This window comes from Aphelocoma coerulescens (genome assembly GCF_041296385.1).
Source record: "Aphelocoma coerulescens isolate FSJ_1873_10779 chromosome Z unlocalized genomic scaffold, UR_Acoe_1.0 ChrZ, whole genome shotgun sequence".
Classification (NCBI taxonomy): domain Eukaryota; kingdom Metazoa; phylum Chordata; class Aves; order Passeriformes; family Corvidae; genus Aphelocoma; species Aphelocoma coerulescens.
Window position 1 is genome coordinate 42,655,863 of NW_027184085.1, and position 71,756 is coordinate 42,727,618.

The window sequence follows — 71,756 nt, forward strand, 5'->3', positions numbered from 1 at the left end:
TTTCTAGATCCTTTGTGGGCTTTGTCGCCCTGCACTGGACACGCTCCAGCACCTCAATATCCGTAATACTAAATACCAACATTAATACTCAATTTGTGTTCCTATTTGTGCTTTGTGTTAAGTAATTATTTTCTCATAAAACTAAAGATCAAATATTTGACAGCCTACCAAACTTCAGAGTTTAGGATTGAATTTTGCAAGTTGTTTGGAAAAAGTTATCTAAGGCTGGGAAGTATTAGGACTCAGCTCTTCCTGTAAGTTGGTCAGTCTTTATTTTCAGTTTTCAATTGTCAATATTTATTTTCCTTTTGTAAAGGAAGTTTAAAGAACTGCCAGTACTTGAAGCTGTATTTACAAGACCAGTGTGATACAAACAGGGCTGATAATTTTATGCAGCACTCAGACTATTTCAGCTCCTTCAGCCGGCAGGACCTCTAAGAAAAAGAGTAAATGCTTGTGTCACTGAAGTTGCCACAGGTTTGCTGATCTCATATTACCTGAAAAACTGATTGAGAACTCAGCTCCTTAGGGAATGTACAAGCTACTTTTCCATACTAAACTTTTAATGCTACTTCCAGATCAAGTCTTTGTAAAATCACTTTGTGGTTTAAAAGCACTCCCTGTAAAATTAGCAACTAAATGCTTCCTGCACTGAAGTGCACAGGAACAGAGAAGGGGATTTATTTGCCCCTGCTAAATTAGAAAAAACACCTTGTTCTACCTGAAACCATTAAGAGTTCAACACAAATCCTACCCACACAAACAAAATCAATTCACAGATTAAATCTATCACCTGTGCTTTATGAACATCAGGCTATAGAAAATGTACCAATACCATGCTTGATCCCTATCCTGATCTTGCTGGAAAAAAACAACTGCAGAAACTTTTATTCTGAAACTGTTAAATAATGGAGAGGGTAGGGTGGTTAGCAGAAGACCAAAACTTGGTACTTAAGCCAGAAATACTCTTTGGATGTATTTAATGCTCTCAATAAAGCTACAGTGTATATGAAGTGAACACTTCATGAAAGAGAATACCAAGGCAGAAAGCTCTAACAGATGCATCTCTGGTAGATGATGCCAAAAGCTGAAGTGCTTAGAATTTTGGTACATGGAATCACTGAGGTGACATCTGTTCTGCCAAACTTGTTATACATGTGACTACTTTGAGCAGACCTGAAACTCGTCTGTAAAACACCGGGTCCTGCTAAGCAGTACTGCTGGTGTCTCTGCACAGGTCACGGACACACCTCTGCATGGCAACGTGCACTGGTCAGAGCACACTGAGCTCTTGGCTCTGGCAGCTGAACTGTAGCAGATCTCAACAAGAACCAAGGCTTTTCCAAGAGCACCTCCTGTGCGCCTGCAGAAGACCTCTATGGATTTTTTGACACACACATGACTAAACTACAGTTTAAAGAACTATTACCTTTAAGGCTTATCTTTTATGATTGATGATACATACTCTGGAAGGAAAGACACATGTATTTCTTTCAAAATTCTGCTGTTGCAGTAAACCCGAAAAACTTTAATGTGATTGAGTTGTGCTATTGTGAACTTATTAAACTAGTTTCTGTTGTAAACAATCAACCTTTTCCCCTCCTAAACCATTAAGTGAAAAGCCCTGTAATGACTTAAAGAGTTTCAGCTAAGTCTTCAAACTTTGCAAAGAGAGATTGCAACAATTTTTATTTATTATTTATTATTGATTTTTATTTATTATTGATTATTGGTATTAATTTTAAAAAGATATATATGAGCACAAATCCAGCAATATCAAGTACAGATTCATACCCAGAGTGAAATTAAAAAGGTAAATGAAAACAGGGGTGATGGCTGGGTTCTGGAATGTGAACAAACAGGTAGCCATGAAAAAAGGGGAAGAGGAATAGTCACTATGACCAACTAGCACAAAGAAGCCTTCAATTACCAGGTGCTCATTAAGCAGGTTTGTGAGATTCTTTCAAGATTGAAAAGTTGAATTTGAAGAAAGCAAGCACCTGCTGGGCCCACACAGCAGCCAAGTCTGAGATACTTTTAGGCTCAGTAACATATTTGGATTCCCATCTATCTTGGTCTAGATACTCCCTGGATTCCTATTTAAAATCCCATTGAATAAAAGCAAGGAATAGGCCTGTCAGCCTCGTATGTCAGTAGCCTTTTTTGTATCATCTTGATTTTCTTTATCTCAACTCTGCAGAATTTGGTTTGTCTTTGCTGCCCAGGAATGCACAAGGACAGCAGGAACATGGAATGTTAATGCACAGACCATAAAGATACTGCACAGGAGTGTAAGAAGAACTATTCTGAAGACAAATAAATTGTACCAACTGTTTTTTTTACCGTGTACTTTATTTTCACCCTTTGTGTATGTTATTCAAGTGACTCATTCTGTATTTTTATTATGAGTATTCAAGATGCATGTAAGATGAAGTACACAAATGCCTGTTGAATCACAATTGATCCTGTAAGTTGACACTTCCCTACTGTATTTCTACTGATGTATTCTTACTAAAAATAAAACCCTGAAACACATGACAGCAGAACAATACCAAAGCAACAGTCACATGAAAAATTCCTCCACTTGTGGGTTTCTCAAACAGGATACAGAAGACCACCGTCTATCATGACATCACCAGTCTTTTACTACATATTTTGGATGGTAATGGGCAACACTATTTTACATCAGTAGTGGAAGAGTGAAAACTTACCAGGCCTCAGTTCTATAAAATCAATCTGAAGGATAAAATCTCTAAGGCTACGCCCACAGCCTAAAGCAGTGGCTACGAGAGGTAAACTCCCCCCAATTCCAACATGCCATGGGATGTATACCTTAATGGTTACGTAATTTGCCAGTCTTGCCAGACCCCTGTTTAACTACTTCTGCTTAAGTTAGTCACTTCACCTGAGGCAATGCTCTGCTTTCTCTTTACAGTTGCAATTACCTTGTATTTTCTCTCTCTGGCATATGCCTCTCTTATGCCCCTTATGGGAACAAGAAGTCAATGTAGGCAGGCTGCAGAAGGATGGCAAACCAGACATAAAATATAGCTTGTCCTTAGGGAAGTAAACAATACCAGGGGCCTAGAATAGGGCATCCCCTACAGATTGAGACATTTGTTTTGTAGTGCAGCCACTAGACCACAACAAATGGCAAGAACTGCAGTCATTTCATTCCATCTCCCATCACGTGTCTGCTGCCTTTTAGCTACAGTGCAGGGAGTATCAGCACAATTCAAAGAGGTTTACTGACATCTGTAATTGCTGCTGGCTGCCCTGCACATGGCAGCCAGAGGCAATAGTTTTAAAGAAAGGAGTACTTGTCACACTGACATGCTTTATGAGAAAAAGAGACTGGATGAAGGCACTAGTTTTCTGGTTCATTCAGCCAGTGAAGCTGTATCAGTACACACACAGATACGCAATTCTGACCTCTTAGAGACTGAAAATAAACAGGAGCACTAGGACTCACGAGTTGAGATGTACTGCTGGACTACCTCACTGCTGTGTGAGGTACTTAGATCCTAGGGTGGTGCCCGTTACCAATTGCATGAAGAGAAGGTTCTATGTATCACTGCAGTTGTACCTCCTTCCAGTTAAAATGGAACAGATCATTGTGATGAATTCCGCAAGAAGCAAGTAAGTATCCTTTAAAAAACATGCAAATAGTTATGGTTTAGTACTCAAACTTTTCATATATTCACTCTAGGCAAGTTCACTTGCAACTAAACAGCAAGGCCCTTTTCTTTGGAAAATGCCTCAGTCACTCAAATGATCACAAGTTAAAACACAAACCATACATTCAGAAACTATATGATCTAAACCAACATCCTTAGATTATATTGTGGTTGGGTTCTCTTGTGCTGTTGTCTGAGAACTAAATCCTAACATTCCAGCTCATTCCAAGGTGTGGAGGAGAAAAAAAACACTAGACATGCTCTCCCATCTGTAAAACACGAATAATTTATTCAGATAAACCTTTAAGAATTCTCTCAGGCATCACAGTATACCAGTGTACAATTAATGACAACTTCAGAAACCATGCTTTTGGTGAAAAGCATACATTTAATGTTAAATGCCACAAGATGTTTTTCCATTACTTCAAAGAAGCTTATGATTGACAATAAGCTTATGAATAAATATTATCAGTATTAAGTACTCCATTTAATTTTTACATAGGTTTGAAAAACTCTGGATTGCTGGGAAACAGTCTCTGTCTGATAGCTGTCAGAATCAGAAACACTCCTGGCTGAAGTAACACAATTCAGCAGTGTACTTTTAAGTTCTGTGGAAGTATTAGTATCTTCCACAGAACAAGTGCATGATAGTAACACAGCACTCAAGAAAATCAGTGAGTTGATTTTAGTCTCTTTTTTCCTGGTAACAATATTTCCTCAGGATTCTTGCTTTTTTGTTGGTTTATCTAAGTAAGGAGTGTTGTCTTGTAGCAGATCTTTCCTGGGTACAAGTACTGAAATAGAAAAAAAAACCCAGTAAGACTATAATCTTATGGAAAATACTACTTCAAATTCTAAAGTTGTTTTCACATTTACAAACAAAAAAATCAGGTTACTAAAATGAGGATCTGAACTTCTGGTAAGTGTACAAGCATCATCATTATATCTAAGACAAAATCATACTAAGATTTTACTTTCAGCTGGTCACAATAATGTTTTCCCATCTCCTTTTATAAGCATTAAAATTTTTGATATCATTAAGAAGCCATAAAAAATTATCAAGTCTTGCAGTAACTTTTAGCAGGGGGGGAATGGCATTTTTTTCAAGCCCGAGTCATATTATGCTTACTTCAACAGTTTCAAAACTGAATACTGGATTTAATTTAGCTCTCTCCCCCAAGTCTTGGAATCTGATCTGTAATATTTATCTTGTCACACCTACTTTAAAGGCCAACAGGAAAAGAAAGCACCTAGTGAAAGTTACTGCCACTATATTATCACAGAGCTGACTGTTCTGTGTCCTTTGTTACTGGGTTCCCTGTCCTATGTTTTCTCTCCTCTTCCTTCTGTTGCTGATACACTTGGCTGTCCTAACTCCATCCCTACACACTTGCACAGGATTAGAATACAAGCTAGTATTTGAACATGAATACATGGTTTTTGTAATGGAAGTTCTGCCTTACAGTCCCTGCTGAAGTTCTCTGAATGGCTCTTCGGAGGTTGCCACGATATGTTTGGATTCCCAGAAGTCCCTCAATCAATGCTTTTATAAAACAACAGCCTTATTATGACAGAAGTCTTGGCACAGATAAGTCACTGGTTAAACTATAAGAAGTGAATAATAAATGATGAGGTCATCCATTGGAGTGATGTCAAATGTGGAGTTCTACAGGTATTTTTGCTGACATGTCACTTACAACATATTTGTAAGTTACCTGGGAAGAAAAGGTTTTTAATATATTATCCTGAACAATTTCATTAAGAAAATGGCTTACTGTGAACAATGGCAAGACATGCTTAAGACCTGACTGAGTAACCACTAAATTGATAGACAAAATTACACCTAGAGACATGTAATGCAGAGAGGTCAAGAAAAATACTAATTTCACAAAGTAAGTGGTAAGTTCAAAACTGATTATGACTACTCTGAGTTTAATGAGTACAATTTTGCAAAAATAAATACATAATATGTACACTTGGCAGCCAAAAGTTAAATTTAAAATTATCAGTGACTATTAGCAGGAATCCAGTTGAAAATGAAAGAGAAAACATTATTGTGCTGTTGCTGTGTGTATAAATGCCTCCTTGCCCACAGTTTTACAACGGTGCTCAGCTCTGACTGAGATAGCAGGCCTTAACCATCTTGAGAGATAGAATTGAAAAGGGTGCAGTGAACAGCAATAGAATAATCACAGGCATTATTCACCTGTTGTTTCTGAGAGAAGCTGTTCCATGCGGGAAGTGAACAAAAAAGAGGCAATGAGGACTTAAAAATTCATGAACAGCTTGGTGAAAATGAAAAGTAATTGAAGAGAAGGCCATTGAAGACAATTAAACCAGAAAACATCCCTGGCTCAAGAAGTGCTGCCAGGTGTGAAGAGCTGAAAGAGGTGCAAGTTCACTTTGTCTGTTCCTATTCTTCCAACTGTTATCTGCCTGGAATCACTGTGGAAAACTTGACACTGGTCCAGACATATCTTTGGTCTTGATCATAACTGCTGTTTAAAGCCAAATGTTTTACCAAACCTAAAACAAAATTGTTACAAAATTTCACAGACAACATTAAACAGAAGTAAAAGGAAACAATGTACACAGATGAATATTTCCCAAATTCTCTACCACACGGTTGTATGCTGAGCCTACCTACTACTTCTCTTTTTGACTGTTAGATAAAAGAACTGCTAAACCAGGAATCAAGATTTCAGAATTTGATAGACTTTGCATCAAGACCATCACCGTGTCACAAATCTTATGCAGAATAACCTGAAACTAAAATAGTTGGGCAAAAGTTTTGGAAACGAACACTCAATCCTTGAAGAAAAAGCTATTTTATGGTCTATTCTACCTGTGTCAGAAATAAATGAAATTGTGCAAGTGAGACGTTTCAGGAGTACATACTGCACTTGCTAATTCTCCTGGACAGCTTCTCCCTACTTGGTAGAGCAAGCACCTACAGATAGATACTGTGGCTACTGCCTTCAGACATACGCTGACTGATGAGCGTGTACACGCATGCCGACTTGCTATCTAATTGCTGACCTTCCTAATAGTTATAGCTAGTTAAGGGCATCAAAAGTAATTTCTGCCTCTTTTCTACTAGCCCCCATGCTTCAAAACATTTGTGTAGAAACTTTGTGCCTTTGAAACCTCCACCTGTCCTAGGTAGTGACATTAATCAATAGCCTACATTAAGAGTTTCGGCAGAGAACAACAGACATGCTATTTGCCTCACTATCCCTTTCCTTATTTTAACATTCTATATTTATTTACTAAACTATTATTTTCTTATAACTATTATTTTATTATTATAGTTTATTTACTATAACATATACAAGTATCTTTTTAGCACGCAGTCTTACTCACCTATTTTGTCAGAATCTGTGTGAACCGCCTGAATAACAGAAGTTCTGAGAATCACTTCAACATCTGAAGCTATTTTCAGAAGCTAGCAAAAGGAACAAAAAGAGAGGAACAACAGAGTAATTTAAATTATATATGACTATTTCTGAAGTTATGTTCCATACTAGACAACTATTCAAATAATAAAGTCATTCAGTTCTACTATTCAGTTACTTACGTACTACGTATACACTGCTTTTGCTTTGAGCGTTCTGGAATAACTTACAGATTGATATGTAAGTGGCCTTGACATGGAGCACATAGAGAGGGAAACTTCAGCTCAGTAACATACACCAGTACACACATCTACGTACCTAATCAAAACTGCAAATGAATAAGGTGAAATGCAAGTACAAAAACAATTAACTAGTTCCCAATGATCAAAGATACTGCGAATGCCTCAGTAACATTTGACTTCCCTTAGTGAAAGGGCAATCTCATTATTTCAACACTACCGTTCTTGAAATAAGGAGACAAAAACAAGGGCAAAACACGACAAGAATTAAGAATACTGAAGTTTCATAGAAAAGCTATGCAGAAACAAGGCACTACCTAAAGATTAGCAGAGGCAATAGTATTTGGCAAAAGGCCTAGAATTCCTTCTCTCACTAAGAGGATAAGCTGAAGCACCCTCGCTAGCTTTGCTGAGCCATTAAGAGAAGTCTAATACTTGTTTGCATGATACCTGTGCCAGAAATAAGTGAAATTGTGCAAGTGAGACATTTCAGGCGACATGCTTACACTAGGAAGTGGATCTTTGCAAAGGCTACAGCTCAATACTTGAATCTACTTGACTGCATTTCTTCTCATGCTTTCCCCTTTTATGGGCTTGGAGCAGGTACCGTCCAGTTATCCCTGCTGAAAAGCCCATTAGCAGCCGGGCTGCATGCTCCTGAAGCACAGCTTCCTCTTCAGACTGATCTTAAGGGAATTCTGCTAGTTGCTCTGACACTGCTCTACAAAACAAGACAAATCGCAGGGGGTGTGGAAATAACCAAGGTAACTTTGTAAGTGCACTCCTGATGTGAAGTCAAACTGATGCATTAGATTCAGCTGCCGCATTTCTCATTCTCATACTGTAGACAGTTATCTTCATGTCCTTATGTCACTGCAAGCTTGCCATGTACAAGTACACACGGATACAAGTACTTGTTGATGTATTAGAATACACTGTAGCTTTCTATTTTGGCTCGTCAATATTCCATTTTTTAGTTGCTGTCCAAAGCAGAACACTAACAACACCGTGTTTATGCAAAGAAAGTGCCCAGACTTTCTCAAGTGCTGTAAATAATTTGATTCAGTTCCTCTGCAACCAAGTCTATTCAGTGTGTACATGCAATAAATATGACAGCTTCTGTGATGTTCTAGGAGTGTGTAGCTGGGATGGAAGCCTAGTATTTCTTTCACTGACATAGTTAATCGACTAGCCCATATTAAAAAGTTACATATGTGTATTTTGTAGGTTGCCAATTATAACAAATAGAGATTTCAAAATTACAGCAAATATTTTTCCTGCACACGTATTAAAAAACCAAGCCTTAACCACATAATTTAGCTAATCAGACAGTACTAACACAAACACTGAGTATTACTACAGGAGGCTGACAACAAGCTGAAATTCATGCAGTCCTAACTAAACGGTCAGAACTATTCATGCTGCTGTTCAGTGGCTGGTATGAGGAAAAGGTTTACATTCATTTCTGCAAGGGACAGATGTAGGCACTTCACTCCAACCAGTGCCCAGTGACAATGTAAACACAGTCTCATGTCAGGCTGAACGACAAGGACTAAGTTATTCACTCTGTATGGATGTTAATAACTACAATTACCTAAAATACAGAAGTTCCATTTCAGGCATCAGTAAATTTTAGAAAAAATGACTGAGCAAAAAGCGTTAAGGTGCCAATTGAGCAAAGGTTACTAACTTAGTGAGTGAACAGAATGCTCTACTTTTAATGCATGATGAGGAAAGAAGCAAAAAAATCCCTGTAGCATAATTAATAAATACTACTACTAGACTATATTACAATCAATCATAATAATTTTGTTATTTTTGCCTTCCACAAAAGATTCTGACTCATTTGTGATCTGTCAGCAACTGAGCAGATTGCTTAATTTCTCTGCATGTTTCTGTGTTTGTCTACACAACAATGATCCGGTAAATTTAAATGACCACAATGCAGATAGATATTATGAGCAAAGCATAAAATATTTACATGAAATAGCAACTATAAACATTTTCTCCTATAATTTTATTAAAAACTTCAGAATAATCACTTTGAACTGTCAAAACACACTTTCTACTTACATGTTTTTCCATGTACAATATTCTGTAACATATTATTAATACCACTGGAGGTATCTATATATTTATAAACAAAGATCCATGCAGAAGTCTTTCTAAGCCAATCTGATTTTTTGTGATGTCTCAATGTATTTACAATGGTTTAGAGATCCTTTAAGTAAAAAGCTCATTTCTAAATATTTTTATGCAAAGTGGAAAAAAACCACAAACAACAGAAAACAAGAAAATACCTCATTTATCTTCTCTTCGGATTTCTCATCTCGGTTATTTCTGAATTCTTCATTTATCTTTTGTCTTGCAGCTAAATAAAGTAAACAAAAAACTAAAGCGTGAACAAAAATTGTATTTGGAATTTGTCACTGCCCCAAAGTTAAGAATCTTAAGTCCTTTATGGCACCTTTCTGGGGCACTCTGATCAAAGTATTCCAATGTAAGATTTCCATGTAATTCATGTGAGTCACAGTTTAAGTTGACTGGTATACAAATCAAGTACGATTCACTATTTAGCATTCTGTATTGCATACAGAATGTGGTTTACTAAAAAAAGCATTTCCTCCATTCCCTTGAGGAAAAACCATACAGAGAGAATTAATTCTAATGCTTAATACAGTTAAACATGCTTTGGCTGAACTGAAGAGAGTAAGTTAAAAAAACAAAATAAAAAAATCTCCCAGGAAGATCAGGAAGATTCAAAAAAGAGATGTGTCCCTTCCAAAATATGGATTGGGTGCTTGAATCTAAGAACCATTTGTTTTGTTTCAAATTAAAGGATGCCTGGTTATGGACACACAAGTTTTCCCGATGATTACTTGAAAAAATACGGAAGAGAATGTAAAGAAAGATTATGTTAAGAATTCTCTTTCTCTGTATTCTGAGAAGAAAGTTCCACAGAAATACAGGTAAGCATACACCACATAAAACAAGTATCTCACCTTCAAGGGCTTTGGTATCATTTTTAAAAACTTCTTGCCGTGTTCTGTGCAACAACTTAAAAAGCTTCAAAACCTGCCAATACAACATCAATAGAATTTACTTACTTGCTAGCAGGATTGTTAGCCAAAATTAACATTTTACAATTGAAAATGTTTTGGTTGAAATTCCATGTTCTTTCCGCTTAGTACAGAATTTGATAAGGAATCAGTATCTAAGAGTTTTACTTAAATTCCTGATAAAAAAATCTTGCAGTCAAAGCAGATATAGTCATCAAAATCTCAGACAGGTCTAGATATTTCAAATCACCCTATGATGCTGGCACCACAATCCTAATTACTTGGCATGATGGGAATATAATCCTGCAAATACATGGGCACACGCATTATTTATCGTGCCAACATCAAATAAACCGGACAAACTGGAATAACTCTAAAAGTCAAGTTACTTGGAAGGCACTGTCAAGGGCACATCAGAGGATATTCTCCAGCTATTGAAAATGACAGAAATAGAAATGGCTGAAGTATTCTCATATAATAATCTTCTACAGGTGGTGTGGCAAAACCAATGCAAAGTCCTTCCCTTAAATGTAACTGCCAGGTCAGCAAACGAAAACTTCAGTAAAAGCAAATACTCAAAAAATTAGTATTTACAATGTAGAGAAGACACACCTGAATATGTATGAAGAGCAAACCCCCTGAGAATCACAGCTGACAGTCATGTGGTTTTGGTTGATCATTCATACAGACTCTAATGAACTACTGAAATCCTCAAGTCCTTGTGAGACTTTTTTGGTGTTTGCCACAGACTGAAAAGAATCTCTGACAAGCACCAGAAAAATGTAATCTTGATAACAGTATGCCTTTTGAAGCTCCTTGTAGTACTTCCTATCATGTTTTGGCATCTCTAGAGGGCACCATTCCAGGTAATTCATAATAGTCTTAAATTGCTTTCTCACTATTAGTGTTCCAAATATTTTTTTAAAGGACATTAAGAGGAAACACAGGGCTGTAACTCAGAAAAAAACCAGAAAATGAACAGAGCCATGTTGTCTTTAATTACACCATTCCCTAGATGGGTGAATCTATGGAAAGTAAATTCACAGAATTAAAACACAACAAATAAACTTCTTGCTTTGCAGATTATTTTAACATCCCAAAGTTTTTCTACCCCACAATATTTTTGCCACCTCTGCAGTTAGCAAATTAATATTACAAGCTGTTTTATGTGGAAGACATGTATGGTAAAACTTGAAGTTTTCTGATGGTTATTCTGAACAATTTGATGAGCGATTTTCAGGCATCTTCCTGCCCTCACAGCAGTCCACAGCTTCCTCACAAGGTGAAGAGGAGGGGCAAGCACTGATCTCTTCTCTCTGGTACTCAGCGACAGGACCCAACAGAATGGCCTGAAGCTGTGTCAGAGGACACTTAGGCTGGGTATCAGGAAAAGGTTCTTCACCCAGAGGGTGGCTGGGCACTGGAACAGCTCCCCAAGGAAGTGGTCACAGCACCAGCCTGACAGAGCTCAAGAAGCATTTGCACAACTCTCTCAGGCACATGGTGTGACTCCTGGACATGGTCCTGTGCAAGACCAGGAGCTCGACTCGATCATTCTTGCAGTTCCCTTCCAACCCGGGATATTCTCTGATCCTATTTCTGCAAGCTCCTCCTGAAAAATTTTCACGACACCTGCCACAGAGTAGCTGTATTAGATGGACTTGATCAAGACATATTAAAGCAGAGTCCTCTGACCTCCACAGTCACCTGCTTTAACAGAGAGCTCCAGGAATACCTCAGTCTGTTGTATTCCCACAACTAGGCTTTAAGACGCTTCTGAAAGAGGTACTGACAGGACATCACACCGTAGTAGTGAGAGGGTTTAATAATTCGTTAGTCTTTGCTTTTCCCTACCTTACTCTCACGAGACGTGCTTTTGATGTATTTTAACCTCTGCTTATCACATCTAGCTTCCTTTTCCCGCAATGGCCTTTGCCCGCAAACCCCTACTTTTTTCACCTAGTTTTGTGTCCTTCTTGTCCTGAAAGTCTATGTCTTTTGTCTCTACCAAAGCTACAAAGCTCCAACCTCCCCGCACGCCAGCGGGAGGCTCCCGCAAGGATATAATGTATGTGTGTCACTCGCCTGCCCGCGGCTCCCCATGGCGGCCACCGCCCGCACCGGCCCACCGGCGGAAGTGGCGCACCGGAAGTGACGATCAACCCAGCCGGTGCCTCTGCCAATGCTGCCCCGCCGTCCGCTGGCCGCCGCCGCCGCCGTTCCGAGCAGCCTTTGTGCCCCCGCCCCGCTGCCTCCGCCGCCGTCACAGACTCACAGAAGGGACTTCCAGCTCGGGCTGGAAGGGACCGCAGTGGCTCATGTAGTCCAACGTCCCTGTTCAAGCAGAGACATCCCAGAGCACATGGCACAGGATTGTCTCCAGACGGTTCTGCCCCCACTCGGGGAGACTCCACAGTGTCTCTGGACAATCCGCTGCAGAGCTCGCTCACCCGCACAGCGAAGTTGTTCTTCCTCGTGTTCAGGTGGGACTTCTGTACTTCCCTCCATTGCCTCTTGTCCTATTGCTGGGCACCACTGAGAAGAGCCTGGCTCCCTCCCTTCACATACTGACAGACACTGACGAGGTCCCCTCTCAATTTCCTCGAAGCCGATCAGGCCCAGCACCCACAGCCTTTCCTCGTAAGAGATGCTCCAGTCCCGTCTTCACTGCCCTCTGCTGGACCCACTTCAGGAGCTCCATGCCTCTCTTCGACTGGGAAGCCCAGAGCTGCACACAGCACTCCAGATGTGCCTCACCAGGACACAGTAGGGGGTGCGGATCACCTCCCTTGACCTGCTGGCATTGCTCTTCCTACTGCAGCCGAGGACACCACCGGCCTTCTTGGCTATCCAAACAGTGCCACTCCTCGGCATGCCAGGGTCTGGTGGGAGGCTGCCACTGCATGCAGGAGGAGCTGAAGGGGGTCCATAGTAGGGAGGCAGTGCTGCCCACAGGCTCCACTCGGTCCACTGGAGCTGCCAGTGGCCCAGGGACCCCTGCCCTCTGACGGGAGCCGTGGTGAGGACGAGGGGCTGCTCCCTGTCCAGCACCCCCCCGCCGAAGGTTCGCAGACCACTGCCCAGGGTAGCACAAAGACCAGTGTGCTCTACTCTTTCTTCTGAACAAAAATCCAATTGTTTCAAATGGGTAACTGGACAGCCATCAGTTTGTTTGCAACACCTAGAATGGCCAATAAATGATGATGTTTGCTGTTGCTTCAAATCAGTTTTTATTTTGCCAGACTGTTTCCTTGCTCTTGCACTGGCAACTGCCTTGCCAATGGCAATTCAGAATCCTTCCTTACTGGGGTGCCTTCTCCTTTCCCAGTCTATTTTTCACCACTACAGAAGAAAACTTGTGGTTACAATTCCTTGTTTCTGCACTTATCAGTAGTATCTCAGGATCTCTCCAGGTCCTAGGTACCCAGCTGCACTTAGAAGAGGCCAGCTGCACTTTTCAAGGACATGTTTGGTTCCCAAGATCAGAGCTGCCAAGCTGGCAGGCTTTTTTTCTGCTGGTGTTATCTGACAGGCATTTTTTTCTGTTCAGTCATTTCCCCTCTCTAGTCAGGTCACCTTCTTGACTGCTCACATCAAGTTCCCCACAGCCCTGGCTTGCCTTATTCACACCCTGGCTGACCACCCCAGCCTTGCCGTGGCCATATCATGGCCATGTTTGATACTTCTAAAAAACTGAATTGCCATTCTCTTGAAAAATAAACAAGCTTATAGTTCAGTAACACATCATTCAGCATTAGCTTAAAGGCAGCATAAGGATTTTCTGTGTAATCATCTTTACTGCTCACTAGACCTCTAGCTTCAATACACAGTCCATTTAATCGTTTAACTGCAATTACATTGTAAGCTAATTGAAATATGGGAACACTATTACTCAATATTTTTTTATTGTTAATTAATACTTAACTGTAAGCATCTATTAAATACTTCTTTTTACTATGTAACTCATCAATAAACTCGATCTGTTAGCAGAAGTGATGTTTATTCATAGATTTATTTCCAAGAATAATTATTGCAGATGTGAATGAATGAATTAGACCCTTTGAAAGGACCTTGTTTTATTCAAAATAATATATATTTTGCTGTTTACATGGTGAGACACAAATATATGCTGAAGTCAACTATACGAAAATAAATGTTTTTGCTTTTTCAGAGAAACCTTTAACTTGTCTCTTTATGTCTTCTCTTAATATAGAAATATGCTTTACAGACTGATTCCACGGTAGCCTGTGGAACTACTTAAAATATATTACCATGTGCAAATGGATCCAAAATAAGTATTTGTATGTTAAACTCCTGAGTCTGTCTAGCTAGTAATACCAGATCTTCTGTTCTTTCACAAAATACATTTAATTACTGAGAATATGGGGGAATAAAATTAATCATTTATTTGCTGAATAACCATGGTTAGACAACAATATAATTCAAAGAAATTAGTCCCTGAAGCACTTCTTTTAATTGTCATAAAGCTCCAATACCATCTGTAGGACATATACATGTCAATATATCTTAATGCAGAACCACCAGCTGAGGAAGAGAATATAATTTCAGTGTTTAATGTGCTTTATCAGAGTTTTGTTCAGTGTATCTCATGATAAACTATTTCAGACTTATTACCAGAAATATATGACAAATTCTGCTCTTTTTGTAACAAGTTCAGGTAATCAGCTGCAGAACCATATTAGGTTTAAGCCACTTAGCAGTATTTATTCCCTGCCTCCCTCCAGCATGCTTTCCTGTGAGAATTTTTTGTCTAGAGAAAAAAATATATAAATGTCTATATTAATATCTTCCTAGACAAATCTTCAGGGAAGTCAATCTACTTTATTTGTGAGGTTTAGAAAATTGTAGAATCTAGAATGGTCTGGGTTGGAAGGGACATTAAAGATCATCTAGTTCCAACACCCCTACGATCAGGGACATCTTTCACTCAACCAGGTTGCTCAGAGCTCCATCCAGCCTGGCCTTGAACATTTCCAGGGATGGGGCATCCACAACTTCTCTGGGCAACCTGTACCAGTGCCTCACCACGCTCACAGTAAAGAATTTCCTCCTCATATCCAATTTAAACCTCCAATCTTGCAGTTTACAGCCATTCCCCCTTGCCCTGTCAGTACATGCACTGTAAAAAGTCCCTCTCCATCTTTCTTGTAGGCTCCCTCCAGGTACTGCAAGGCTGCAATTATGTCATCCGGAAGCCTCTTCTTTTCAAGGGTGAACAATCCCAATTCTCTCAGCCTTTCCTCATAGGAAAAGTGCTCCATCACTCTGATCATCTTGGTGGGCTCCTCTGGACTCACTCCAACAGGTCCATGTCCTTCCTGTGCTGGGACCCCAGAGCTGGATGCAGTGTTCCAGGTGGGGTCTCAGCAGAGCAGAGCAGAGGGGCAGAATCCCCTCCCTCCCCTGCTGCCCACGCTGCTTTGGATGCAGCCCAGGGCACGTTTGGCTCTCTGGGCTGTGAGTGCCCATGGCTGGGTCATGTCCAGCCTCTCACCCACCAGCACCCCCAAGTCCTTCTCCCCAGAGCTACTCTCCATCTGTTCATCCCCAGCCTATGTTGGTACCAGGGCTTGTCCTGACCCAGCTGCAGCACCTTACACTTACTCTTGTTAAACCGCATGAAAATTAAGCTTTGTTGTTACTCTTCTAGGTTTCTGAGGTTTTTTTCCTTTTTTATTTCTCCTATTTCATGACTGGTGTCATATGTATTTTAAAAAAGAAGCATTTACAACTAGATGTATAGGCGTGTAACTTTTGTGTTGCCCTCTGTGAATTACTGCTTGGCCATATTGATTCGTTTGTTTCACGGTTACGAAATTACTTGCATGCAGAAGGGCTGACACATTAAACAGACCTTCTGCAGGATCCTGATTCCAGGAGCACCAAACACCTGCAAACTTGTATGGAAAAGCTAACAGCAGCCCAGCTCGGAGCAGTCTGCAGAGGCTCGTTCCAAGAAATCACACAGATATTTGCGTTGGATTTGAAGAGCAGTATTTCTGCCTTCAACAGCCTCTCCCGGCATCGCACTACTTTCTGCAGAATGGAGTTTCACTTCGCAGCGTTGATTCCTACGCGGAACCTCCAAGAGCTCCTCCCCGCTGGATGCCTCCGCAACTCCCGGGTCAGCGAGGGCGCGCCAGTGCGGGGGACGGGACAAGCAGGAGAATGACAGGCGGAACCACCAATCAGACAGGCGGAAATGGCCGGCGTCCGGCGTCGGCCCAATGAGCGCCGCGGGGGGCGTGGCCGCGGGAGGAAGCTGCGGCTGGCGGCAGGCGGGAGCCGCGCGGGAGCCGCCGCCATGGCTGACGAGATCAGCAAGGCGCAGGCGGCGCGTCCTGGCGGGGACACCATCTTCGGGAAGATCATCCGCAAGGAGATCCCCGCCAACATCATCTACGAGGACGAGCAGGTGCGGGCGGTGCAGGGGCCGGGGGCGCCGTGGAGGCGCTCGGGAGCGCGGCGGGGCGGGCGGGGCGCCTCCGCGCCTTCCTGCACCGTCCCTGGAGCTGCATCGGGCTCCTTGCCAAGGGTCGAGGGTTCTCACAGCTGGTGTAGGAGGGTAGCCGTGAAACCTTTACCGCCCGCAGGCAGCCTCCTTGCGGGTTCCGAGCACCACAGCTAGCTGCTTTTGCAGGTCCCGATGTCCCTCTCAGTAGCCTTATGGAGGTTATGTAGTTCCACTGCCAGGCTTTGGCAGTGAACCTCCGAGAAGGATTGATGGTGCATCACAGAATGTTAGGGCCTAAATGAAGTAATCAGCTTTAGAAGAAATGCAGCGGTTATTTTCAAAATGTAAACTAGCTACTATTCAGTATAAGATCCTCTGCATTTTTTCCCACACCCCCTTCAGATTGAAATACAGGAGCCCCATTAACAGGAGCTTTTGCTTTTGAAATAAGGTGTTATTCTCAGTGGAGAATACAGACTAAGGATTCAGTTTGTCAGATTTATGTGTGCAAAAATCGTGCACATAGCTTGAAACTGTTTTCTTGATAGATGGCAGAATTGTTGCAGTTGCCATCTGCTCTAGAGAATATTGGAAATGTTCACTGCTTTCTGAAAGTCATGATTATATTACTGCTCTGTGTTTATGTGAAGGTGTGTGCTCTTTCTTTTCCCTGGTCAAAGCTCTGTGAGTTTTTTCTTCAGCTGTAATGGCTGCAGCAGAGTAACCTGAGCACTACTTGATTAGGAATTGACTTCACTGAGCGTATAACCCACTTTGACAGCCATTTGTGCAGAGTATTTTCTGGAAGAGTCATTACCTGCAGTGCCTCACTTGATTTTTACTTCAAAATGCACAGAAACGTAGAACTTCTGGATTTCAGTTGACTAGTGGATGATCTTCAATTAAATTTGTTGACTTTATGGAGGTCTTTTTAGAGGTGGCTGGAAGTGTTAAAAGGAGAAGGGTAAGGAAGGCCTTTAATCAATAATTGACCTTTACAGAAAAGGAAGTACTGAAAAGTGCAAAGTCTCTGTGGAATTATGCCTTATCATTGTTTTTCCGGTTGAATCTAAACTTGCTGAAATGAAGTTTGGTTTCCCATGCACTCATGAACTTCTGTGGTTGTGCTTTTTCCTTAATGCTGCTTCTGCTTTCTGTACCATAGAAAACTATTAGCTTCCAGTCTTTTGCTCCTAAAATCTTTGACGTGGTTTGGCCATTTGCATTTTGCCTCCATGGGACTATATAATAGAAAAGCTGCTTACAAAATGGTCAACTCAAAGTCAAATTTATTTATTTGGGTGCACATTAGTTTTATTCATCAATTATTTACTTACTGTCCTTCTCTGTTTGGAAGAAATGAGCAGTTCATCAGAGATTCAAAACTGGGCATTATCTTAAAGATACCTTAAAACTGGACAGATTTGGTATATAAAAGATAAGCTGTATACAAGATCGATGCAAGCTGAGTTCAGGCTTTTCACCACTTTTACTCTTGACAAAAGCCATGTTTCTTAGTAGAAGAAAAAAGCAGTACAGTTACAAAGAAAATTAACTTTATTGATTCACAAAAAAAAGTATCTAGGAAATAAGTATTTTGAAGAATCTAGATATGTGTTTTTAAGTATACACTCTCTGCGACATAATTCAACCTATAACTACGAGGTGTTTTGCTGTTAAATGTGGTGGGTAAGTCAGAGATGTCCTTGGACTAATGATGGCAGGATGCCTGCTGTGCATCTGCACGTTTGTCAAGGTTGCAGTAGCAAGTCCCAGTTTTGTGGTTGGCCATTTGTACAAAGAGATACAGCTTCATTTTCTCTTGTCTATTGGTAGTTCCTAATTTGAGATTTAAGTGGTGCATGCAGTGTCTGATTGGTTGTAATTTTGGTATTTGTGTAACTTCAGTTGAGATTCAACTGCTCACTACAGACAGTTGTTTGTATTTCAAAAGTGATGCCTTTCTCTCAATTTGAAGCAGAGCCGGTGTTAATGCATTACCATGAAATACTTCGTGCTGCTGAGAACAGAAGTTTAATATGGCCTTGATCACATAACTTCAGGATCTTTGGAATTGCCTTGCTATCTTTGACCAAGGAAATATTCAGGCATATCTGGAAGATGATTAGCAACTCTTTGCCATTTATTTTATTAAACATGGTGTTAATAAAAAATAAGTAAGCATAAGTGTACTTTTTATAGGCATGCATGCCAGCAGCTCTACTAGTTGTTATGCATGTGTTGCAATAGTAAATCTTGAACGTGATTGTGTATTACTTTGCTGAGAAGGCTGTAGATTTTAAACAGTACTTTACAGAGTAATGGTTTTTTTCATACCAGCAGGTTTTGGTAAGTAGTGTTTTGTGTTTAGAATTTAAAGGATGTAGAATAATATGTCACTCAAGGAAAAACTACCATCTCTGCATGTGTTTGGGGTATGCGATAGTCTGCTGAAGTATGTATTTAGTGGGGCATATTGATTTGAAACTCTTACCTTTCTCTGAAGCAAGTTATATTTTACCTCTTTGCTGTTCCTCCAGTGCCTCGCGTTCCATGATATTTCACCCCAAGCTCCAACACATTTCTTAGTGATTCCTAAGAAGCCAATTGTCAGGTTGTCTGAAGCAGAAGATTCTGATGAATCTGTAAGTACTCTAAAGGTTTTCTGTATACCAAACTGTGCTTCTTATTACTTCCATAATGTACTAGGCTGTCCCCCTTTTCCTCTTGACATTTCAAAGAGGCAAAGTAGTTTCCAGATACTATAATCCTTGTCCTCTAGCTTAAAATATAATGGAGTTAAAGTTTTCCAGTAAAATTAGCTAGAGAAAACAAAATATATCTGTATGTGTGGATTTCCCAGGCAAAATGAATTGGCATTTGTTATCTTATAATCCTGATGTCTGTTTTCATTGTTTGCATGCAAGAGTACTTGCTCTAATATGGGCTTGGAAGTCTTTAGCAGGTCAGAGGTGAAGAAAAGGAAGGTTAGCTGAGAGGTGCTGAATCTTTCATTTGTAACTATAAACATCAAGCTCAAAGATTTTGTAAACTTTACATGGTAAAATAAAGTTTCTTTTCTACCAGAATTATGTATGTTGTCTGAAGAAGTAGTTGGGGCTTTAACCATGAAATAAATTTAGATTCTCTGACACTTGTAGTCTGTTACAGCCTGGCTTGAAACAAATCAATAGTTCTATTTTTCCCCTAGATTATGCATAGTCAGTCTTTATAGATTTTCTTGGGAAATGTCAGTTGCAGGCAGACAACAATTTGAAGAGCAGTGGCTGAATTTCTGAGAATTAACTTACTGGCTTATTGGTTCTTTGCTCTCATTCCTTCCCTTCCTGCTCTTTCCCCTTTTCTGTGTGTTTTCTGTTTGTTGTTTTTTTCTTTTTTTTTTTCTTTCTCCTCCAGCTTCTCGGGCATTTAATGATTGTTGGCAAGAAGTGTGCTGCTAACCTGGGCCTGACCAATGGATTCCGGATGGTTGTGAATGAAGGGCCTGAGGGTGGGCAGTCTGTCTATCACGTACATCTCCATGTTCTGGGTGGCCGTCAGTTGGGCTGGCCTCCTGGCTAAGATTTGTACACCACAGGAGTTAACTGCATGCATACAAGTTACCACCAAATAGATTTAATATGTTGTCCATCAATCTAGCCACTGTGAGTGTATTGTTTTTTTTAATGTGTGTCTACAGAGGGTAATAAATGCTCTGAACAATATTCGCACAATAAAGATCAAGCATGTGGGAATCGTCTCTGTCTGGTGTGCATTACTGATGGAAACAACTCTGAAGTTAAAATGATGTTCTCTGGAGTTTAAAGCGTGTAACATGTTTCGGTCTGCTAACAAGTCTTCTGTAGGTAGTGATTTGCCAAGGCATTTGAAACCTGAAGGTGCAACCCCTTAGCAGACTTCCATGTCTTTTGGGAAGAAATCTAGGCTTTTTGAATGTGGTATGTAAATATTTGTAAAGCCCGTGTAGGCTGCTGCTGAAACTTTTTTAAAAAGTGAAATTCCAAACATGCTCTTCAAGGGCTGTGTCAGTGCACTGCAGTGTGTTGGGTACACACTCCTGTTGGAGCTTTCTGTCAGTGGCTGCATTCTAAGGCTCAGTTTTTCCAGTGAGAATGGGTAAAACGATAGTCTTCATGGGAGCTCTGATAGTTCATAGCACACGGGTACTTAAGTTGTGATTTTGATCAAATTGAGGACTTGAAATGAAAAAACTGAACTGTTGTAAGATGGTCAAGGCATTTCTTGGCACATAAGCAGCATGATGTAGTATGCATATATATATATATATATATTTTAGATTCCAGATTTTAGTGAGCAGATCTCCTTCAGTTAATAGTACTTTCTGTGTGTTGCTGCATACAGCTGTTCATGCAACACAGTCATCAGATCTCCAAGACAATACATTTTCTTGAAGTTGTGGTTACATATGTGTTGGCCAGTGTGACTACAGAACAACTGTTCTTTCCAATAAAGCTGTCACAACTAATTAGTTTTTATGATGAGAGATACTTAAAAGCCTCAGATGCCTTGATAAAAGCTGGTGTTTAAGAAATGTGTGAGTGTGTGTAAAGGGTGTACAGGTAAAGCCAATTAAATGTATTTTCTGTTCAGGTAAAAATTGCAAGTTTGGTAAAGCCATTTAAGTTCATTCAACCAGAAGATACTGTGTAAGTACTCCTGAATGTTCTGAGCTTTCAGAATTTTTACCCTAAGATGTGTCTTAAACTGGAAAGTCATCTAGTGATTCTGAAGGGGCTTGGTTTATAGTTGAGTTAGGAATAAACAGGTGGTTCTGCAGTGGTAGCATAATGGCTCTTCTTCTGTGTAACTTGCATAGAAGTGAAGAAGAAAACCACCCAATCCCCAGAGGTACAACATCCCTGAACAGAAGCTGAATGCGTTTCAAAAGAATGAGGTATCACTAGCAGACAGAGTGGGGCTGAAGTAAAGGTTTGTGGCTGGGAAACTGGCTATCAGAGTAAGTTCATGGAAGGCCCTTAAGGATAGTGAGATGAACCATCAGCATCCAAATACGAGAAGGGGCATGTGACGTGTGTACTTTGACTTTCCTAATTTCTGTTGTATGTGCTTTTTACCAACACTGGCATATGTGATTTGAAGCATAACTGGTGAAGTTTTTGCTGCTAAACCCTGTATGAAAGTAACCCAGTAAAACTTCTGTTTCTTTACTTTGAATCTTGGAGATGTACTTGCAGATGTATGTGCTTTGGGAAGGTAAAGAAGACTTCCAAGTGAGGGCAGAACCGTGAATCTGTTGCAAAGGTAGCCATGAGGCCAGCTTCCTAACTAGTTTAATTGTGCTTAGGTTTCAGATGTGTACCTTCTGGATTGATGCTCAAATGATGAGTAATACTGAGACCTGTCAGACAGTGGTATACTCAATGTGGGAAAAATATAATTGGAGAAAACCTTTCTTTTCCCTAATTTGTGCATGTGGGAAGTGGAAGAACTGGGCATTAGTTGACTTCTACGTCTCAGAAGTACTTGTCAGTTTGTTGCTGAAAGGCAGACCAGGCTCCTTGTCACGAGTTTTCTGCTTGCATTGCTTTTACTTCTGTGGTGAGGTGATGCAGCTGCTTTGTCCTTAAGGCCACTTAACAAAGTGAGATGTGTTAACTGCATCACAGGGGGGCAGCAAACTTCATCTTAGTAAAAACCAGGGCAGTGGACGTGAGAAAGTAGAGTTACACTACATATATCCCTTTACTCTACATTAGTGATAGATCTGAAACACCCAGTGGAAGATCTTAATCTGTTTTCTCAAGTAATCAAGTGCAGCTGGATGACAAAAGCCTGTGAGCAATTCAAGGATTTCACCTTTATATAATCTTCATGGGCTGAAGGTGGAAACAATTTACCTGATTTAATTACAGGCTGATGTATAATCTGTGTTCACTTAATGGGATGATTGAGCTAGGCAACATCTATTGTTGATCTCTGTGTACTCCCTGAGGTATCTGGAAGGTGTTCCACCTTATCAAGAGATAAGCATGGAGTGGAGAGTGTGTTTGGAAGCAATGGGAATTTTAATGTGGCTTGTCATTTCAGGAAGACTGCATTATTACTGTAAGCTTTAGTGGTCTCTGGTGGAATTTGTGTCTAATCTTCCAGATAATACCACTCTTAATCGGTGACAACCTGTCTGAGAGAGAGAGCTAAACTGCACATGTGAAATTTATGTCAGTTTTTAAAAAGCCAGATACTGAGTTTGAAGTAGCACTTCCTAGGTATGAAATTTGGCATTCTTTTGGGTATTGAGCTGTCCAGTCTTGTTGAGTCAAGTTGTCCACGTGTACCCATGGAGTTCTTGAAAATCCTGTGACAGTAACAATTGCAGGTTTGAGTAAGTCATACAGACTGAGGCTGCAGTTGTCTTTATTTTTTCCTTTCTGTTTGCTGTTGTCTTGTGTGTTAGAACTCATTTTTGTGGACCACACTCAATTTTTGTGGAATTTCTCTCAGAAGCACTGTGTTGATATTTTATTTGGTTATGTTTGCATTTGCTATGGATTTAAATACAAAGTTCTGTCTTGATTTATTTTCTGCTCCAGTTACTGGGGGGAAAAACAGCCATTGCAACAATTCCTTTTACTTGTTAACAGATAGGAAATGTCTGGTAAACTAGGCAAAATTTAATCTTGTTTTGTTGTCATTTCGAGTTACAAATTTCTTTCCTTTTAAGAAACTCTATATACTCCAGCCAATTCACAGCTGAACTTGAAAGAACTGGGGGAAAAGCAAAACATAGGCTAATAGTGTTAGGCAGAGCTGTTTGCCAGTTTTGACCATTAGGTATGTACCCTATACCTATCTGTCATCAAGGATTTGAAGAGGAAATGTGGGATTTCGTTGGACTGTGATGTGCTTGCACATGACACTTGGGGTAGTTGCAGGGCTGCCAGGTGGGAGAAAAGTCTTGAACCTGAGTCTAAAATTGAGTCTTTTGGGTAGAAGTTGAAGAGGGAGTGGTGATGTAAGAAGTCAGTGCTTTAGTAACTGGGTTAGGACCATGACTCTTTGGTGATAGGAAAGTTGGGAAAGAAACCTTTTAAGTGGGAAGCTTCAAGACAGCAAATTGTCCTGAGAAACAGAAGATCTTGAGACAAAGAATATCTAGAGACTCCAGAAGAAAGAGACTACCTCTTCTCTACTTGTGGTAAAAGTGAAAGAGAACCGGCAATTCTGCGTGCAAAGGATAAAAACCGTAAGTATTAGCCAGTAGGGTGTTCTGTATATTGTAAACCCAGCAACACCTGTGAAGTTGTTGTACTCCATGATCTTGGAGGTAATTTCCAACCTTGATGGTTCTGTGATTCTGATCTGTTATGGAGTAGATGTGAACGTGATTAATTTAGTCTTGCTAAACTTGCTCAAACACAGTCTCACTGGACAGAATGCTCTTGGGATGTGAAGGGCAAAGGGACAAAAACTGAGGCTGGAGCTGTAGTTGCTGACCCCTTTTTTGTGAAGGATTTGTCCTGTTGGTTTGGCTGAATGTCAAGGACCAGTCAATCTCTTACAATCTCTTACAGACTTCAGTAGCAGAGAAGACAGTTGAGAATAATTATACACCATAACAATCAGGTATTTTTACTTTATTGTCATGGTAGCTGTACTTATGTCAAATTTTCATAGAGCAGAATCATAGAATATCCTGAGTTCAAAGGGACCGGTAAGGATCATGGACTCCTGCTGCTGTGCAGAACAATCCAAGAATCACATGTGCCTGAGAGCCTTGTTCAAGCACTTCTTGAACTAGACAGGCTTGGTGCTGTGACTACTTTTTGAGAAGCCTTTTCCAGTGCCCAGCCACCCTCTTGGTGAAAGACCTTTTCCTGATACCCGATCTAAACCTCCCCTGACTCCGTGCCATTTCATCAAGACCAGTCACTGGTCATGAGAGTGAAGTCGGTCCCTGCCCCTCTGCTTCACCTTGTGAGAATGTTGAAGACCTCAGTGAGGTCTCCCCTTGGTCTCCTCCAGGCTGAACAGACCAAGAGACCTCAGCTGCTCCTCGTAAGGCTTCCCCTCCAGACCTTCACCATCCTTGTGGCCCTCCTTTGGATGCTCTCTAGTAGATTCATGTCTTTTTACATTGTGGCACCCAAAACTGCCCCCAGTGCTGGAGGCGAGGCTGCCCCAGTGCAGAGCAGAGCAGGACAATCCCCTCCCTTGCCTGGCTGGTGATGCTGTGCCTGATGCATCCCAGGATACAGTTGGCCGTCCTGGCTGCCAGGGCACTGCTGACTCATATTCAACTTGCCACTGACCAGGACCCCCAGGTCCCTCTCTGTGGCGCTGCTCTCCAGCCTTTTGTTCTGAGGTCTCTCCATACACCCAGGGTTGCCCCATCCCAGGTGCAGAATCTGGCACTTGCCCTTGTAAAACTTGATATGATTGCTGATTGCTCAGCCCTCTTAATTTGTCAAGGTCTCTTTGCAGGGCCTCCCTCTCTGTTCTTGAGGGAGTTGACAGTTCCTCCCAATTTAGTGTCGTTGGCAAACTTAATATTCCTTTGAATCCTATGTCCAAGACATTTATGAAGATGTTGAAGAGAAGTGGACCTATTGAATTTTGTCAATGTAAAAATCCTGTTACTGTGAAGGAGATGATGAATTTTCTAGAAACTTAATAAAATATCATACCAATGTTTGAAAGATGGAAACTGTATGTGGAAAATTCCTACCTTACTGTGTCATAGTTGAGAATGAGAGCATTCTGCCTTGTCTATGGCTTAGATTTTGTAGAAAGCTCTAAAGGGCCCTGGACTATCCTCTTGCCAAACAAGAACAGGTCTGCCAGTTCATTTGTGAAATACACATCTGCTTCAGGTACTTTTCCTCTCTTGAGAGTGCCAGTTTTTAAGTGCTGTTTTGCATAAGCAAGGAGGTATGATCAGTATTGTAGACAATGTCAGCTAGCACTTTCTGAGGCATCTGGTTGGACCCATAGGCTTTAATCCCTTACAAGGTCATTTATCCCTGCAGAGTGGGGATACTGCTTCATGTCCCTATGCTTCTTATGCTTATAGTAAGATCTAAACTGCAGCGTGTGGTGTGTGTGGAATAGCAATTCCAGAAGCATAATTTCAGGAAGAAAATATCTGTGGGGAAAAGGAGAAGGAGAGGTGATGAGAAAAATACCCTTTTTTTGCATGGTATTGTATATTTCTGGTGTTTTTCTCTGCGTACTTTTCTGAGTGCTCAGGTGTAGAAATCTGGAGCTGAAGTTGCGTAGCTCCCAAGAGTGGTTGCTTCTCCATGGTTTAGCTCCATGCTAGGTAGGGGTCTCCCCCTGTCAACCCGATGGCAAGCCAAGGGAAGCTCAATGCCTTGATTTGCATCAGAGCTTATTCACCGTCCATAACATTTCTGTACTCTTGCACAGAAGTGAGGTTCCAATTAGCTATGGTGACAAACCTAACATCATAATACTTGCATAGGTCTTCCTTTCTGTCATCTGTTGATTGGAATGCATTCAGTGATTAAGCTGCAAGTTGCACTGCTGCTTATTAATAGTATTAGTTCTTTTTTATTCCTAATAACTTCTGGAAAAGGATTTAACGTGATTTAATTTTTAGTCCAAAAAATATATCCCATAAATTGTGTCTGGTTCTTAATTTAGTTAGAACAGTTGGGTTTATGCTTGATGGAAATAATCAGCTCATCACCTTTTTTGTAGTAAGAAAAACCTCATTTGATTCTTAATATGGTGGGTTTTTCTATCATTTAGCAGCACAGCAGCATCCACAAAATTGCTTCTGTTTTTATTCACAGTAGAGCAAAAACATGCATTTGCTTTTCCAGCTGTGACATGAAAACATTCAAGTTTTGAATCAGAAGATGTGAAGTAAGTGAGAGTCATGGTACAGTTCACTTTCTCCTCTGAGGCACCTTGTTGATTTCATCTCAGTCTCCCTGGAGACTCCACTTATCATTAAGTCATAAGCTAGCCTAGGGCCTTCCTCTGTTATTTCTGCACAAACAGAATGGAATTTCAGCTTCATGGCCAAACAAGATGCATTGTGACTGTATCCTGTGGTTAGAATGCTTATTTATATTCAGTGAAGCTTAGCTAAGAGGAATGTGGAAAATACTGTCACTCTGGTCCCAGAAGTTGTGTTGAACACTAACATGAGGATCAGGCTAATGTTTTGCAGAGGAAGATGAGAACAACAAGAGGGTAGAATTATATTCCTGTATGTGAAACTCAGGCCCTCTATCTCATAGTAACGGCATTTGGGATAGAATATGGTGACTACTTTAAGTGCAAAGCATAGGATGCAGGGGTAGACATTTTTTAATAATTAGTATTTTCCTTCAGACAGCTTTTCAATTAAAAGAGGAAGTTTATGACTGTGTGATATGTGTTCCGATCTTGCTGAGGCAATGCTATGTGATGATTGGCTCTCGGCATGTGTAAGTTATGCTGTAATCACACTTGCCCTCTTTGAAAAAATACAGGTAAACACAGACCTTTCTGTAGATAACCAGATCAAACAAATTGCTTCCTTGAACATTTGAGCACTTGTGTGTCAAGGATGTTGTTCTGTCTGGGGTTTTTGGACATGGGTGAGCTACACATCTCTGTCATCTTTACTATCATTATCTTCAGACTTGAATGAGAGGCCATGTGTGTTACAGAAACAATCTGTGTAAGTAGAAGAGCATCCTGTCTATTGCCGAGAAATAAAAAATGTTTATGAAATTCTTTCAGACCTTTACAGCAGCACGTTTACCTTTGTAAGAGGTTTTAGTTTAGATTGTTTATGATTCGTGGTACTACTTCTTCATCCATATGTTAAGAAAGTGGTTTCCCAAGTTTATTCTGTGTATTACTGCAGGAAAAGGGAAAGTGTAGCAGAATAATGATCCTTGTCTTTAGAAGAACAGACTTCTTGAGTCAGGCTGTAGATTAGATCCCGTGAGAGGTAGCTGTGGAGAGGTCTAAGACAGTTTTTTGATTGTCAAGAATAGCTTCCTTTGGCTTTGAAGTTCAAAGACAGAGGGGGATGTGTCAGGGGGTCCACATGGTTGAATGGGCAACTCTGACTGAACTCAAGTGTGAAAAGCACTCATACACCAGTGGAAGGGGGGGGATGGGCTGCATGGAAGAAAGGAACATTTCTCAAATGGTGTAGAAGAGGCCAAACTCAGCTGGAACTGAAATTTGTGGTGGATGAGAAGGGCAGCAAGGGCTGTTACAGCTACTTAAGCAGCAAGAGGAGTCTAAGGAACATGTAGACCTGCTGAAAAGATGAGGTGGTAAACTTAGTGACACAGAAAATTGAAAAGGCTGAGTAGCATTTTTTGTTCTTTTTTTACTTGTGAGGTCTGCTGTCAGGTCTCCTAAGCCTGTGTACATAGAGGCCAGGTTTGGGCCACGGTAAAGAAAGGTTGAGTTAAAGACTTCTTAAACAATCTAGACTTATGGAGAAGGTCATGGAACCGAGCAAGGTGCATCCAGTACTGCTAAGGATACTGGTCAATGTCACTGTGAAAGCTTTCTCTGTGGCATTCAAACAGTTATGATGCCTGGGAACTACATTATGACTAGAAGAAGGCAGACATCACAGCTGGCCTGAAGAAAGATAAGACAGATTTGGGGAATTTCAAGCCTTATTGAAGTCTCTAGGGAGATCATCGAGCCAGTCTTCCTGGAAATCATTTCTAGGCCCTTCAGGAAAATGTGATCGGGTAAAGCAAACAACAGCATTACCTGTTCAGATTGTGCCTGACCAACCTGATTGCCTTGTACAATGACGTGATGATTAACAGCGTGGATGTGGGGAGAACAAAATGAATGACACAGCATCTTTGTGTCTGAAGGGGAGAAACATGACTGGATTGGTAGAATTCCAGGTGGGTGGAAAACTGGCTGGGCTCGTGGGTTTAAAGAGTAGGGGTTCAAATAGCGGCTGGTTAGGCATGACATTCCTCAGGATTTTGAATTGCTAACATTTACTGTCTTCATGAATCACCTAGAAAATGGGATGGAGTACACCCTCAGGATATTCCAAGGTGGCATAAAATTGGGGATGGAAATGATTGATAAGGTTGGGACTGGTATTCAGAGGCACAAGTGTTTGAAAAGGACTGATGGGGACCTTCTGAAGTTCAACAAAGGTGCTGAGCCCTGCACTTGGACCAGTCTCATGCAACAAATACGTTGGGGACTGACTGGCTGCAAAGCAGGATCTCAGAAGTCAGGTGGACAAAAAGTCGAAGAAAAGTCAGCAGGATGCCCTTTGCAGCCATGAAAGCTAGGCCCACCCTGTGCAACATTAGGAATGTTTAATTGAGGAAATTCATTAATTCCCTCAATTCAGCACTTATGAGATGGTACCTGGAGTCCTTTGTGCAGCTTGGGCTCAATAGTCCAAGAAAGATGCAGACATACAGGAAGGAGTGTAGTGGTGAGCTACCTAGAGGGTTGCTGAAGCACGTGATATTCAAAGGGAGAATATCCTGTGAAATTGTGTTGGTTTGTCTTGAAGAAAGAACGGCTTGGAGAGAGCTTTCTCTTTTTGGCTTTTTAGTGGGTGGTTGTAGAGAATTCAGGCTTCTGGAGGTGCAGAGGGAAAGGGTAAGGATCAACGGGCTGATGCTGCAGCAGGAGAAGTTCTGAGTAGGAATATTAGGAAAGATTTCATAGTGAGAAAGGTTAATTGCTGGAGGAGATTGCTTAGAGAGACTGTGGAGACTGGAGACGCCCAAAGCTTGACTAGACAAGACTGAGCAATGTTACCTGATTTAAAAGTTGGCTCTCATCTGAGCAGAAATGTGAACTAGACAGTCACCAAAGGTCCCTTCCAACACTGTTCTGTGGTTCCGTTAGCAGCAGCATAAACATCTAGGAAGAGTCAAAATAAAGTGATGGAAAGAAAGCCATAAGGCAAAAGACCCAAACAGTCAAATTTACAGAATTTAAATAAAAAAAGTGAGGAAGAAGAGTTGCTTGTATTTGAAATCCTGTAATTTTGAAATTTAAATGCAATGAGAGTTAATACGTTTGTGTAAAATTTATGACATATCCTACCCTTCTGTCTTGAGGCAGGGAGAAATGCTGTATTAAGCTGCTCATTGTTAGCCACAATTAATTATAACTCAATGTCTGGAAACAATCAGAATGTGGAACACATTTCTTGCAAGCACAAAAAAAAGAAAAGAACACAAAGAAATGGAACGAAGGAGAATTAGAGCTGTTATGCAGTTATGAACAGACTGAATTTTCTGTATTGAAAGATGCATGATTGTTTCTTGTTTTACAGGATATAAATTTTAAGAGAAGTGTAGACAATGTCCCCTTAACCCTTTGCATTCCCTCATGGATTGCAGCTATCTTGGCGTATTAGTCAGCCATGGGAACTCAGAAAAAGCAGATTAACTTGATACTCTATTAGTAAGCTGTCTGGGAGTGGTTACAGAGAAACAGAAAGCTGCTCGATAGGAGGTATTGGAGTCTGAAACTCCAATCCCCAAACTTCTGGTTGTAACTTAGCCCTCTTGTGTCTTCTTGAGAAAAAGTGAAAACAAAGTTGAACATGCCATATACTTGCCAATATTGTAAATCTTGCTGCAAAGATTTATGAAGTTAATTTGGTTAGTTGGTACTGTGATGTAATCAAACTGGAAAAATTATTATATCCTCTGTCAACTAGATTTTTCTGTCTTTTGAAATTATAATTCAGGAGGATTGAGGAATTGAAAAATGACATATTTGGTGGGCACAAATGTTTAAAACCATCTTCACAGCCCTGAAAGAAGTGACCTGCAGCAGTTGGCTGGCTAATCTAGGCACTTGTGGCCAGACATTAAAATTCTTCCTCTTTTCTTTCCCTAAGTAAAATAAGTTTTTCATGGCTAGCAGTACATTTTTTTGACTCACAGTGATCAGTCTGAACTTTTTGTAGCTCCCATTTGAAAACCACTGGGATAGATTTTAACAAAATAATTCTAAATTAGGCTTTCACAAGGAAATTTTTTTTTAGTTGTTTATCTTAGACGTATGAAATGTACTGCATCTGATATGTTTCAAAATTAATGTGACAAAACGAGATTAAAAAATTGAATACTTTTTAAAAATTCAATACATTGTAAATGGAACAATGGATAATTGAACAAAATAGAGTAAGAAAGAATACAACAATCAAAAATTTAATAATTATGTAGTATAATGGAAAGGAAGAAGGCAAATCTCAAGGCAGATAGGATAATGGGATACTGAGAGTAGGAAATTAAATAAATACGGCTTGCTGAACATGACTTCAGGTCCAGATACTGAGGACTGCAGTAAGTATAATTTTAATGTATATTTTATTGACGTGTTTTTCAAATGCTCTTAACAGACATCTGCCTTTGTAATTTACACTGGTTTCAGTGGGATCCACATGCAGCCCTTCCTGAGCACTTATACAAATTCCTTATGTCCTGTCTGCCTAAACCAGGACATATTAAAATATTAAGATGTATAAAAATCATTGCAGTAGCGAGCAATATTGTTGTCCAGTGAAAGACATCCTGATTCTTGTGTGTGTTCTGTAACTGAGATGGCACGGACTTGGTAAGCGGGTACAGCGAAAAATGCCACACCCATATATCCACAGTGAAGCGCCCTTGCGTCTTTGTTAGAAGCGGCATGCTGTGCTTTCAGGGGAAGGATCTTGCCTTGAGAGCGGCGGATAGAATTCCCGATCCAATCGCCGTACGTGTGCTGCCCCGGCGCGGCCACGCGGGGGCAGCCTGAGACCGCTGATGGACTCGGCCTCCGGCGGTTCGGGCTTTCCCCTGGTGTGTGACAATGCTGAAAGAGCTGTTAAATTTTTTCAGTCAATATTGAGTGACTACAGCATTAGTCAGTAGGGGCTGAACAGTAGGAGCATGCTAATAGCAAAAGTTGTAACGAAAAATAAGTGATACAGGCTTTTAAATGGCGTCTGCTCTGAAGCACAGTGTTTCTGGTTTGCAGAACAACATTCATCACTTCAGCGTGGTTGAGATTGCCTTTTTTCAGAGTTTTAGCTTCTAATTAGCTTGATACAATCTTAAGAGCTGCAGTGTGTTAGTTTAGGAAGAAAAATCTTGCTGATGTCTTTGTGCATCATGCATTGAATGCCCTTGAGAATTTATTACATACACTCATGTTTGTATGAACTTGATGTTTCTGGAGGGTCCTTTCCAAGAATTATCAATGTAAGTGCTACAAAGATGACATGCATTTCATGTTTTGAAGCTAGCATGTGTAAAAAATTATCTTCACATCTTACATAGTCACTGCAGGCGCATACAACATAGGTGGTTGCATAACTCTTTACAATAGAAATCCTACCTTTGTTGTCTCATTATTCAGACAAGTACTGGATTGGTGCAGTGTATCATTACATTTCTAGAACTATATCAGAACCCTTAGCGGAAAAGGGTCATTGAAAAATCTCTGAGTAATAACTCAAAATAGCTAACAACCACTTAGCTGTAATTATATAACAATGCAATCCTTTTTTCAGAAATGCTTTGGATTTATGCACAATTCTGTAAAAGCCCTTACTGAATAATGCTGTAGTCACTTAACGTTGACTGAAAAAACTTAACAGTTCTTTTAAATCATTCTTCAGCGAAAGCGTTGCATTGCATTTAGGAGGAGCATTAAGGTACAAAATGGGGTCTGAATGCCAAGTCAAGGGTATTCTGAATCTCACTGGTTCTTTCATTTTGCTGTTTGTTGTTGGGGGGTTTTTTTGGTTTTTTGGGTTTTTTTTTGGTAATATTTTTTCCCCTACAAGTGCGATTCTTGTATCTGATTCATTAGCTCCTTTCATTTAGACTACAACTGGTGCCATGCATGGCTGAAAAACTTACTGAAGCAGTAATCAATCCTGTGTATGTCATGGACAAACACTTCAATTAACCAAGACAGCTCACAAGATGAGGTCCTTGAATATTCTTCTAGTCAGAGGCACCTGTTTTTTTTTTTTGCAAGAGCATAAGGAGTATATGTGGTGCTGAATAAATCAATCCAGATCAAGTGAAAAAAATAATCCAGGAGTGGTATCTTTAGGTTAGCTGCAGACCTGTGTTAGAATAGAAAGCACAGTAAAAAGTGTGTTGCAATTCTAAAATAGAAAGTTCTAGCAATAAGTAGTGGAAACTGATGAGAAGATTTTAACTTCAAGTTACACTGCTTCATCACCTGTAAATATCCTTTTCAGTCTACAAGAAAAACATCTGTATTTTCTGTGTTTTTTCCTAGTAGCTGCATATGTATGTATGTGTCTACATTGCTGTTGTTAAAACAGTGAAACCAACAACATAGGACTTTCTCATGGAATCATAAACCAGATGAGACCTTAACACAGTATGTGTCTCATTTCATGCTTTAGGCTGCTAGTGCTCTGAAAAGGTGAAAATGAAGTAGAGAAGGATATGTTTTCTGAATCTTAATATCCAATTCAAAATAATTTTGAGAACGCTACTTTCAAGATGTAACTTGTTTTAAAGAATTTTAATATGTAATTCCAAATCTTTTAGCAATACTTCTTTCAAGAAGAACATTGTTTTAAGGGTTTTGTTATTAAAAAAAGAGGGGAAAAAAAGGTAGTGAAAACTGGTAGGTATAGTTTGGTCATTGTATTGGGTTTACATGCCAGGTTTTGGTAGTGGGGCTCTGTTTGTGGGGGGCCTGCAGGGGTGGCTTCAGTGAGAAGCAGCCAGAAGCTTCCTTTTGTTCAGCAGAGCCAGCCCCAGGCAGCTCCAAGATGGTTGTGCCACTGGCCAAGGCTGAGCCAATTAGAAGTGATGGTAACTCCTCTGTGACAATTTATTTAAGAAGAAGAAAAGAAAGTATTGCGCAGTTGTAATTGTGGCCAGAGAAGAGCAGAGTGAGAGGATCAAGAACCCTGCAGACACCAAGGTCCATGAAGGAGAGGCAGGAGCTGCTCTAGGCACCAGAGATTAAATTCCCCTGCAGATCCTGGTGCAAGCCATGGTGAAGCAGTTCCATGGGGATGCAGAGATCCACCTGCAGCCCCTTGAGGAGCCTCACACCAGAGCAGGTGGATGCCTGGGATCAGGAAAGCTAAGGCACAGCTGGAGCTAAATTTTACAAAAGGTGTGAGAAATACTAAGGGCTTCCACAGGCATGTTAGTCAGAAAAGAAAGACACCACTCCACACAATCCTAATAAATAAGAGAGCTGACATGGAGACACTGAGGTGTTCAAGAACTGCATTGCCTCAGTTTTCACTGATAATTCTCTTCCTGCTGCTATCAAGTCCCTGCATGTCAAGAGAGGAACTAGAGGAATGAATCCGTGACTACCATAAGAGATCAGGCTCAAGACCATCTACAAAACTAAAAATATGGGACAGAATGAGATGCATCCTAGAATCCAGAGGGAACTAGCAGACGTAATTGCTAATCCAAAAGCTCAGTGCCCAAATAGAAATACTGAATGCTGCCCCTCAGGAGTCCATATTGGGACCAATACTTCTCAATATCTTCAGCTCAGCATAGACAGTGGGAGTTAGTACATCCTCAGCAAGTTTGCAGATAACACCAAGATGAAAAGTGCCAGGTGCAAGGTCCTGTATCTGGGTCAGGGCAGTGACCAGTATCAGTATTTGTTGGGAGGTGACTGGATTGGTGGCAGCTCTCAAGAGAAAGAGTTGGCCATATTGGTAGATGAAAAAGTAGGTATGAGCTATCAATTTGCACCTGTAGTGTAGAAAGTTAATCATATCCTGGGGTGCATCAAAGTGGGCATGGTCAGCAGGTACAGGGGGTGATTCTTGCCTTTGGCTCTTGTGTGACCTTACCTGGAGTACTTTGTCTAGCGCTGGGGCCTCCAGTACAAGAAAGAGATAGATCTGTTGGAGTGGGTCTAGTTGATGGCCACAAAAATAATCAGAGGCCTGGAGCATCTTTCCTGTGAGGAAAGGCTGAGAGAGCTGGGATTGTTAAAGCCTGGAAAAGAGAAGGCTGCAGGGAAAACTTACAGCGATTTTTCAATATATGAAGGAGATGAGTAAGCAGAAAGACAGCGAAAAGGCTTTCTGAAATTGAAAGAGAGTAGATTTAGATTGCATATAAGGAAGACATTTTTTATGATAAGGTTGGTAAGACACTGAAAACAGGTTGCCTGGAGAAGTATATGCCCCATCCCTAGAAGTCTTTAACATCAGGTTGGATGAGGCTTTGAGCAGCTTGATCTGGTGAAAGAAGTCCTTGCCTTGGGCATGAGGGTTGGACGAAATGAAATACTAAGGTCTCTTCTAATGCTACCCAGACCATGATTTTGTGTTATTTGCTGGGAACAATTTCCTACCTGTATCTTGTGATTGTCCATCTGAAAAGGTACAAGACTGTACTTGCTTTTTCTCATTGGAATATGCAAGTCATATTGGAATATGACTGGGCTTCAGCAGATAATTCTTTTTTCACAGGCTAGGTCAGATGCTTCTTGATTTTATCACCCATACAACAAAGATCAGCCTTCAATGAGCATTTATGGGAGCAGAGTTTAGTCCTTGAATTAATAATATGTGTGGAAAGTCAACATGACAGAATCAAGCATGAGTCAGAATTAGCAAAAATGTTAATGGAGTCATATTCCCACCATATTGCTCAGTACATCTGGGTTGTGATTGCCTTAGCTTGGAACAGTGTCGACTCAGGTTTCCTCAGCTTTGTAATAGCACTAGAAGGAAGCCAATGTATTAGAAGTACTGTCTGTGACTGTGGCTAAGGAACATATTTTTTAATAAGCTGTTTAATGAACTGCAAACGTTTGCATTTTCTTTCTTAGATTTCTACTTTGGATTGACTAAATGCAAGCTGCAGGAAGAAAAACAACCCAAACAACTCACTGGTTTAGCTTTGGCACTTTCAACCACTCTAATAGAGACATTATTGTTCAGCTGCAGCTCACTTTATTTTTACCTTTTCACAGTGAAGACATATGGATGAGACATGGAAAGTGGGAAATTAATTTGGGAACAGTCACTTTTAATTTTCTTAGGACTTCTGAAAGCATTATAAAGGCACTGAATCCCTAGGGAGATACAATGCAGTTTTGAGATGTTTGACAATCCAGGAAAGAGGAGAGTCATAAGAGGCAGTGCCTCTGTATGCTGATCTGAAGAAGGATTGCTTAAAGTTCTGGCTTCTCTCCCATGAAAAAAAAATAAGTCGGAAAGCCACAGATCTATTTTCTGTCTTTCTGGAATGTGTAAGTTTCCGTGTTACTGCTCGTTTCTGTCTCATTTTTTAAAAGCCCTGACTTTGTCTGTGCTCTAGTGGTTTCAAGAGATCATAGCTAAAACTTAAAGACACCAGACTTCCTTTTCTTTCCCCAGTCTTCCACCACTGCTTGCTGTTCTTTTAGGTATGATCTGAAACAAGAAGCTTGGACTGTACTAAGCCTTACTCTCTTATAGGAAACTGTTTCCTGTAAGTTGATTAAAATTATTTTAAAGTGGAAATATTTCTGGTAAGCTTTTATCACTGAGTGATAATTTCAGGGAACAGTTTTTCACTAGGCAGCCTTTGGGTTCAGTATATTTTAAAAAATATAAAATACTTCTTATCTGTGTTTGAGGTAATTCTGATATCCAGCTATTAGCTGATTTGTGAGTTTTGTGTTTGGATACACCAGAGTGCTTCTGTGGGAAAATAGGCTTCATTCTTCCTTCATGTCCCATTGCCAGCTTTCATGAGGCTACATCGGTAGAAGTGTTGCAAAAAATAGGCATTTACAGGTAGAAAAGTGATTTGAGCTTAGAAAAGTTCTTTGTAAGATATTCAGAATGTAGCTCTGCTAATTAATGAAAATAACCAACACCAAAACAACGCTAAATCTTCACAGGGAAAGGAGATCAGAAAGGAGACAGAATTAGCTTAATAAGATGTTTGTCTTGCTTCTAAGTGGAAGTTAGAGACTTGCAATAACAAGATTCTTAACAAGGTTAAGGCTTTTTGCCTATTACAATATTGCTGCTTTTTCCAGAAAAGAGCAAATAGCTCTTGTAAATAGGACTTTTAAACACATGTGAAAGCTATAGATTATGTTCTATTTATTCTTATGCTGCTTTACTGTGAGCATTAATGCATTCTTATCCAGCAAAGTATCAGGTATTACTATGAAAGCTAGATGTGTAATGTAGTATTAGTTGCTTCATTGCTAATTTCTGTTTATATAATTGGAATTAGTTGGGGGTATTTCAAAGATGCTGGCTAGAATGCTGACGTTAACTGAAACATTTTGGTTAGCTATATGTAAAAAATATATTAGCGTAGCCTTCCCTACACTGTTTCCCGATATACCTGAGCAGTAGAGGGAACAGTTAGTCAATGCTTCAATTCTCAACCTGTCTACCACCACTGGTGATGTAGTGTCAGTGATAAAATTTGCCAGTCTGTTTGATTGAGGTGAATTGTTTTTGGCTATCTGTTCAGGGATGTAGTCACTAAAAGAAGTATGGAAAGAAAGAGTAAATTCCTCTGGGCTTGAATGTAGTGATTGGAAGGCTCAGGGCAGCATGCAGAAGCCTGTGTCAGAGTGACAAATATCCTCGTAAGGCAGTTTATGTGGGCACCGCATCTAGCAATATTTGGGATGAGTCAGAGGTGGGGTTGAGAGCTGGAAACATATGTCATGAGCAGGTTCTGATCTACAAACCAGCAGTTAGAGCAGCTTGGGTGGTACTGTTCTGAATTTGAGAACAAGGACTGTCTAATTTATGGAAGTCCTTGTTAATCCCTGGTGAACAGCAGAGAATCAGAAGGTTGCAAAGTGCTCTCAAGCCATTTTAAAATGCTTTCCCAGTGTGTTTTGTTACTTTTGGCAGATTCTGCATCATGCCTTAGAGGAGTTGTACTGCATCTTGTGCTCTTTCTAAGGTCACCCTGTATCTGCCTGTGTTATCATTGTTTTGACAGCAACTTTCTGAAAGCACATTTCTGTAAATGAAGTCCAGTGATAGTAAGAAAAGAGAGATTCCAGTAAGACTAATGGCAACTGCATTTTCTAATCTGGGGAAGAAATTTATTCCCTTTTTATACTGGCAGAAATGAAAGAATTCCATAATTGAGGGAAATATTTTTCCTATCTGTATGATAGACCATGACAGGTGCTTTTCTACAGACACAAGTGAAAGCACTAGGCAAAGGTTCTTTGAATAAATGAATAAAACATTAGAGCTAAGGTTTACTGTATGGTTCTGATATGAAAATTTGTTCATAGTATTTCCTGAAAATTAATTAATGCACAGGAAGCAGAGCTGATTCCTGATTGCTCATACATAGTGCAATCACAAGGTGGAAATAAACAAAATAATTAGACAAGCTTTAGTGTTACGGGAATAAGAGTGACATTTGTTTATCAGTATTTCAGCTATATTCCTACCATCCTGAGACTGAAATTCACTGTTAAACAAAAGCTGGTCTCATCCCTCTGACATGTTATTTTGTGGGCTCCATGGACCATGGTTGCTTGTTTGTACTGAACCCACTGTAATGAACTGCCTTGTTTTTGTTATCCAGTGCTGTGAGCAATATATACCAGAATTCTGCAAATGTTTTTTTGGTTTTGTTTTGTTTCCTTCTGTCAGTTAAGCTGCTGAAGCAGCCCACCTCGCTTCTAATGTATAATCACAAGAATCGTGTTTATTGGTTTATTGTGCTAAAAAGATTTGATGCCCCAACGATGATTTTGTTGGCTCTGAACTACTTCCCTTTGTAAGGCTGTGTATCGTTAACACAACATCAGAAACAGAGTCAGCCTCCACTGACAGAAGGTAATTTCAGCTCACATCCTCGTTTTCCTCTACAGAAAATTTTGCATCCTTTACAAACAAGGCATAACCTTCACCTGAGTTCTGTAACTAGTTTGTGCCTTTAAACTGAGTATTTGTAAAATGGGAATAAGTGGTTAGGATAGGTAGATGAATAGATAACCCAATTAATAAATAATTCAGTTATGTAAGCATCTTGTGAAAGTTCCCATTACTCTTCTATCAGAACTGTCAGATCTTCCTGTCAGTGCATTATTCTTACTATAAAAATGAGAGTAACTGCATTATATTTTTCATACCCCTATTTTACTTTCATGAAGACAGTCTGTTTGCTCACAATCAGGAGACCAAACTCAGAAGTAACTTCTTTTTTTTCTCATTGCTGATATTTTTTTACACCATGTAGTGGTCTAATACAGTGACACATTTAAAATCTCTTGAAATCCTCTTAAAATGGGAACTCTAAAATGGGCAAAAATAATAGACTACCTTGTTAAGATTTGAATGTGTCTTCTATACTTATGCATAAACTGAGTTCTGAATGTGAGCTTAGATTTTGTTATTATATGTTTGGGGTTTTTTTTGTAAGCTGCTCCACTTTTTTGCAACTTAGGAAAATTTGGTGTTTCATGAGAAGTTGTGTGATATTCAATTAACACCAAATTTAAATTAGTCTTTTAAGAAAGAGAATTATGCAAAAGTAAGAGGATGTTGGGTAATTGTGTTGAGGGGTGATTCTTTGTAACATTAAACCGGTCCTACTCAAACTGATGAGATTTTAACGTGCACCTCTAATATCCAGCAGCTTCTTCTCACAGAGAAAAGGGAATACTCAGAACACAGTCACCTTAGGAATCACGCTTTGTATTACTCTTTTATATTTATTCAGTGAGCCTAACATGGCTCTGTGATCCTCCCGTCAGATGTAGGGGTATGACCTATTTTGAGAAACATCAGTCAGAAATGTTAGGAACTCAAGCAAGGACTGATGTTCACGCTTATTCTGACATAGTGTTCCAACACAGGAAATGGCATGGTGACTTTTAAGGAGTGGTAGAGTAATAGGACTTCCTGTGCTTTGTTTTCATTAGTGGAGGCCAAAAAAGCTTTTACTCTAGCCTTACTAACAGAGCCTTTCATACCACTGATGACAATGAAACTGCTGCTTGTGTTTTAAATGTTCCTGAAGACAAATATTTGACAGACAGCTGAAACACTGTCCCAGTCAAATCTTCTAAAAGATGTTGGGTATCTCCACATAGTAGTGAATTAGACGAGATTTGGGAAACTTGATGGGACCCACTTGAGAATTCAGTTTGTAATTCTGCTGTTGTTGTAAGCATTTTATTTGCTTCCTAATTTTAAGTCCTACAATCATATATGTTTCTTCCAGGTACTTTCCAAGACATCAGAGTTTGTTATGTTAACCCTCATTTCTCTGTGGATCTGCCACATCCATATTTCACTGATCTTCTCAGTGTGTAACTTAGTGCCTGGAGTAACACTGATGAGTCTTTTAAGCAAGAGAATCATGCAGAAGAAAGTGAGGGATGTACGGGGTTGGGGTTTTTTGTTTGTTTGTTTGTTGGTTTGTTTTGTTTGTTTTGTTTTTGTTCTGTAAAAAAAGCTCTAATGAGCTGGTGTCTAGGCACTGAGATGGGCGTTCTGACTTTGACTCAGATTTTCTATGTTCCCCTAGGAAAACCGCAGATCTCCAGAAGTGCAGCTATGAGATTTGATTTTAGCTAAAACCAACAGTTCATGTGTCCCATGTTGTGTGCCAGCCACCTCAGTTGTGCTGGGGCAGCTGAGAGTACCAGTCCAGACCCATTTCAACCTATTCCCCATCTGAACTGTCACACATTTTACCTGCCCCTTTTCATGCCTTCTTGTCCTTTTTCTTGTAGTAGTAACTACATTGTTTCCATTGCACAATTAACTAGGAGGTGACTAGGATAAAATATTTTGCTACTGCCACCACTAAAATAGATGTTTCTTACCCTGCTTCCTTCCTGCACCATCTTACCACACAGAGCCACTGCAGAAGAGAAGGTCAGAAGATGGGCCAGGAGGGAAGCTTCCAAGATTTAAAATGCCTGAGGCTGCTGTGGCACCATACTGCTACCTTTGCCTGAGGTGTAGACAATAAATAATACATGTTACATAAGCCTGTGTAATTTCCTATTTCTGTAAAAAGTACAAATACTGGAGTGAGTGAGGAACATTAAGACTCACTAGGCGATATGTTATTGGTAATGCAATGTGAAGACGACAAATTATAGCCTATTTTTCATCTGTTCTCTAGTTGTTCATGAAAAGATTTCAGAGAATCATAAAATGGCTTGGGTTGGAATGGATGTTAAAGACCATACGGCTCCAACCATCCTGCCATGGAGAAGAACACCTTTCACTAGACAAGGTAGCTCAGAGCTCCATCCAGCCTGGCCATAAACACCTCCAGGAATGGGGCATCCACAACTTCTCTGGGCAACCTGTACCAGTGCCTCACCACCCTCCCAGTAAAGAATTTTTTACTAATACCTAATCTAAACCTACTCTCTTTCAGTTAGAAGACATGGCCTCTTGTCCTGTCACTATATGTTCTCGTAAACAGTCTCTCCGTCTTTCTTGTAGGTTCCCTTCAGGTGCTGGAAGGCCACAATTAGATCATCCTGAATCTTTTTCTTCTCAACAGTGAACAATCCCAATTATCTCAGCCTGTTGTCATAGGAAAGGTGCTTCATCCCTTTGATGAACTTGGTGGGCTCCTCTGGACTCACTCCAACAGGTCCATGTCCTTCCTGTGCTGGGACCCCAGAGCTGGATGCAGTGTTCCAGGTGGGGTCTCACCAGAGCAGAGCGGAGGGGCAGAATCCCCTCCCTGCCCTGCTGCCCACGCTGCTTTGGATGCAGCCCAGGACACGTTTGGCTCTCTGGGCTGTGAGTGCCCATGGCTGGGTCATGTCCAGCCTCTCACCCACCAGCACCCCCAAGTCCTTCTCCCCAGGGCTGCTCTCCATCTGTTCATCCCCAGCCTGTGTTGGTACCAGGGGTTGCCCTGGCCCGGGTGCAGCACCTTACACTTGCTCTTGTTAAACCTCATGAGGTTCCCATGGGCCCAGTTCTTGAGTTTGTCCAAGCACCTCCATAGCAGCATTTGGACAAGCTTGTTTTGAGTCTATAATGTTTTATTAATGCCAGAATGACTGTTACTATTTGGGCTACTCATAGACTCTGGATTCCTTGCAGATTCATTTTTTATTTTGTATTTTCATTGTAACTTTGTCTGTCATTAAATGAATTATCTTTTAGGTGATGGCAGAAGGAAAAGGTGAAGAATTACATCAACTTCCTGGTTCCTTGTATTTTTCTGAAGAAAGTGAAAACTTTCGTCTGAGAAGAGTCAGGACAAACGCACTGTTGTTTGATGGATCAGGGCACATGGCTGGGTAAACTAGAATTAACCTAATATTCTTCTTTTGTTTTCTATGGCATTTTGAGTAATTTGCACCATCCTTTTTGTGCACCATCTTGAGCCACAGTGAGGTTCTTAAGTCCATGTTAGCAGGGCCTGTCTCTCTTCATACATTGTACAGTGTGCAGTGCAAGAGGGGCGATGGTGTCTGTCTGTCTGTACACATTGCCATAATGAATACCTGATTGCTTCCTGGAAACTTAGTCACTATTTGACTAGATGATGACTGATAAAGTAGTGCTAGTGTTCAGGTTAGGTTAAAATCTTAGTTCCTTGTAAACTATTTTGATGCAAGATCAGTCATAGGAACTGCATCTGGGTAATGCTCTACCTTATTTACTTGACTTTTTGCAGTTAAATAGCTTTGGTTGTTTTCTCAAGCCCCATCTGTTCTTACTTCCCTTATTTAAGATGAAAATCCTTTCATTGATTGTTTTCCTTCAGAGATGTGGAAAAGCTGGTGAACTCTGCTTTCCATTGAGGAGAACTGACTGTGGCATCCATGTGCAAGTCCTGATCCAACTAAGTGTGCACTTCGGAAGTCAGTGGTAAACTGCACTTAAAAGGAAACAAATGCCTTTCTGGATTGATGTCAATCAGTCTGATTAAATGTCAGGGTAATTTTACCTCAGAAACCCTTATGCTTAAAGAAGAAAAAGATAATTTTATTTTCCAAAGAGAATCTCGAGAAACTTTTGAATAGATCTGAAGTGCAGATTTCTTTGGTTAGCTCAATTGTTGTGAACATTTTTGCTTTCATTTGGCAGTGTGAAAGAATGTGTCACTTAGCCTTTTTTCCTTTTTTGCCTCAGGGAGCAACAATGTAATATACTGTACATCTTGAGGTTATGTCTTGCCTGTCAGAATTTGTTCTAGATCACTAGTTTGCCTGATGCAAGATGGGGTCAAACTGCATATCAATGAAAAGTGTCTCAGTTGCCAGCTGCAGTAATAAAGCTAATATTCAATAGGAAAGAAATGTGTTAAATCAAGCCAGATTCTTAACAGTTTTGTAGCTCCTTGGAGCTATTTCTGAATGAAGACAAACCTTTTTTGAAGCATATTATATGAAAGAAAAATTCTAATTTTCATTTGATACATGGAACAATCTTAGCTCATGTGCCCTCAGCTGTTTGAAATGAGCAGGGTGTCTTTCATACTTGTCCTTATTGGCTAACGATGGAGAGAAACACAGAAACCAAAACTTTTAGGGGCTAGAAAGGAGGAAAAAGAAGATATTTCTCAAAGAGCATAATGCTGGAGACGTGCTTGCTATACTTTCTCATTGATAAGTGGATAAGTGTGATGAAGACTTAATCCTCTTTCTGGCTTCTGGACATCCTTGCAAAGATAATCCAATCTGCACTGGTGTCTCCACACCTGTGGAAAAATTTGACTTTTAGAGAAGTATTTTTGTGTGGACAAAGTTAACAAAGCAAAGGTTGAAGAGAGTAAATGATTCTCTGACTTCTGACTGAGAACTACTGTCTGGCCACTTGAACTGACATCCTGGTGTTGTCTTTGAAATACAATAATAAAGGCACAAAGACAAAGGTCCTTTTTTAGGATTTTGGTTTCAGAACTGATGATAGACACATCTTACATGCATTTGTAAAGAGAGGGAAATACAGTATTTTTGTTACATGTGGGTGGAGCAATGGTACTGGATGGAGCTAATAGTACTTTTCTGTGCACTATAGCTGCATTTGTGGACAAATAGTCACCAGCAAATTTTAATTATAGTTTTTCTATTACTAGTGATATACTATATTGTTACAATTCTTGACATCAAACTGTAAAAAATAAGACTGTAGAAGTCACAGTAATTTACTCAACTCTGCAAGTTGTTCCTAGTACTGCAAAATATTCTTTATAGTTTAGCTAGGAGGATATAAATTCAACCCAATGTTCCACAACTTCCTTGGGGACCAGATCAATAGGAGACAGGGAATATATTAGAGGTTTGCCTTTCCCACAGAGGGAATTTGGCAGGGAGAGAACTGCAGTGGGTCTGCCTGTTTTCTGTTGAGCTGGTTCTGGCTCACTAATGAACTGTGTGATTTCTGACTCCTGTGTGCTGACAGAAATGCAAAATGAGGGAGAGTAAGATGCTTATTGCCTGTTCTCTCTGCCTTACAGAATAGGCAGACTATTTGTGGGCAGAGACAAAAGGGTGTTGATTTTATGAGGGGTAGGTGATCTGAGCTTTGTTTCTCTGGAAATGTCTGTAGGGTGATGCTGGCTTGCAGCTCAGGTCAGTGTGCCCTCCTCATCCATGCTGTTGATGTGCTGACGTACATACTAATTAGTCTGCAGCCAGCAAGTTGCACTGGAGGACACTTCAAGCAGGAGATTCAATAGCTTGGTGCTTTTAGCTAGCTAATAAAACAGCTTCTGCAGGTGTTACGACAAATTAGTGTGAATTCCAGATGTCTAGCAAACATCGAACAGAAAAAAAAGAGTAACAGAAAAAAAACCCCTTTTCTGATCTCTGTGTTCCTGTTTGTCTGAAAGAATACTTCACAAGTCCAGATTTGTATATGTACATGACTCATTATTTTTATGAAAAAATGTGAATAAAACCAACTTGACTTCAGTTCTCTGAAATGTCTGACTTAAATGTGAACCAGACTGGGTTTGCTTGCTTTACTTTCATATAGACCATTTGAGACTTCAACAGCAGTTTTCTGGTCTTCATTCCTATAAATGTTTTCTTTGACTGTTTCAGCAGCTCTTCAGATTGTGTCATGGTTTAACTGCTAATGAGCCAAGTACCATGAATCACTTGCTCACCTCCCCACCTGTGGGAGGGGGGAAGAGAATCAGAAGGGTAAAATCTAGAAAATTCATGGATTGAGATAAAGACAGTTTAAAAGGGAAAAACAAAAGCTGTGCACTCAAGCAAAGCAAACCAAGGAATTCATTCAGTGCTTCCCATGGGCAGGCAGGTGTTCAGCCATCTCCAGGAGAGCAGGCTGCCATCAAAAGTAAGAATTACTTGGAAAGGCAAACTCCAAATGTCCCCCACTTCTGCCTTCTTCCCCCTACTTTATGTACTGAGCATGGTGTCCCAGGGTCTGGAATACCCCCTTGGTCAGTTGGAGTCACCTGTCCTGTCTGTGTCCCGTCCCAATCTCCGATGCTCCCCCAGTCTCCTCGCCATCATGCAGTGCAAAAAGCACAGAAGGCCTTGCTCTGTGTGAGCCCTGCTCAGCAACAACAAAAACATCTCTGTATTATCAACCCTGTGTTCAGCACAAATCCAAAATAACTCCATACTAGTCATTGTGAAGAAAATTACTGCATCTGAAACCAACACAGTGTCTTCTATGCAATGATCTCTCCCAGTTTTTTTTGAAACTGCAATCATTAAACTTTTCCAAACAAATTGGCTAGGTATTCTGAACACTTCTAAGAACCAACTGTGTAAGGTCATCTTTTTTCCATCTTCCTTGGGATTTTTCTTTTCTAGTGCCATTTCTTCAGCCAAGAAGACCATAAAACTTTTTAGAATACATTTATAGTTTCAAGTATTGTAATAGTCTGTTATTCAGTGTGCTCTCCTTCTCAGAGTAGTCAGTACTAATGAAAAAATTAAGAAAGGCAGGGACAAATGTGGTGATGCTTCTTCAATATATTTTTCCAGCATAGACTTTCTGGCTCAGAAGAAGTATGAGTTTGGGTTTTTTGCCTCCACTTAAACTTTTTCCCAATGTATTTGTCCAGTTTCTTGTTGGATTTTAATATGCCTCAGTTATCCATAACATTTTGCAGCAGTGAATTTCTCAGAGAGGAAATAGATCATACATCTTGTCACACATACATGGATTTGCAGACATTAATCCCAAACAGAAGACAATACCTCTCTCAAGTCTATGGTTAGCCCTTCCAAATTTCTTTCTGAGTGGGATTAGAGTCTTGTTCCTTTCCTGCCACTTCCAGCACATTTAAGGAGCAGATTGAATCAATGTATTGTTTTCAATAAAGATAATCTTTTAGGCTATAAATTCTACTTATATATGATATAAAAGGAACATAAAAGAAACTGGGCAGCAGCCATCTACAATCTGGATATTGCAATGCGTAAATTCCACTTGCAAATCTAGCCTATAAGCTTGAATAAGACGTTTTGTCCTACAGAATGTAATGTCTCCTCAGACATATTATAGACCTTCATAATTATTAAACAAGACATTTACCTTCCAAACCCTCTTTTCCTTCTGTTTTCTAAGTGATAATTTTTCTCCTGAACTTATATCATCTGTCTTTGTGTGTTATTTAGCAGTTTTAAAAAATTAAAATAGAGTATTTATTCTCTTCTTTCTAGTTGAGAGCACCACAAAAACTCAGCAGGTCAATATATAATTTAATTATGATTCCATATCATGAAAACTGCAGTTTAGACAAAAGGGAACATTTGAACAACAACTTAAAATCAATAATGATGAACAAAGGCACAGAGTTGCTTCTGTACATGAAAAAAGTAAAAAGCTGGTAGGGACAAGAAAGAGGCCAGTAAAATCATGAGTTACTATAAAAAGATGTGAGTATTCCCTATTCCACATAATAAAAAACCCTAAGGGCATCAAATTACACTACAAGGTGTCACGTTTTAAAAGCTGGGGGCTTAATTGTTATTTAGAGGTATCTATCACTATGTAACAGTCTTGTAACTTTGTATTTTGACTTTGGGAGAGGTTAAGAAGCAAATTAAAGGCTATGAATTAGTGTAGCATCATTTCTGATCACATAGACTTCTGCATTCAAGAATTGTGAAAGACTGAAACAACAATTAAGTGGGGCTTTGCACGCATTTAAGTCCAGTAGCCAAACTATTGAAGCAGCTTTAGTCAAGGTCCTGAAACCTCTTACATTTGTTCTAGATCAGCTTTTCCTCCCTTAAATGAAGGAAGTTGAACACTCAACTGCACGATTCTGTAAAACTCCCAGATCTTGTTGTCCCTGAGGCATTACCACTAGTATCTAAACTATATAGCAAAGTGGTTCTTTGAGTTTGGCCTTTATATTCTTTGTCCGTTCATTTCACTGCTTGCAGTGAGTCACAGATTTTTTTTCCATTGACTCATTTGGTTTTAGACCTTCCAACTGTGAACTTACAGCATCACAACCTGTGACTGAAAGATAACCATAACCATCTAGAAAATGTAAAATGTGTCCTAGAGGCACAAAATCCTGGGGTCACTGTAATGCCTCGTCTTTAGGCAGAAGCTAGGCCAGTTTACATGCAGGCACTGCAGCTTTTAACACAATCCAGTGCTGCAAACTGCTGCTGCAGAAGCCAGATATTGCCAGTGGACCAGGAACTTCTTGCTACAAATCCTTATATCTAGAAACTGTTATTATGGAAAGAAAGGGTAGTGTGCATACAAGCTGGTAAATTGTGCTTCCCTCTTGCAGGGATGGTGGTCCAGTCCTGTGTTTGCTGCCAAGACTGGCTTTAGATCAGCTCCATGTGTTGGACAGTCTTTCTGTTGTTGTGTGAGGGTGGAGTGGAAACAGGAAAAGCTGTATGATAAGCTGCTGCTTTTTCCAATTTCAATATTTTAGTCTGTGTGAATGCATTTATTTACTAGGATCCAACACCTGTAATATAGAAAGTAGATGCTATAATCCTGTGCTCAGTTTTGTTTTGCTAAATGTTAGGTGTTTGGAGTATGGCCTGTGTACTCCTGTGTGTTATAAATCTCCATGTATTGTCACAGTGATATAGAAATACTTATTTTTAATGGAAGAGGAAACTTTGAAAAAGGGCCATGAGAAGATCTGTGCACCTGGAAGCACTAACTTTTGCAAAGTCTCCAAGGGCATTAAAATTTCTAATTTCTAGAGTTAATGTTCTTGCTCAACATGGGTTTCAGCTGGTATTTTCTGGTACTCACTTTCCGAAATGAACCATCTTTGGGGATTGGAAGACATTTACTTTGTTTTCAAGGAGGGATCTAAATATCTCAAAAACAATTTTACAGACAGAATAGATCTATTTATATTGCTATGGATCAGTTTAATTTTCTCTACTGTGTGTTTCTTACTTTTTGCAACTGCAAAGAAGATGCTGGTCTGCTCCAAAAGGACTTGGTTTTTAATGATCTTAAAACATTATAATTATAATTATAATTATAATTATAATTATAATTATAAACAAGCAGCTTTTATTAGCTTTATTGTCTTTAATTAGCTAAAGCTTTGCTCTGCTTAAAAGGTGCATGTTTAGTTGGCAGAAAGCTGCCCTTTTCCTCTCCTTGTCTTCCAAGAAACAGGGCATCTACCGGAGAAAGTAGTGACAACATCTGCTGCTTCTGCTAGATACAAAGCGGGAAAGACACATGAACTGTAGAGTCTGCTTTACTCTTGGGTTGATTACATATTCCCATAGATCAGAAGTCCTTTAAAAGGGCTTTAGGAAATGCTGTGCAATCTGGCTGTCTCTTTGCCTGAAAAGTAATTCTTTTTTGTTTGGGCAGGTGTGAGGAGAAAGTTGCCAGCATGCATATGCCCGAGAGGCATGTGTCTGTCTCTGGGATTGACTGTTAATTTCTAGGGACTAAAGCTGTGGTGAAATAGTAAAGAACTCTTTCAAGTATACTGAGAGATCTCTGTAAAACAAACTGGTTGTCTTTCTTTAGGTACGTAGGTGTGCCACAGAAGTATGTATAGTAGGTAAAAAAATACTCTGTTGGAAAGCTCTACATTTTGACACCACACCGTAGACATAATGTCATATGAGGGATGACATTAATTTAGGCTGCCTTTGATCTCATTGATTCTGGTTTTTTTTCGTAGCCAAAACCAAAATATCCTAATATCGTTTTCAGTTTCATTTATTCTCTGAACACCTTCTTTCCTCAGGCCTATATCTACTGAACTTTTAGTCTTATAATTTGGAAAACAGGAAGTTCTCCCTACTGGAAAAATCCCTTATATGATGGTGTATACAGTGTTACTAGTGTATAATTATATATGCATCCAACAGCTTTGATGGCAAAACTTTCACTGATTTTGATTTTAGTGAGCTAAGTCCCTTTGTGATAACCTCAATAGTGGACTGTTTTTATGTTGAGCTGGGATCAAACCCTGGCAGTTGATGGTGAATACCAATTGAGATAGTAACCTAAAATGTCTTTAAAAGTAACATTAAATAAAACATGAAGTTATTTTAAACTTCTATTTTGTATTTACTTTTCTTGCTTCTCAGTGGCAGTGACTTGCCTACTAATGCCTATGAAATCTAGGATGAGGCTGGAAGTTAAGAAGTGCCTGTGGAGCAGTACTAGTATCTCAGCCATTGAATGTAAAAATAATTGGTAATTCTTTTTCTTAGTAATAGACAGAAATCTGTATGCATCCTCTGTTACATCCCCAGTTTTCCCACTGATTTTATTTATAGTTCAAATTTCTCCTGCTTCTGTAGAGCTTAGCAATGTATTTGGTTACATGAGAACTTCTGCAGATCTTACGGGTGCTCTCATGTGGGATTTTGGTCAAGATCCACATGTCTTCCAAAAGCTGCTTGGATTCTTGTTTGTTAAGGTACTACTTTGTTTTCTAGGCACTATCAGATATGAGAGGCCTGGAAATGGTAAGATGTTGCATAAGGAAGAACTCTGAATCAGAAGTGACTGCTTGTGTGGGGATCACAGGCACTTTCTCATGTCAGAAAGAGTTCAGCATGCTCTCTACCTCCCATTACTGAAAGAAAAGGATTGCCCCTCTTCTGCTTCTGCATTTTCAATCTTTTTAGACATCTAGAAACCAGACGGACTCCAGGAAAAAAGCCTTTTCTCCCTTGCTGCTCTTTAAGCATCAGATGCTTGCCAATCCTTTCCATCAAGAAATTTTTCCAGCCCCTGGTGCAACTTGAGGCGGTTTTCTCTCTTCTTGTCACTTGTGACTGAGGAGAAGAGAATGACCCCCATGTCACTATGACTTCTTTCAGATAGTTGTAGAGAGGGGTAAGGTCTCCTCCGAGTCTCCTTTTCTCCAGAATAAGCACCGCAACTCCCCCAGCTTGTCCTCATAAGACTTGTGCTCCAGACCTTTCACCAGCTCCATTGCCCTTCTCTGGATTTGTTTCAGCACCTCAGTGTTTTTCTGGTAGTGAGGGGCCCAAAAGACATTCAACATATCATGGATCCAGGCTTGGATTTTAGGTTTTTACAGAAAACAAATGTTTACGTCCTCCAGAGTCTGCTCTGCTCTTGCTGCACGGATGTACAAGACAGTTTTTGAGCTGCTGTAGTGTACATAGCATGATGTTTGTTTCCAGGTAAACTTCACAGATATCTGGTTGCCTTTGCATCTGTTGTTTTAGTGTCTGATTAGTAAGCAATATGATTTAGACAGAGTGGAAAACATCCTAATCATCTTTCAGAGGCTTAAGCACCCTCTTCTTTTAGTTATAAATCTCATAAATCCCTGTGAATGCCAACTGAAACTGCGTTTATTGGTTTTGTATATAATAGCACCTCCCATTCCTTATACTGGATGAGATGATGTAGACTTGCAAATCTGTGCCCTCCTGTGGCTTGTGTCTCTCAGTGTCTGAATTTACAGAGACTGGACGTGTGTCTGGGAATACTCACAAAAAAACCATGGGCTGGATATTGGAAACAAGGGGGCTAAGGCACTTGTTCCCTTACAGTTTGTCACATGAAGGGTATGTGTTTCTGTGGGGTAAAATGCTGTCCAAGGGAGGCATTCAATTCCTATCCCCATGCTGTTCTTCACCACCTCTCCTGGGCTGGCAATCTGCCCCACATTTTCACTAGGGCTTTGTAGCTGTGGTATTCAGGTTTTAGGAACTGGAAAGACCCATGACACTGTAGGGGAATAAGACATAAGGGTTTGAGAGAGAGTAAAACTGACTTTGGATACATAAGTGAAGGACATAACTCTTGGAACTGGATGAACAGGTGAGGGGGAAATGACTGGCTTTTTCAGCAAGATGAGAAGCCATACCAGCATGACTGAAAAAATCATTCAGGAAAAAGATCCCATCTCAAATGTCCTTTATTTTGGCATGTCATTTACCTCTGATTGTGACATGAAATAATTTTTCCATGTCAATAGGCATATGAAAACTTGTTCTCTCAAAAGCATAGAGAACTGCAGTGTGCCTGTACTAAGACACAAAGTCATACCACAAAGAGATTGGGGAAAAGGGAGAGACATCCCAAAAGAGTGAAGAGAATTTGGGAGCTTTCTAACAGGTTTTTTTAGCTCCCTCATACCAGACCAGTAGCACAGAAATTTCTGGTTTGTCTTTAAAGACTGTAACTCAATGCAGTTGTGAATGGACAAATGTATGGCTGGGCCTGCTGTGCCTGTCATGAATATTTAGGATTTAAAGTGATAAAAACAGGAGCCTGAATGGGTTCAAAAACACAGAAAACACGTGTGAATGGCATACTACCAGATCTCAGAATTTTTATTAGTGAAACTGTGCTTGTGCTTGTGAGCACTTTTAAGCTAATTTTGGAAAGCAAGTTGTAATAATGACTGTAAAACAACATTTGTCTGTTAGCTAATGATGTGGTTTTGCCTCAGTGTTAGGAATTTTTTATTGTTATGTTATCTTGGCAGATAGGAAACAAATCTTGCTGAACTTTACCTAGAGTTATCTACTGATGTGTGGCAATCTTTGACTGTCTTTAGGATAATATTTTAATGCTACTTTAATGCTGAGATCACTGGTTCAGTGTAGACTTGGGCAGTGAAACTATAGACCATGCAGATACCTCAAGGGGTATTTAATGTTTGGTTATATCTAATTATTAATTTTAGTCATTTCTTTAAGGTCTGCCACAAGAGACATAGATTTGGTCTTTGCCTTCAGATGCTTGTTTCGAGAAGGATAAAGGTCAGATGAGTGTAAGCCAAGAGATACAAAGGGTAATGATAACTTAAGGCATTTAACATCTATTTTAGAATGAGTACCACATTGTTACTTTGTTCTTTGAAATACCCTAAATTTTCCTTTGCACTAAAAAGTAATAGTTCACAGATGTGAGTGAAATCCAGGTTTCTAATGTAATCTTCATTATGAAATATGACTTTCTCTTGTTGGTATTTGTAATAGCCTTTCTGTATGTGTTGGAAAAACAAGTGCATACATGCTGGTTTTGCTGGATGCCATTTTCTAGAACAAGGTTTAGTATAGTAATTGTGTGGAGAGCATTGATTGATCATACAAATAAATACCGAACCACAACTACTTTTTATACAGAATGCATCAATTGTGGAAGAACTACCTGTAGGGCAAAATTGCAAGCATTGAACAAATTTGTGAAATTCCCAATATCTTTAAAAGCATATAAGAAGGAATACACTTTCTCATTGGTTTTATGCCAAAGTTTTAATGGGTATCAAGCCCAAAGTGAAACTTCATTGAGAGACAGTTAAATAAGATTTACTGTATTTCTTACAAAGTCTTTATATGAGACAGAAGAATTCATAGGACTGGGAGTTTATTTACCATTTAAGCTCTTGTTTCATTTGCCTATAATTAAAGTTGAAATATCTTCTTTGTAAATTTAGTCTCTCTTTTCACATTATACCGGAATGTGCTGATGATGAGGATCACATTCATGTAGAAATTATGAAAATTTCTGAGAAGAAAGAAATGTGTCACTTTGGATTGAATTTATCCTATCTAATTTTAGTTATCTCTTCATATGTGCTGCAAGGTGCTTCTGAGCAAACTTTGATAACTATGGATCATATTAATTTACCCATCATCATCATCATCATCATCATCATCATCATCATCATCTTTTTTTTTTTCCATTTTTTTTCCAGTCATACTACTGTGTAACTGTGACAACTATGAAAGAGCAATGTTAGACTAGTACTGGCATGCTGAAGTCATATATTACTCTCTGCTTCTTTTCTACCAACTGCCTCCGCCCACTTGGGGTTTTCCATCTATTAGCAAGGAAAAGAGCTACAATCATGTGATCAGCCAACTCTATAGAGTAGTTATAAATGTTCAGCTAACACTTAGTGGTCTACAGAGCAGGACTGGCTTGCTTCAAAATAATTTCCTCCAAAACAAAAAGACCTGAAAATCCCTAAACTAAAATATCTCTGAAAAGGAGAAAAGATTGGAGTTTACAGCACTTACTCTTACTTGTCTTTTTTTCCTGGAGCCTTGATAATAAAGCCCTTTAAAAGTGGCCCATTGACCATTACTGGTTGGTTAAAACCCCTACACTCCAAATCAAACTTAGAGTTGTATTAATGGAAAGAGAATAAATGGAAGAGATTAATAGAAGTGGATAAATGTGAAGTCTGTGTTGTCTTGGTCAACCTTGAGTCTCATGATCAGATGTGGGTCTGATTAGAGGAAGAAAACAGTCTTGCAGAGAGACCAGTGGTGTAAAAAAATCAGGTTCAATTCAAAATTGAATATTTTAATATTGTTGTAATTTTACTTTTAATATACAATAGTAACAATTGAATAATTTTAATATCGTATATTAACTCTCCACTGCAGCCAAAAAACTGCTTCATTAACTTCCCTTTCAACAGAAGTGGAAATGTTCCATTGCATCACCAACAGTATTGACAACTCTTCTCCCTTGCTCAACCTGGTTGAGCTCTTTCTTCCGATAAAGATATACATGAAATCCAGTTTTTGAATGGCATTAAATGTTTTTCTTTTCTGAACCTATAGTTTTGAACTAGACTTGTTTTTATAAATAGCTTTACTGGGAACCTTAAAAAAGCATGGTATTTGAGCCCTGTGAAATACTGTAGCCCTTTAAGTTCTGTGATAGTATCAGCCATAGAGCATAATTTTGACAAATAGCAACTTTCTACATGCAATCATAAAACTAAACTTTAAAATTAAAATTATTCAGAGGAATACCCATCTTTGAATGAACCACATGGAGACAAGCCTATTCTTTCTCCTCAAAAAACCTCATATTAGTGCAGATAATAAATTTTTATGATTACTCCTTAATTGTAATATAAGAGTAATTATAATTCACAGTTGTTGCAGAATGGTTAGAGGATCAGGGACATGGATTATTGATAAAGGGAACAAATCAATAACAGAACTGTACAAAGCAAAGGCCTGCAAGCAAAGGCCTGCATGAGAAAAAGCCTCCATGAGAAAATGCCTGCGTGAGAAACAAGCCTGACAACAAAAAGGGAGTTTTTAGGAGGTACAGTGCTGTTCTGATAAAGATGTGCTGACCATGAGAAGGAAGTCTTTGATCTCTCAAGACAAAACATAAAGCTTGCCAAATGTAATCTTTTATCTAACCCAATTATGTAGAAGTAAGAATGCACCTTCGTAAGCTTAAACTAATTAAAGAACTGATAAGCTTGTATTCAATACTATATGAGTGCCTCTGTATTGCTAATAAACGAAGCTTGCTTTACCAATCACATTGATTGCATGGCTTCCCCCGCCGGAAAGTCAGCAAGTCACAGTGGTTTCTTCATCATGCTGTGACAATAGAAACATTGTATGAAGCATCGCACCTTCACAGTCCAGTTGGGGATGTTTTTGGAATTTAGTACTTAGTGATGATTACTGCAATGACTTGTAAAATGAAGGGGCTAAATTTTGCCAAGCAGGTTTTCCACTGCAAACACCAAGATCCATCTATGAATCCTAAGTATGCTTTTGCCATTTTACCATCTCAGGAAGTTAAGTAGCCAAACTGCTGGTGTTCTGGCTACCAATGCAAAGCACAGCACCATGAGATCTGCTATGGGGAAACAAACTCCAGCTCTGCAAGATTTAATGTAGTATACTGGGTAGAAGAAGAAAATATGCCTTTGTCCTTGTATTATGTTTTTCCCTTGTTTTTGACAGACAATATTTTCAAGTGTTTTGACAGTTTATTATAAAATAGAGAAGGCTCATCAATCCATCCTTCATGTGTCCAAGAATAGACTTCTTGCAGAGAAAGACATTGTGAGAGTCCTTATGTGTATGGAATTCCTGGTCAGAACAAGTGATCATGTCCAACTTGCATATTAAAATTGCTGTAATGCTGTAATTTGAAAACCTCACAGGAGCATTATTATCTGTTCTATTTTTTCAGTTTACATAGTTTCCTCTGAAAAAAGATGATCAAAACAACCAGAGACTTACTTTTTAAATAGCTGTATTTTCAGTGGGGTCATGCTGGAATGGGAAAGGTATGTGCCTTATGCATTTATACAGCAGTGAGTTATCCTGTACTGGGTTTCTTTCATCTTTCTCATCAAATTGTGTAAATTTTGAATGAAAGGGCAAGTACAATCCTACTTTCTTGTAATTTTGAAATTAAAAAACAAGAGAAGAAGTTTTGCAGCATTGTCTGAAATTTCACATTTTCTGTAACTTGACTCTTGGGCCACTCTGTTGACTGGCTCATCAAAGAGATTGTCTTCTGTCTGTGTCCTTCCTTTGAAATTACTCATTCACCATCAAATTTTAATACAAAATGCAGCTGAAGTTCAATACATAATCATAGGAAAAACTGAGTCTTCATTGACTTCACTGACATTTGTGTATAGCAAAATTTGAGAATCTGTGACTTGAGAACACAGAAAATATTTATCAGTCAGGCACAGAAGTTTACTGTCCCAATTTTCTCATACCAGTCCCAACCTAGTATTCCCAAGAGCATCCCCACTGGTTTTGGTGCACACTCTATTACCAAACTAAGTTAGGACCTATTTGTTTCTACCCTTCTATTTCACAACATATTCTCTATTCTCTTGCAAAGCATCCCTATGCTTACTGACCAAATTTATCCCACAACTGGGAAGAATAGAGTCTGATATCCATTTCTGCAAGTGTGGTTGTATCAAGGAGAGGCTGAATCTGCCTCTGTACCAAACAGGAAAAAAACCCACCCCCAGTATCTGTGAGTGTGTACTTAGCAGGAGCTGGAAGGCAGTTATAAATAGCCCTCCCCCTATCTTTCAGGTAAGATGTGTGACTTTGAAGCCAGGGAGTCTCTGAGCTGGAGATGAACTTAAAGCAACAACTTACTCATTATTCCCCATCTGGATTATTTTTTAAATAATCTTAATTTTAAATTTTCTACTAAGAGTGCTTTCACATGGGTTATCTTCACACATTTCCAAAGCAGATGTTACAGCGCATTAGAGTGTGAACTTGAGAAGTGCAGCAGAAAATATGGAGGGGTTTGAGTGTCTGAAATAGCATTGGTTCGAGAAAGAAAGTAAGTTCTGACTGCAGCTGTTAATGATTTTTCAAGGCAGTGATATTTCCTCTGTGACTGGAAATTCAGTAGCCTCCTACAAACAGCTCTCAAGACTTTCTACAAAATAACTGTAGAATGCTGAGGTTTCTGGCAAGATTGATTATCAAAAGTATCTCTAGGACTCTCTTGGTAGCCACTGGAATTGAACTGCTGCTGGTACTTGTGAACTTAGGCTTCTTGAAATTTATGCTGCTAATGACACAACAGTGTGCAGTGATCATGATGATACATAAGTAGGAGTAAGTTGCCTTTATGGATTTCCTGTGAAGTACTTGATCAGGCCAGCACGTGTTTGGTTTTGACTGATTTAGAATGCAGAGCTGTCTCAGAGATCTCTTTTCAATGCAAGACCCTGAAAGTATAAAAAGAAATATACTTTACTGCTGAAAATAGCTTCAAATCAGTATCTGCTTCCTCTAAACTGAACATAACACAATTTGTGTTTCCTGAAAAGGACTTTAGGAAAAGTTCAAAAAGTATCAGATTTTTATGTAGTGAACAAATTGCAGGCAACTACAAGAAGGAAAGGCCCTGAAAGAAAGACAGTGGCTGATGTAGCACAGGTCCCAAACAGCAGAGGAAAGAAGAATGTGGTCTTGTACATGACAGTCATGAGAGTACTCTTGCAGAAAGGAATGTTGTCTTACTTGGATGACAGATGAAGCAACATCACCATTCAAGAAGATCCTGCACAGCATGGAACTAAACTTTCAGAAAGATAACTCTGCCTTTTGAATTGCTACAAAACTGAAATAGGATCATGTTTCTGCAGTATCTTTATGAAGCTAAAGTTTCTTCTTTCCACTGCTGTTACTGGAGGAAAACTTGTGTGCTGCCCAGAGGTTCCTAGTTTTGATGAATGGAACTCCAGTGTGCTTCCCTGTTAACTAGAAGGGGGATATCAGCATTGCTATCTCCTGTGAGACATTCTTCTGTGGAGGACTAATTTGATCACTCTCTTTTTCATTGTTCGGCTGCCAAATGCCCCCAGAAATTAACAGCACTTAAATACTCTCCTAATACCATTTTCCTACACACAAGACTTGCAATTGCTTGGGTATTGTTTGGGCACAGGGATTGTTCATCTATGAAGAAGAAGGGAAGCAGTCACCAGGGAATCTCTCCATTAAGAATTGCTTCTCTTCAGTAACACAAGGTACCTTAAACAAATTAATGGATTTCCCCTCCAAGCAGACCATGAACGGAATAACTTTACACAATTTGACTAGGAAAATGGGCACAAAGAGGTGAATTTTTTTTTTTTTTAGGTGTACCTTGCTGTTCCTATATAGAAAAAAACAGAATGGAGTATGTTTTCCAAGGTGCTATCGTAGTTCTTAATTCTGTCCAATATTTGGTGCTAGGGAGGTTTTAAAATCCGTGTTGCACTTTTTTTCCCTCTTCCTAGATCTCTAATAATGAAGCTATAGAGAGCATCCTGATTTCAGTCCTTCCCCTTGCATGCAACAATCAATATTAGTAAACTGCAGCTGTAGTCTATGCGGTCTGTACTGAAGACTATAAAAGGTTAGAGTTATAAAATGCAATTTTACAGAACCTTTACACAAATAATGACTTAATGGAAATCCTGCCTTCTGTCCCAGAAGAGCAAAATCTCTGGTACACCTAGGAAAAAATTAATGAATATAGTTAGAAAGATTGGTTACTTAAAGCATTCACAGACTGTTGTTAGGTAGTTAGATTATTTCGGCATTATTATTTATGACATGAGTAAGTGCAGTTCAAATTATTTGAAAGAAATCCAGCAAAAAAATGAAGACTTATTTATTCTTTGATGTGCTGCCACATAAACAGGCATGCAATTTAGAAAAATCCCTCCAAATGGCTCTTGGAGCAGGTTGGACCAATTTGCTGTTGATGATGCCATGATGATTTTTTGCCTTTTGTTTTATACCCCTGTTATACCTATTACAACTTCTGTATTCCTAGTGCTTTTTGCCTACATTCTTGGACTTGTTTGTTTGGCTAGGAGACGAAACATTTTAGAAGCTTCGTAAGTAAGGGTTAGTGTGCCCCAGACCCCAAGGTCCTCTCCAGAACACGTTCTGTAAACGAAGATAGAACCATCCAGGGGAAGATTCCTTGGGGAGGGGGGCTCATTCAAGCCTCTCATTGGAGAATTTTTGATAGATATGCTAATTAGTAAGAGCTATAATGTTATACCATATCTTTTGGGGGGGACTGTAGTGTGCATGGAAGTGCATTCAACCTGGACGTAGTGCACCTAAGGATCCTTAAAATAAATACCAAGGTAAAATCTCTTTTTCCCTTCTAACTGTGTTTGACTCTTGATTTTAAGACCAAGAAAAGGCATCATTGAGAGTGTGTGAAGTGCTTCCTGATGGTGATGAGATGAACACGGATCGAGTGACCTAAGCCGTGGTCAGGTACTGCAGTAAACACATGGCAGAGCTTGCAAACTTTTTGTAGCTTAGTGCTGCAAAAGGAGATGAAGGCAAAGAGTTTGTATCAGTACTTAACCAGTGCTGGGGATACTGTGATGCGTTTGGTCTGATCCCATAAAGAAAACAGCCAATTTACCACTGGTGGATAAATTTTTTATCCCAGTGCTTTTCAAAGACCTTTCTGTGGCCAGAATGTCCCCATATTTTTTTGCAAAACTTGTTTTAATATCCATGCAGTTGCAAATCAGCAAGTCTTTTGTTTTGAAAATTGTACTCTTCCTTCTTGATTTTTGCCGTCTTTTGAAAGTATTTATCTTTGGGCTTTTCCTGAAATGTTTTGGGCATATGTGATTTTTCCTTGGGCAGTGTTTGTGTTAATCTTCTAAAGTGTTTTGGAATTGAAAAAGTGTCAGTAGAGCATAAAAGAATAATGTAATGATAATAACAGTTTGGGGAAAGGACTTAATAGGATAAGAAGTAGCAGTTTTTCTTTTGCGTTGCATTAAGAACTTACTCTGTAGAGAGAATGCCCGAGTAAGCCCTAACAGAAATGTCTGCCCATGCGCATTCCTGCTGGTGTAAGTCCTCTGACAGCTACCATGTGCAAATTTTGCACAGCCTGTAATTATCTGTGCAGCTGGAGTAGCCTTGTGCTGGTCTGAATCTTGATCTTAGGCAGAATGTTCCTTTCAGGTTTACGAATAAGGTGATCATGAGCATGTTTGCCTTGGCAAAGTTTTCCTTCTGCTATGGGATTACATTATACTAACAAAACAAACTACTGTTATAAGAATTGAGGGCGTTTTGGTAAAGAGAAAATATCTTTTAAGGTTTTACAAAGATGCTCTGAATCTATGTACATTTTAAGCTTGTGTTGTGACGAAAGAGGTACTTAAAATATACTTATTTGGGAATGCAAAGGTATTGGCAGTTTTTTAACTGACTCTTGCTGTTTTAATTTTTCTCTAAATCTGATGGATGCATGCTGAGGTACTGCTGCATCAAATTTCAAACCAATCTCAGTTTAGGTTTAATCTGACAAATAATCACATTAATATCATAAAAACTGGAATATCTTAATGGAAACTGCTGGGGCCATAGACATTGCTCACATGAGTCACCAGATGCTTACTCACTTTTGTCTGCTGGACATTTACTTACTGAATGTGGATAGCATTAACACCTGCATGAGTAGGCAGCTGGTCTGAAAAATTAAAATAGCACTGAGTGGCAGAGGAAGGGAGGAATTACCATTGCCTTCTTTTGTCTTTCTCTCCTCCACAAGCAGCACTCAGTGCCCTCAGTATGGCCTCACTCTCTTGACGGGCTGCAGCCATATATTTATTCTGTTCTCTCTTCCTTTCCACTTAGACCTTTCTGGACTGATTACTGGCTTCTCAGCAAAGTAAATGTGAATCGGGCCAAACCAAGAACGAAGACTGAACAACAAAAAAGCTGTATCAAAGCAATTATCTGGAACATATGGCCAGCTTACAGCTCAGAAACTGGGCTTCCTGCTTCTGATGCTGCTGAGAAGAATGTGAAAGTCAGCTCTTGCTTCTGAGAAAGGCTGTGATCTCATCCACCTTGATCCTTCTCATGAATGCAGAGGCGGCAGCAACAGCTCTAACCAAGCCCTCTGTATTTAGCTGTGCAGGTAGGAGACATAGAATGAAGTTAAGTGCAGCATATGTTGCCTGTTTGTGTGTGGTAAGACAAAGATCTAGGTGGCTGGAGTAGGCAAAGAAGTAGTTGTTACAGGGGTGCATTGAAGCAGTCTGTAAGTTTTAATTTGCCTGTGCCTAAGCATATTTTGAAGCTCTGTTGCAGCTTACCAAATACAGAAACAGGCTCTTTCAAGATAATATTTTTTTTATGACTCCAGAGTCAAGTAGTCCATTTAGGACTTTTGAAAGTTAGTATAGCATTGCTGATGTACTGCCTAATAAAAGAATAATGTAGCTATGTAAGCTGTATTGCATGTTATGCCAGAAACTCCAGCTCTGCAGCAGCAGACACCTGTATGTAGGCAGAGTTGGCAAAGAACATAAATTCCTTGTTTTGAGCATATACTGGAGCATCATAAGTATTAAATGACAGTGATCAGTAATGTATCTTATGGAAGGTGGATTTAATTATGGATAATGAGCAGGGACTTAGTCTCAAAAACATCCTCTCCTTGAGCAGTTTATGATGTTCTTTTTCATTCACAGGCTGGGTGTATTGGACTGTTGGGAAAAGACAAAATATTTGCTCATATGAGGGTATGAATACTTCCTCATTTCTCTCTAGATACCATTGAAAAATTAACGTTTGATAGAAAATACCAGTAGACATCGCTAAGGCCCTCCTTGCAATGAAAAGCTGTCAAGGAATTTCTAACTCACACCATTGCCTGCTGCATGTGCGTGATCAAACTAGGAAATCCAAATTACCTTCAAAATCATTTTCCTGAGAGAGAAAATTTGTATTCAGTTCTTGAGCTATTAAACATGATGATGTAAATGTTTGAGAGTCACAGTTGCATTAAGGCCATGTTATATTACTTAAACACCAAAGTGACTATAACTGTAATTGATTAACTATATTTAAGTACATAAAGGAGAGAAAAAGACACGTCTGTCATTTTAGATTTGGGTTTTTTTCCATTTTGGCCTTCTTTATGCATTTCATCCCATCCCAAGTCCTGCTAGTTTTCAGCAATTTTAGATTATAACTATTATGTTCTACCTAACTGGAGTGTTTTCTGGCTATCTGATATTAGAATATTCTTTGATCATCTTCTCACACCTTTCTTAAATAATGTGCTTGAATCAGGTTTGTTTACATGGAGGCATTGTTTTGCAGAACCCTTTTAAGATAATGATATGTACATGCTGAATGTCTTTATATGTAATTGTGAGTGTGTGTGTGGCTCTTGCCACTATGTGGAGCCAGCAATTTGAATCACTGTTAGAGTTTCAGCTAGACTCCTTTGGTTGCAGTGCATAAAGGCATGCAGCCCTCAGCGGGTTAGTTACAGGTGCCTAGTCTCCCCATCCTCCTCTAGCCACCTCCAGCAGAGAGACAGAGGAATGACCCATGAGTCAGCTCTGGAAGTGCTGCATTCACAGTGCAGCATGTTACAGGATACTGGCTTTGCTCCAGTTGCTGTGACTCTGTGGACCTCCGGGCCCTGTGTAGCTCGGAGGCTGAGGTGTGAGCTGTTGGGGCAGTATCAGCAGGTGGGGCTGCCAGCTGCTGCTGCTGCCCTGGCACACACACCAAACATCCATCCCATGCTCTTACATCATCTGCTTCACATTCAGCTTGTTCACGTGAACTCCCATCCCACACCAGTTTCACAGCTGGATATCGAAAATAGATGGAGAACACTGCCATCTTATTTTCTCATTTTGCTTTAAACGGCATATACTGTCAGCACCTTGGGGAACACCAGATAGAGAGATCAACATTTTCTAAGGATGTTTCTCAGGACTTGCCCTTGGCTTCTTCCTGTGATTCTTACCTACTTTAAGATGATGAGGCACTGATTGCACACTTGCAGCATGATTGCTTTAGGTCCTAATATCCTTTTGAAGAATGAAAGAATACCTCATGTGCTTTCTCAATATTTTTTTTACAATTAGAGGTGAAACAAAGGCTTTCTTTCTAGCTCAAATTCTGCTGTCCAGTGAGAAGATAATTTCTCTGTATTAACGGCAACATTTTTTCACCTGTAATCTCCCCATTTTGTTATAGGACACAGAGCAAGGAAATTATGCTGATTTCAGATGTATTGAGAGTACCATTTGAACGAATCACAGAAGTTTTAACCAGGATGCTCCAAAACTTAACATTTACTCTTTTTAAGGTGGTCTTTATTTAATGAACAGGATTTCTACCCTGTAGAATTTTTGAAACAACAAGGTGCATGGACCTGAGCCTCTAATGTTTTCAGTCATTGTGATTTAAAGGGTTACATAGACCCTTGAGAGCTCTCAAGCTAGAGATATTCTCTGTTCCAATTTAAATTTCCTTGCATCTGGTGGTGATGTTGTGTATACTACAAGAAATAGCAACAAAATAATTTGGTGTATAGCTTATCCAGTGTTTGCATTTTCTTGCCATTTAGGCAGGACATTAATACATTAAATGTACTTTATTTTAGTTAATATATCCTGAAAAATTTTGTTATTCCTTCCAGATTACAATTTAGGTGATAGATAAGAATGTAAATAAAATTAGTGTTATGATTTATAAAATGCCCCTATTCTTAATGTGAGTTTTTACATGACAACAGATGAAAAAACATGAATAGTAATGTTTTCAGAATTCACAAACAGGGCTAATCTGATTGTATATTAGAATCTCAGAATCATACAAAGGCTTGGATTGGAAGGGACCTTGAAAATCATATAAATCCAACACCCTGCCATGCTCTCAAAGGACCATCCAACCTGGCTTTGAACACTTTCAAGGATGGGGTATTCATTACTGCTCTCAGCAAACTGTTCCAGTGTCTTACCAACCTCATAGTGAATAATTTCTTCATAACATCTAATCTAAAACCTATCCTCTGTCAGTTTAATGCCATTCCACCTTGTCCTGTCACTACATGCCATTGTAAAAAGCCCCTCTCCAGCTCTTTTGTAGGCCCCCTTTGGGTTCTGGAATGTTACTGTAAGATCTTCCCAGAGCCTTCTCTTCCCCAGGCTGAACAGCTCCAGCTGTCTCATCCTGTCTTCATAGCAGAGATGCTCCAGCCGTCTGATCATCTTTGTGGCCTCCTGTGGGCTCACTCCAACATGTTCATGTCCTTCTTATGCTGAGGGCCCCACAGCTGGGTGCAGTTGTCCAAGTGGAGTCTCATGAAAGAGGAGCAGAGAGGGAGAATCACCTCCCTCAACCTGCTGGTCACATTTCTTTTGATTCACCAATACTCCCAAGTCCTTCTCCTCAGGGCTGCTTTCAGTCCATTCTCCACCCAGATGTATTTGTGTTTGGAATTGCCCTGACCCAGGTACAGGACCTTGCACCTGGCCTTCTTGAACTTCATGACTTTTACACAACCCCACCTCTCCAGCCTGTCCAGGTCCCTCTGAATGGCATCCCTTCCCTCCAGCGTGTTGACTGCCCCACACAGCTTGGTGTTGTCAGCAAACTTGCTGAGGGTGCCCTTGATCCTGCTGTCCATGTGTCTGTTAAACAGTGCTGGTCCCACTGCCAAGCCCTGGAGACACCACTCACCACTGGTCTCCACTTGGACATTGAGCTCTTTGAGTGTGACCATCCAGCCAATTCCTTATTCACCAAGTGGTCGATCTTTCAAATCCATGGCTCTCCATTTTAGAGACAAGGATGTTGTGTGGAACAGTGTAAGATGCTTTGCAAAGGTCAATCACTCTTCCATTATCCACCAGTCCTCTAACCCTGCCATAGAAAACCACCAAATTTGTCAGGCACAATTTGCCCTTAGTGAAGCCATGTTATCTGTCACCCCTTGTTTTCCATATGCCTTAGCGTAATTTCCAGGACGATCAGCATCTTGATCTTGCTGGGCATGTGTCTTGGGGTGACTTTGTGATGTGTATCCCCTATCGCTGCCCCATGCCCAGGAATTAATTTTGTGCCTTTCTATGCCTTTAAACTGAGCCTGAGACAGGGGAGAAAAAAAAACTGAGCAAAACTTTTTCAAAGCAGTTTGAAGTTTGTGCAAGGTCGCACAGAGGTTTTTTTTTTTTCCAACTGTGGCAGGAGAGCGAGAGGGAAGGGAAGTACCCAGCTTGCTCTTCCAGCCAGTTTTCGGCAGTTTTTTTTCCTCAGCTCATTTTCCTCTGGAGAGCTGAACTTTTGTTTTTCCCTGGGACTTCATTTTTTTTTTTTTCTTTTCTCTTGGCTGGACGATTTCAACGTCAGAATACATTGGGAGTACTTTCCACCGAGTCCCTGGCCCTGGAGGGGGGCCCACCACCCCATCCCAGCTCCAAGGAGGGGGAGAGAGAGATCTATGGAAGGACTGAAATTTCCCCAGGTTTCTCTCAGCAGGGCGAGGGGTTTTATTATTCAGCATTACTATTCTTTTCCTGTGTGTTTGTTAAATAATAATTTTGTCTCTTTCACTTTCCTTCAAGGAAAATTTATTTTTCCCCACCCTGGTGGGGGAGGGGTGGTTGTGACCTGCCTTCTCTCAGAGGATATATTTCTACATTTGACCAAACTGGAACAGCACGGAAGTGAGCCTTGCTGGCCTGTAGTTACCTGAGTATTTTTGTTCCCTTTTAAAAAATGTTTCTCCTTTTCCAGTCTGTGGTAGCCTCACCAGACCGTCACTACTTCACAAATATGACTGATAGTGGATTAGCCGCTTCCTCTGGACATTCTGTCAGGATCCATGAAACCTTCTTATCAAGTCCCACGGACTTTTGCACCTTTTGCACCTCTTGTTTCAGCTCTTGAATCAAATCTTCTCTCTTCATTCTCCCAGTCCCACCTTTGCCTTCTGCAGCTTGATGTGGCTGGATGTGGAGGACCAGGCACAAGCAAGTTTTGTCTCAAACATTCTGACTGTTGTGAAAGAAAAGCTGTGATGGCAAGAGATCCTGTGGAGGTGGGGCAGCCAACTTCCCTTTCCACCTAGAGATGCACACCTAGAGATGCACACCACTCCTAGAGGTCTGGATATGTGTGGGCGAATGAACTGGCACAAAAAATTTAGTTTGCATAAGAGATGTGCACCAGGCTAACTATAAAAGGAAGTGGATTGGTCCTGCCTGCACCCTTTTTCCTCTTTGTCATGTCATTCAGACTATCTATGGGGCAGGATCAACATGGAACTAAGGACTGATGATCATCTTTCTTCCCCTTCTCTCTTTTCTGTCCTTATTTCCCTCCCACCTTGCTTTGTCTGGGCAAAGTACGGCTATCATATTCTACCCCTTACTCTGTATTGGAGTTTGTTGCAGGAGGAAGTGTGTTGTAAAAGTTAAGGGCTTGTTAAGCAACACTTTTGAGACTAAATAGTGGACTACTTGCCAGAGTTAAGATGACTATATAATAAAAGCATAAGAGTTCTGTATCACATGGACTAGTGTCTTTGAACAGCCTGATGAGACTTTAATAAACATCACCTTCCCTACTGATGGGTCATGAAACCAGAGTACTTGCCAGTGGAGACTGAGGCAAAAAAAGTCTTTGAGTACCTCAGCCTTATCCAAATTCTGAATAACCATGTCTCCCATTTTCTTCTGGAGAGGCCCACATGTTCCCTGGTCTTCTTTTATCATGGATATATCTGTAGAATCTTTTCTTGTTGCCTTTGATGTCATTGGCCAGATTTAATGAAGCTGATTGCTGGCTGCTCAGACAATCTCTCTGTACTCCTCCCAGGCTACTTGTCCTTACTTCCACCCCATGTGTCCTTCCTTTTTGTGTTTGAGATTGTAAGGATCTTCTTGTTCATCTATCCAGGCCTCCCAGAGTTTTTGCCTGACTTTCTGTTTTCAGTATGCATTACTCTTGAGCTTGGAGGAGGTGGTCCTTGAATATCAGCTGGCTTTCTTAGGCCCCTCTTCTCTCCAGGGAATTATCCCATGGTAGTCTACTGACGCTTTCTCGGGGTAGCCCTTGAAAAGGGAACCAGTGTCCTTCCTGCAAGCGTCCGAGACAAGCAGGGTTGCTACAGATGGTCTCGTTCTGCTGTCCTTCCCCAAGAGAGGAAAGGCATCTCAAATACTAGAGGTCTTGAAGTGTGCCAGAGGCAAAGAAGCTGGAAGGGTCTTTTATATGGATTCCAGCAGATTTATTAGCTGAAAGGTCCAGGGACAAAAGACAGTAAAAAATGGAAGGGTCCAGGGTTCTTATAGTGAGGGAAAAATGGGACAGAGAAAAGGGAAATAACCAATGGGGTACAGCAAAAGGGGGGGAGCAATAAGAACAACAACCAATGGGGATAACACAGAGGCAGGAGCTAGAACAGGGAACCAATGGAGTGTCGAACTGGGGAGAATTTCTAGAGGGAGGCAGTGACCTTAAACTTCAGTGCCACCCTGGGGCCCGCGTTCAGGGTGGTCTTCTAGCTCTTGGTTTTTCCACCATTGGATGGCAAGGGCCTGATGGGTGTTTGAGGGCCACAGCCACAGCCCACTCAAGGGCTGGGTTACTGCAACAGTCTACCAGCAGATCCCTGAAGAGACCTATATCTGCTCTCCTGGGCTCAAGTGTAGTGAGATCGCTGTGTGCCCTCTTTGCTGCCCTAAGGATCTTGAACTCCATGGCTAAATGGTCACTGCAGCCAAGGCTGCATTTGGGTTTCACATTCCCCACCAGCCCCAGCATGGCATCTCTCCTTGTTTGCTCCTCTATCACTTGGAAATTATCATCAGTGCATTCCAAGGACTTCCTGGTTTACTTATGCCCTTCTGTGATTTCCCTCCAGCAGATGTCAGGGTGTTGGAAGTTCCCCATGAAGACCGGGGCTTGTGAATGTCCGGCTAGTCTTATGTATATATAGAAGTTCTCATCTGCTTGTTCTTCCTGCATAATTGTCTGTCACTGGAAGCTGTATGGAAATTTCTGTTAGGCAAGTGCTAATTAGCATCTGCCTCCAAAGATGCAAAAAAGAATGGAAAAACAACCAACCATGCCTTTCTCCAACACTGCTTTAGACAGGAGTTGCGAACTGCAAAGTGAGTATCTAAGGTAACAGAGTCCTTCAGGATGGCAGGTAAAACCTGTGACAGCACTTTGGAATCTGTAATTATTATCTCCAAGCATAGGGAAAGTCCTAGACGTTTATGGGGAGGTAGATAGGTAGAAGTCTCTGGTATGGATCAGCTGTTGCATTAATAGATATTTTGAATAGTTTTTATTGCTTGGTGTATTAGGAATATGGCATAAGAAGATTTTATGTATAACATAATTGTTGGTGTGAGGCTTAGGAAAGCAATGAATGTGAGAGGAGATTAAATTATTCCTTGCTTACGCACAGTCTAGAGAAGTGAGAAGAGATTTACATTTAAACTGTAGCCTAAATGTCAGGTGTGGGAGTAGGCTTTGCGGAACTTTCTCCTGGTGTATTAAGTGGAGAGTTGTAGTTCATGCCAAAAAGGAATTATGGCTTCATCATGGGATACAGAAATATGTTAGAGGTAAAGTAAAGGTGGATATTGCTTTTGGCACTTGAGCTGAATTTATGTAAAGATCACTTTTATTGTGAATAGCTGTGCTCTGCTGGGATGTTGGTTGTGTCTTGAATACTTTTTTTCTCCAAAATATGTTTTTTAATCTGCTCTGTCTCAATAAGCTTTCTCTGGTAAATAATTGTGTATATATGTGTATTTTCAAGTTAATCTTAACAACAAGCTTAGTTCTTCATTGTTTTCCTAAACAGTCTTGAGTGCTAATGTTTCAGATAATGAGTCAAGTACGAAACCATACTTCATTTTTTGTTTTATAAAGTGTAGAGTGTTCCAGAAAAATACTTTAAGTATGGCTTCTAAATTTAGTAGTTTTGTCTGTAGCAAAACACATGCTAGGGTTGCAGACAGATATCCAAGTCAAGATGTCATAGGAAGCCTTCTACCAACTTAGGCGCTATCCTGTGAATGTTCATGTGTTGTGTAATTTTATGCATGTATAAAATAGGATTGCTTATGTGCATGAAAGACTTAAGACAGTGAAGAACCTCTTTAACTATGATGACTTAAGAAAATTATACCTACAGCATAAGTTGAAATGGGTATCACTTATTATTCATGGAGGGTCACTCAGAAATAAACTATCATTCAGAAACAGAAAAATAGAGAAAAGATAATGCAAGATCTGGCTATTGTCTGCTAGAAAAATCCGTGTCCTTTTTTGACTGTCTCATATCAACATGAACTTCCTTTAATTCCTCAAGTCTGCATGACCTTAGAAGCATGTCTGCATCTTAACCTAACATTGACAAAAAATTATTTTCTGAGGTTCTTAATATTTCTACTCAGCTGGAGCATCAAGAGCTCTCTTTTCATGCTTTCAGAAAAATTCAGAGATAAAGTAGTGCATCCTGTCTCTGCCATGCTGACCACCAGTCCTTACTAAATAGTCTTTTCAATTTAGTCCTCCCATGTGTTTTAGCCTTGTACTGAATTAGGCATAAAACTATCAGGAAGGTCTCAGGTAGAATCATATTATTAATAGGGAAAAGCTGACCATAATATTGGACTTGCAAAAATGTTGAAAAATGTACACCTGATATTTTTTAAAGTTTTGGGACTAATTATCATCTCTGTATCCTTGCATTATTCCTGTAAAAGGATTTTGCTTTTGAAACCGAAAGGATTTAGCTTTTAGAGAGAAGCATGTGTAAAAAGCCCTGCTTGGATAGGGCAGCCTTTTAGTTACACTTTCATACATATTCTCAAAGATAAAAGTGACTTTGTAACCATAAAGAAAGCAGATAATTGGGTTCCATTGTGCATTAAGAAAAAAAATACTCATTCACATGTGAAAATAACTTTGAACTATTCAACTGGATAAAAATAGTGTATTTTCATATTTGTTTACCATGTCACCTTAAAGCTAGACTTAGAGAAAGGTAGAGAAGTTCTGGTCTAGCAGAACTTTTGCTGCTCTTGTGTTTCCATCCTGACACTGTTTTGTGTAAGGGGTTGGTAATTCAGGGTCTATCCTGCCACTTTCTTTCTCCTCAGCTTCCAACCTTTTTTCCTGTCACCTGGTTTGACAGTGCTGTGAGTCCTATTCTTTTATAGATGAAGGAAGTGTAGAACAGAGTAAAATGTAGTCACTGAGGTTGGAAGGCAGCTCTGGAAATGGTCTGTGACAATCCTTCAGCATGAGCAGAGGGTCAACTGAGGCAGGTTGCCCTGGCCATCTCCATCTGAGTATGGGATATCCTCAAGGATGGACATTCCACATCGTCTCTGGCAACCTGTGACGGTGTTTGATCACCCTTAAAATAAAAAAGGGGGGTTTGTTACACCTATGGGGAATTTCTTATATTTCAGATTGTTTTCATTGCTTCTCATCCTGTCATTGGACACTGCTGAGCAGACTGTGGCTTTATCATCCTTACACCCTTCTGTCGAGTATTTTTACAATGCACGACATCTTCCTGAGCTTTGTCTTCACCATGCTGTAGAAGACCCAGCTCCTTCACCCTTCCCTTCTGTAAAAGATACTCCAGTCTTTTGAGGTTTTTGTGGCCCTGCAGTGGACTTTCTCCAGTATTTCCATGTCTCTTGTACTGGGGACCCCAGATCTGGACCCAGAACTACAGAAGTATCTTAACAGTTCTGTGAAAAGCGGGGGAACAATTTGCTTGACCTGCTGGCAAAGCTTTTCCTAGTGCAGCCCAGGAAATTGCTGCCCATCTTTGACATAAGAGTGCACTGCTTTGCTCATTTTCAACTTACTCTCTAGGACCCTAATATCCTTCTTCACAAAGCTGCTTTCCAGCTGGCCAGCCCCTAGCACATACTGTGTCTGCAGTTATTTCTGCTTAGAGGCAGGACCTTGAACTTAGCTTTGCTGCATTTCATGAGGTTTCTGTTTACCCTTTTCTCCAGCTTGTAAAGTCCCTCTGGATGGCATCACACATCAGGTACATTAACTGTTTTTTGCAGCTTTCTAGCACCTTCAAACTCTCTGAGATTGCATTCAGTCCTGTCATTAATGATGATTTTAAGCAGTGTTGGTTTGGGTATCAATGCCTGGAGTACACTGTGGACAGCTGGCCTTCAGCTGATTTTTGTGACACTAATCACAGCTCTCTGATCCTGTCAGTTCTGTCAGTTTTCAGTCTGCCTTGTTTGCAACTTACTTGGTCTGTACTTCATCAGTTTGTCTGGGAAGGTGTGATGGGAAACAGTGTGGAATGCTTTGTTAAAGTTAAAATAAAGCAACCTCTCTCATTCTCCTTTCTTGCACCAGGCTGCTCATCTCATCATAGAAGGCTATAAGGTTATTCAGGAAGGATTCACCTTCGTAAATCCACGCTGACTGCACCAAATAATCTTTTGAGGATTTGGGTTTTAAATATTTGTCTCGGTTTGAAAGACAGGTGTCTGCTAAGGAAGGCAGAAGCCTCCCTTGGAGTGGCAGATGTAACCCCTTTCCCTCTGAGTTATTATAATTTTGAAATCAAGGGTCTTTAGGCAAAGATGTGGGAAAATAGGAATAACAGTTCTTTACTATATATATATATATATATATATATATATATATATATATAACTAGTCAAACAAAACAACAACAACTATGACAGTAACAGCAAACACAAACCCAGTCCCAGCCTTCTCGGCTGTCAGGCTATTTCCCCTCGGGTGCAGTTCCGCTCGCAGCCGGCAGGGATCGCTGGCGGCTCCCGGTGAGCAGGGCAGGTGCGATGGTTCCCCCGCAGCTGCAGGGGGCGCTCCGGAGCGAGCTCGGGAAGCACGCGGCTGCTCTGATGCCCTGGGATCCCGGGGAAGGATGGAACAAAAGAGCTTCACAAACCGGTGGGCAGCTGGTCCCGGAGTCTCGGAAACAGCAGGCTGGACTGGTAGGCTGGAGCGGCAGGCACAAACACAAATCCCGGGTGGCAGACGAGATGTATCCAAAAGGGGAACCCCCCGGGGCTCCAGGCAGGCAGGGTAAGCACGGCTACAGCGTAGCGAAGGCTCGAAGCAGCAGCGGGGCGGGCGGCCACAGCCCAGCCTCCAGCAGGGCAGGGAAAAGCAGCTTTGGGATCCCCGGTGTTGTTCCCAGCAGAAGGAAAGACGCCGAAAACGGGAACCAGCAGCTCTTCTCTCCGCGGCTTCTCTCTCCAGACGCTGAGAGCGAACTGAACTGTCCGCCAGGTGAGAACAAAAGCCTGGCCGGGCCCTTTTGTCTTTCTTAAGTATGGCTATCTCCTCTCAAGTATGGCCATTTATCTCCTAGCAACATGCTATGGGAAAAAATTCCTTTAA

The 71,756-nt window shown here is 40.2% G+C and overlaps 2 protein-coding genes and 1 long non-coding RNA gene across 4 annotated transcripts; 2 read left to right on the plus strand and 1 right to left on the minus strand.

Annotated features, from left to right (window-relative positions):
- Nucleotides 1-3,940: 3,940 nt before the first annotated feature.
- On the minus strand, nt 3,941-12,551 carry LYRM7 (LYR motif containing 7). The gene is made up of 5 exons (XM_069001726.1): nt 12,456-12,551; nt 10,314-10,386; nt 9,612-9,682; nt 7,041-7,122; nt 3,941-4,471 (listed from the first exon to the last, which is right to left on the minus strand). Exons 1-5 carry the CDS (start codon nt 12,471-12,473, stop codon nt 4,395-4,397), a joined length of 321 nt encoding a protein of 106 aa, XP_068857827.1. The 5' UTR covers nt 12,474-12,551; the 3' UTR covers nt 3,941-4,394.
- Nucleotides 12,552-16,644: 4,093 nt separating this feature from the next.
- Nucleotides 16,645-20,600, plus strand: HINT1 (histidine triad nucleotide binding protein 1). Its single transcript, XM_069001940.1, has 3 exons — nt 16,645-16,806; nt 19,386-19,490; nt 20,263-20,600. Exons 1-3 carry the CDS (start codon nt 16,696-16,698, stop codon nt 20,425-20,427), a joined length of 381 nt encoding a protein of 126 aa, XP_068858041.1. The 5' UTR covers nt 16,645-16,695; the 3' UTR covers nt 20,428-20,600.
- A 2,132-nt stretch (nt 20,601-22,732) lies between these two features.
- On the plus strand, nt 22,733-42,735 carry LOC138103728 (uncharacterized). 2 transcript variants are annotated; one of them, XR_011147821.1, is made up of 4 exons: nt 22,733-24,091; nt 41,306-41,406; nt 41,984-42,120; nt 42,591-42,735. It is a non-coding gene; the product is annotated as an uncharacterized lncRNA (long non-coding RNA). The 2 variants fall into 2 exon arrangements; XR_011147820.1 differs by lacking the exon at nt 41,306-41,406 and having other exon boundaries at nt 22,757-24,091.
- The last annotated feature ends 29,021 nt before the right edge of the window (nt 42,736-71,756 follow it).

What these genes read in the sequence shown, in the direction of transcription:
- LYRM7 (XM_069001726.1), bottom strand. An exon ending in TGATACCAAAGCCCTTGAAG is followed by an intron (nt 9,683 to 10,313) that starts GTGAGATACTTG and finishes TACTTTATTTAG; the next exon opens with CTGCAAGACAAAAGATAAAT. An exon ending in CACAGATTCTGACAAAATAG is followed by an intron (nt 4,472 to 7,040) that starts GTGAGTAAGACT and finishes TTTCTATTTCAG; the next exon opens with TACTTGTACCCAGGAAAGAT.
- HINT1 (XM_069001940.1), top strand. Translation starts at nt 16,696, where the DNA reads ATGGCTGACGAGATCAGCAAGGCGCAGGCGGCGCGTCCTGGCGGGGAC. An exon ending in TCATCTACGAGGACGAGCAG is followed by an intron (nt 16,807 to 19,385) that starts GTGCGGGCGGTG and finishes CTGTTCCTCCAG; the next exon opens with TGCCTCGCGTTCCATGATAT. An exon ending in CAGAAGATTCTGATGAATCT is followed by an intron (nt 19,491 to 20,262) that starts GTAAGTACTCTA and finishes TTTCTCCTCCAG; the next exon opens with CTTCTCGGGCATTTAATGAT.